Source organism: Anser anser (assembly GCF_964211835.1).
Source record: "Anser anser genome assembly, chromosome: 33".
Lineage (NCBI taxonomy): Eukaryota > Metazoa > Chordata > Aves > Anseriformes > Anatidae > Anser > Anser anser.
In genome coordinates, this window is record NC_139754.1 from 67833 (window position 1) to 135324 (window position 67492).

The 67492-nt window shown below is 61.4% G+C and overlaps 5 protein-coding genes across 5 annotated transcripts in view; 4 read left to right on the top strand and 1 right to left on the bottom strand.

Annotated features, from left to right (window-relative positions):
• The first annotated feature begins 3022 nt into the window (after positions 1-3022).
• LOC310888320 (mucin-3A-like) lies at positions 3023-7189 on the top strand. The gene is made up of 11 exons (XM_083814913.1): positions 3023-3224; positions 3310-3417; positions 4045-4160; positions 4307-4365; positions 4605-4750; positions 5202-5267; positions 5356-5518; positions 5636-5797; positions 6088-6179; positions 6291-6346; positions 6488-7189. Exons 1-11 carry the CDS (start codon positions 3059-3061, stop codon positions 6527-6529), a joined length of 1176 nt encoding a protein of 391 aa, XP_083671039.1. The 5' UTR covers positions 3023-3058; the 3' UTR covers positions 6530-7189.
• A 7092-nt stretch (positions 7190-14281) lies between these two features.
• On the top strand, positions 14282-17770 carry LOC310888295 (mucin-3A-like; the record flags this gene model as incomplete). Its single annotated transcript, XM_083814889.1, has 9 exons — positions 14282-14333; positions 14419-14606; positions 15025-15216; positions 15346-15404; positions 15644-15789; positions 16200-16265; positions 16354-16516; positions 16646-16807; positions 17076-17770. The coding sequence occupies 9 exons, from the start codon at positions 14282-14284 to the stop codon at positions 17194-17196; spliced, it is 1149 nt and encodes a 382-aa protein (XP_083671015.1). The 3' UTR covers positions 17197-17770.
• Positions 17771-20856: 3086 nt separating this feature from the next.
• Positions 20857-22416, top strand: LOC310888297 (mucin-3A-like; the record flags this gene model as incomplete). The annotated part of the gene is made up of 4 exons (XM_083814891.1): positions 20857-20937; positions 21350-21667; positions 21773-21934; positions 22326-22416. Exons 2-4 carry the CDS (start codon positions 21450-21452, stop codon positions 22414-22416), a joined length of 471 nt encoding a protein of 156 aa, XP_083671017.1. The 5' UTR covers positions 20857-20937; positions 21350-21449.
• A 3761-nt stretch (positions 22417-26177) lies between these two features.
• On the bottom strand, positions 26178-28270 carry LOC310888325 (mucin-17-like). Its single transcript, XM_083814918.1, has 3 exons — positions 27939-28270; positions 27143-27574; positions 26178-27016 (listed from the first exon to the last, which is right to left on the bottom strand). Exons 1-2 carry the CDS (start codon positions 28047-28049, stop codon positions 27164-27166), a joined length of 522 nt encoding a protein of 173 aa, XP_083671044.1. The 5' UTR covers positions 28050-28270; the 3' UTR covers positions 26178-27016; positions 27143-27163.
• Positions 28271-56855: 28585 nt separating this feature from the next.
• The window catches only part of LOC310888298 (uncharacterized protein), a gene marked incomplete at both ends in the record, with an annotated part of 15711 nt that continues 5074 nt past the window's right edge, over positions 56856-67492 (top strand). The window contains 7 exons of the mRNA XM_083814892.1: positions 56856-57014; positions 57714-57833; positions 59184-59300; positions 62634-62762; positions 63609-64085; positions 65079-65462; positions 66741-66869. Coding sequence (XP_083671018.1) covers positions 56856-57014; positions 57714-57833; positions 59184-59300; positions 62634-62762; positions 63609-64085; positions 65079-65462; positions 66741-66869 — 1515 coding nt within the window. The remainder of the gene's footprint in view (positions 57015-57713; positions 57834-59183; positions 59301-62633; positions 62763-63608; positions 64086-65078; positions 65463-66740; positions 66870-67492) is intronic.

Here is a 67492-nt window from a genome sequence, read left to right on the forward strand (position 1 = left end):
AACCACTGTCACCCCCTCGAGCCCGTCCTCCACTTACACTGCCTCGACCTCAACCTCCTGGGTCACGGCCTCCAGTCCTACATCCTCGAGCACGGCCCTCACCACCTCCACAACCACCACCACCGGCCCGACCTCCTCCTCAGCAGCCTCCAGTCCAGCAGCCTCTGTTACGTCCTCGAGCCCGTCCTCCACTCACATGGACTCGACCTCAACCTCCTGGGTCACCGCCTCAAGTCCTACACCCTCCAGCACGGCCTTCACCACCTCCACAACCACCACCACCACCACATCCTCCTCAGCAGCCTCGAGTCCAGCAGCCTCTGTTATTACCTCGAGCCCGTCCTCCACTCACACGGCCTCCACCTCAACCTCCTCGGTCACCGCCTCTAGTCCGACATCCTCGGACACGGCCTCAACTCCAACATCCTCAGGCGTAGCCTCCATCTCCTCCACAGCCACCACCAACCCGACCTCCTCCTCAGCAGCCTCCAGTCCAGCATCCTCTGGTACCTCCTCGAGCCCGTCCTCCACTGTCAGCACCTCCACTTCCCCAACCTCTACTGTCACCGCCTCCACCCCGACCTCCTTTGTCACTGCCTCAAGCTCCACAGCCTCAGGCACGGCCTCGACCTCAGTTTCCTCCTCAACCGCCTCCAGTCTGCAATCCTCTGTCACAGCCTCGACTCCGTCCTCCACTCCCACCACCTCAACCTCAGCCTCCTCGGTCATCGCATCTAGTCCAACCTCCTCAGTCCCGGCCTCAAGTTCAACATCCTTGAGCACGGCCTCCACCTCCTCCACCACAGACTTGAGTCTGCAATCCTCTCTTAGCGCCTCCACCCCGTCCTCCACTGTCAGCACCTCCACCCCAACCTCTACGGTCACCGCCTCCACCCCGACCTCCTTCGTCACGGCCTCGACTTCCACATCCTCAGGCACGGCCTCAACCTCAGTCTCTGCCACGAGCCTGTCCTCCGCTCACACGGCCTCAACCTCAACCTCCTCGGTCACCGCCTCAAGTCCAACATCCTCGAGCACGGCCTCGACCACGTCCACAACCACCGCAAGCCCGACCTCCTCCTCAGCAGCCTCCAGTCCAGCATCCTCTGGTACCTCCTCGAGCCCGTCCTCCACTGTCAGCACCTCCACTTCCCCAACCTCTATTGTCACCGCCTCCACCCCGACCTCCTTTGTCACTGCCTCAAGCTCCACAGCCTCAGGCACGGCCTCGACCTCAGTTTCCTCCTCAACCGCCTCCAGTCTGCAATCCTCTGTCACAGCCTCGACACCGTCCTCCACTCCCACCACCTCAACCTCAGCCTCCTCGGTCATCGCTTCTAGTCCAACCTCCTCAGTCCCGGCCTCAAGTTCAACATCCTTGGGCACGGCCTCCACCTCCTCCACCACAGACTTGAGTCTGCAATCCTCTCTTAGCGCCTCCACCCCGTCCTCCACTGTCAGCACCTCCACCCCAACCTCTACGGTCACCGCCTCCACCCCGACCTCCTTCGTCACGGCCTCGACTTCCACATCCTCAGGCACGGCCTCAACCTCAGTCTCTGCCACGAGCCTGTCCTCCGCTCACACGGCCTCAACCTCAACCTCCTCGGTCACCGCCTCAAGTCCAACATCCTCGAGCACGGCCTCGATCACGTCCACAACCACCGCAAGCCCGACCTCCTCCTCAGCAGCCTCCAGTCCAGCATCCTCTGGTACCTCCTCGAGCCCGTCCTCCACTGTCAGCACCTCCACTTCCCCAACCTCTATTGTCACCACCTCCACCCCGACCTCCTTTGTCACTGCCTCAAGGTCCACAGCCTCACTCACGGCCTCGACCTCAATCTCCTCAGCAACCGCCTCGACTATGCAATCTTCTGTCACGGCCTCCACACCGTCCTCCACTCCCACCACCTCAATCTCGGCCTCCTCGGTCGCCGACTGGACTTCCACACCCTCTGTCACCGCCTCAAGTCCAACAACCTCGGGCACGGCCTCCACATCCACATCCTCTGCAACCTCCTCAAGTCTGGAAACCACTGTCACCCCCTCGAGCCCGTCCTCCACTTACACTGCCTCGACCTCAACCTCCTGGGTCACGGCCTCCAGTCCTACATCCTCGAGCACGGCCCTCACCACCTCCACAACCACCACCACCAGCCTGACCTCCTCTGCCACCTCCTCGATGCTAAGCTCCATTGCAACCAATTTACTCGAAACCTCTTCTTTTACCGTCTCGAGCACAACATCCTTAAGCCCCCCCTCCTCCTTTGGTTTTGTCAACACCACCTCTTCTGCAACTGCTTTGATCCCATCTTCCTGGGCATCCACCTCAAGCCCTATCTCCACCGTCATGGCCTCAAGCCCAGTGTCTTCCTTCACTGACTCGAGCCCAACTTCCTCCACAACTGCCTCTACTCCAGCACCCTCCGTCACCACCTCAAGCCCTACCTCCTCGGTAACCGCTTCAGTCCTGACCTCCTCCATTAGTGCCCCAACTTCTGACTCCTTCGCCTCACCCTCAGCCCTGACCACCACACACCTAACAACCACCACCACGCTCCCCAGCACCATCACGCATCCGACCTCCACCACTCTTCCCACTGCCCCCAGCACTCTCCCCACCACCACCACCACCACCAGCACTCTCCCCACCACCACACTGACCACCACCACCACGCACCCAGCCAACACCAACACCCAGCCAACCACCACCACCACACTCCCCACCACCACACTCCCCACCACCACACTCCCCACTTCCACCACCATGCTCCCAACCTCCACGCACCCAGCCAACACCACCAACACCCAGCCAACCAGCACCACCACCATGCTTCCCACTACCAGCACCACCACACTCCCCACTACCACCAACATCATGCTCCCCACCACCACACTGACCACCACCATGCAAACAGCCACTACCAACAACAACCAGCCAACCAGTACCACCACCATGCCCCCCCCCACCAACAACCAGCTGACCACCACCACACTCCCCACCACCACCACACACCCCACCACCACCACACTCCCCAGAACCACCATACACCCAACGATGATCACCACGCACCCGACCACCACCACCACGCACCCGACCACCACCACCACGTGCCCGACCACCACCACCACACGTCCGACCACCACCACGACACGTCCGACCACCACCACCACACGCCCGATCACCACCACCACGCATCTGACCACCACCACCACTACTCCAGGTACCACCCCTCCCACCCTTGGCTGCCCCCAGGGCAGGTTCCTCACCCCACAACTCCCAGCCCCACCTCACACGGTCTTTTCCAGGGGTCTGCGAAAACGGAGGCACTTGGGTCAACGGCCACTGCGTGTGCCCCCCGGGATACACGGGAAACACCTGCAGTTATGGCGACAGCAGCATCGAGACCAAGGCCGGTATGGAGCCCTCTGCACCTACGTCCAGCCCACAGGGGGGCAAATCTTCTGGGGAGAACCAGGAGGGGGGCTTCCTCATGGGGAGGGGGAGTCAGGAGTGACTATGGACATGGACTTCAAGCAGGGCATAGGTCCACAGCACCCAAAGGTTCATTGAGTTCTCCAACCAGGGTGTTATCCTGGGGCACCCAACATTGTGGGCAAGGTGTTTCCCAACCAGCACAAGCTCCTACAGCACCCAAAGGTGTGGGTAAGGAGTGCTCCAACCAGTGCCTTGTCCTGGAGCACCAAAAGATGTGAGTAAGGAGCTCTCCAAACATCACAACCACTCCCACAGCATCCAAAGGTGCAGAGAGAAGCATAGGGCAGGGCAGGGGACCACAGCTGAGGTCCAAGCAGCAGACAGAAGCAGCCCAGGAGTGGATCCCCCTCAGCACAGCTCCAGAGGGCTGGGGGCCTGCCCTTAAATGCTGCCCCTGCAGCAATAAGCAGAGGCTGGAGGTCCCAGGTGAGCCGGGTTGGGGCCGTTAAGGCTCGTTAGTGCCCTGCAGGGCTCAGCAGCAATGCCCAGGGTGCTGGGGTTGTCTTCTCCTGCTCCTGAGTCTCATCTCCTGCCTTCCACCAAAGAGACCAACGTGTCCGTGAGCGTAGAGCTGCGGGTCACCAACCAGGAGTTCTCCGAGGACCTCCGAAACGAAAGCTCCACCGCCTACCAGAACTTCGTCCGCAGCTTCACCCAGCAGGTGGGACACTGCTTGTTCCCCCATGGGGTCTTCTCCATCCTCGTTAGGGGTGTGCTTGTTTTGGGGGGACCCCAAGGTGGGGAAGGAACGTGTGAGGAAAAGGAGTGGGGCAAAGATACCCAGCCTGCAGCCTCCTTCTCTTCCAGATGGACATCTTCTACCGCAACATTGAAGGCTACCAGGGCATCAAGATCCTGAGTCTGTCGTGAGTGTTGGGCTGCTGGCCTCTGGGAGAGGGTTTCAGGGTGCTCGGACTGCCATTGGGGTGTTCCAGTGGGCATTGGGGTGCTCCGATTGCCACTGAGGTGCTCCAGTGGGCATTGGGGTGCTCCAACTGGTATTGGGGTGCTCCAACTGGCCTCATGCTGGTCAATGATGAGGGGACATTGGGATGCTCCAACTGGCATTGAGACTACACCAACGGGCATTGGGGTGTCCCCTCAGGCCGGGCAGCATCGTGGTGGATCACGCCGTCATCGTCGCTCTGCTGGTGACCACCGATACCACCGAGAAGATCAATAACGTCACCAAGAATGTGAAGGAGGAGATTGTCCAAGCAGCAGGCCATCAGGAAAACTGCACTGACAACAGTGAGCCTCTGACCCCCAGGGACAGGGTTGGGGTCCCCAAGGATGGGGCTGGGTCCTCCCAGATGGAGTTGTGTCCTCTGTGACAGGGTTGGGGCCCTCCATGAAGGGATTGGGGCCATCCATGATGGGGTTGTGTCCTCCATGACAGGGTTGGGGCTCTTGGGACCCCTTCGGGCCTAGGCCTTGGGGGCATGGTTGAAGTGTTCCGAGGATAGGGTTGGGGCCCTGGGGAACCATTTGGGCCTGGCCTTGGGGACAAGGTTGTGGCCTCTGGGGACAGGCTTGGGGCCCTTTGGACAGGGTTGAGGACTCCTGGACATGGTTGAGGCCCTGGGGATCCATTCGGGCCTAGGCCTGGGGCAGAGTTGGGGCCTCCGGGGGCAGGGTTGGGGCCCTAAGGACCCCTGAGGCCCAGGGGCTCTTCCAAGCAGCCTGTCCCTCTCCTTCCCAGGCAGCTTCTGCTTCAACGCCTCCGAAGTGATGATCACCCAACCCTCGTTTGAGTTCAACGCAACAGGTGAGCCCGCGGGGTGGGTTGTTTGTGGTAAACCATGGGTTGGGGTCCAGGGGCATCTCCCCCTGTCCAACCCCTGTTCCCTTTGCAGCATATTGCCGCCAGGTCGCACCCAAGGGCTTTGAGGACTTCTACTACCCCAACACCACCAAAAGCGGCCTCAGCTGCGTGTCCAACTGCTCAGCCAACACCGCCGGCGCCATTGACTGCAACGAGGGGCAGTGCCAGCTCACCCTGAGCGGCCCCCAGTGCTTGTAAGGACCATGGGGACACCCTCAGGGACACCTCCAAGGCCCTGACAGGTGCTCTTGGGCCAGGGGCCGGGCCAGGGGTCTCAGCACCACGCTCAGCCCCACATCTCCTCCCCACAGCTGCCGTGAGACCAACCTCTACTGGTACCAGGGCGATCGGTGCAAGAGCCGGGTCAGCAAGATGGCCGTGGGCATGGGCCTGGCCGTGGCGGCCTTATGCTTGGTCATCTTCGTCCTCGCCGCCTTCCTCTTCAGGGCCAAGAGGCAGAAGTTGTTGGACAGGTGGGGAAACCCCAGGGGGTGGGGAGGAAGAGGCGGTGGGCACGGGAGGACCTCCACAAGTAGAGGTCCTCCTCAGTCTGTGGAGGTCCTCCATGGAGTCTCCAGTTGTAGAGTCTCCATCAATGGAAGTCCTCAAGTGCACCCATCCATGGTGCTTGGCCCCACCTCTGGTGGTCCTGATGGAGCAGGGCCTGGCCTCCCCAGTGCCTCCAAGACCCCCTGGTGTCTCCAAGTCCCCCCAGTTGCCTCCAGGCCCACTTCCTATGACACAGCCTCTATGCCCCCCCCAGGTCCAGTGACCTGACAGAGACCAAGCAGCACTGGTACGAGGAAGAGGATGAAAACTGGAGCCTCCCTGGGGGCTTCACCATCCAGAATGAAGGTATGGGGTTGGAGGGGGGGAACCCACTGACCCCCACGATGGGATGATGGGCTGGGGGTGTTGTTGGGGCCCCCACCCGGGGCACCCCCGTTGAGCTCCTTCACCCCACAGGTGCCCGTGAGGACACCATGCGGGTTGACCTGCAGTCCGTGGACACCTCGGCACAGGTAAATCCCCCACCCACTTGGGGGGGGGGGGGAGGGACATGGGGGGGGGAGGACACATAGGGGTAGCACCCCCACCCCTGTCATGACCTCACCATGTAACAACCCCCCCCCCCCCCCTTAACCCCCACCTCACTCCCCCAGGTCAAGATCCAGAGGCCGGAGAGCATCGCCACACAGCTCTGAGCAGGGAGGGGGGGGACACCAGGAGGCTGCCTCCCCCCCCCCCCCCAGGACCCACACAGCACTTTGGGATACCCCCCCTTGCTTTTGGGGGGGTCATGACCTCAAGTTGGGGATCGTGGCCCTCCCTTTTAGGGTCACGACCCCCACCCTTCCTGTAGCACTTCATTTGGCCCCCACCTCTGCTTGCACATACTGGTCCTGGCCCTGCTCTCCTGGTGATGACCTCACTTTGGGGGCCATGACGTCATTTCCAGGGTGTCGTCCCCATCCCCCCCCAGATCCCTTTAAGGGTCAGGACCCCCCCTTCCCCCTGCATAGGGCTGGACCCCCTCCAATTCAAATAAATAAGTATCAAGGCACTGGTGGCACTGGTTTGTACTGGGATGGCTCCAGCATGCCTGGGGCTGTTAATTCCTTGCCCTGGGACAGCTCCAGGCAGGGACGCATGGCTCCTCCCTGCAGGGGGGCAAAGTTCCCCACTGCCACTCCTGCCCCAGGCATGGCTCCGCACCGGGATGCTGCCGGCAGCGCCGCAGGGCTGGGGGTCACCAAGATGGGGTCTTGCACCCGGGCCTTCCTCCTCCTCTTCTTCCTCGTCCTCTGTGGGGATGCAGTGGGTGAGTGGAGACCGGGTGGGGGGCACCGAAATGCAGCCATGGGGAGTGGGAGGGGGTGGCCTCCCCTGAGACTTCTCCTTGGGATGTGTTGGAGAGGCTGAGGGGGGAATCGGCCTCCACAGCCCGAGGGTGGCACTGTCCTGGTGTGGACAGGGACAGGAACATTGGGGACGGGGACAGAGACACGGACAGGGACAAAGACACTAGTGTCAGGGATGGGTAAACCCCACAAACCCCTATCTCGGGGTGACAAGTGGGAGTGGAGGCCAAGAATTGGTCCTCCCAGCTGTCCCCATCTCCATGTGAGGCTCTGGAGGTGCACACACGTGTGTCCTCACCCCGCTGAGCTGTGCACACCCCACAGGCGTGCGAACGGGCACGGGGAGGGTGTGGGGAGAAAGTGAAAGGGAGGCAGGAGGTGGAGGAGCGAGGACATGGGGAAGGACAGAGGAGGCGAAGGGGAAAGACAGGTGCAGGACGGGATGGGGAGGGGATGGATCACACGAGGCTCTGACCTGGAGGTCACAGATGTGGGGTCCAGAAAAGGGAAGGGACAGGGGACATTATCGCCCAAGTCTGACAAACAGCGACTGGAAGGGAGGCTGCATGGCTGAGCCGCGCTCACTGTGTCCGCAGGAAGCGCTGAAGAATGTGGCAACACAACATGCCCAAGAACCTTGACCTCGAACTACTCCTCATCCGCCTTCACCTTGTCCCTGCCTGACTCCACCTTGTTCCCATCCCGCTCCTCCTCGTTCTCCTCTGCCTCGTCCCCGTTCCCTTCATCCTCCTCTGCTTTAACCCTGACCCCCTCCACCTCTATCTCCTCAAACTCCTCCGCCTCGTCCCCCTCAGATTGGACCCCGACCACCTCCACCTGGACCCCCTCTCTCTTGAGCCTGACCTCCTCCACCTCGTTCCCCTCCCCCTCCCCCTTGACCCCATCCCCCTGCCTCTCGACCCCGTCCCCCTCGACCCCGTCCCCCTCCGCTTCAACCCCGTCCTCCCCTGACTTGACCCCAACCTCCCCTGACTCAACCCCCTCTGCCTCCCCCTCGACCCCGTCCCCCTCCCCCTCGACCTTGACATCCCCTGACTCGACCCCCTCTGCGTCGACCACAAACTCCCCTGCCACCACAACCCCAACCTTCCCCACCTCGACCACGTCCCCCTCCCACTCGACCCCATCCTCCTCCACCTCAACCCCATCCTCCCCTGACTTGACCCCAGCCTCCCCTGACTTGACTCCCTCTGCCTCGACCCCGACCTCCCCGGCCACCACGACCCCGACCTTCCCCACCTCGAACCCATCCTCCTCTGCCTCGACCCCGTCCTCTTCTGACTCCACCCCAACCTCCCCTGCCACCATGACCTCCCCCACCTCGACCCCGGCCTCCCCTGACTCGACCCCGACCTCCCCTGACTCGACCCCGACCTCCCCTGACTCGACCCCGACCTCCCCTGCCACAATGACCTCACCCACCACCATGACCCCGACCTCCCCCCCCACCACAACCCCGACCTTCCCCACCTCGAACCCATCCTCCTCTGCCTCGACCCCGTCCTCTTCTGACTCCACCCCAACCTCCCCTGCCACCATGACCTCCCCCACCTCGACCCCGGCCTCCCCTGACTCGACCCCGACCTCCCCTGACTCGACCCCGACCTCCCCTGCCACAATGACCTCACCCACCACCATGACCCCGACCTCCCCTGCCACCACAACCCCAACCTTCCCCACCTCGACCCCATCCCCCTCCCCCTTGACCCCATCCTCCTCTGCCTCGACACCGTCCTCTTCTGACTCCACCCCAACCTCCCCTGCCACCATGACCTCCCCCACCACCACGACCCTGACCTCCCCCACCTCAACCCCAGCCTCCCCTGACTTGACCCCAACCCCCCCTGACTCGACCCCAACCCCCCCCGACTCGACCCCCTCTGCCTCGACCCCGACCTCCCCTGCCACCACGACCCCGTCCCCCTCCGCCTCGACCCCGTCCCCCTCCGCCTCGACCCCGAACTCCCCTGACTCGACGCCAACCTCCCCTGCCACCACGACCCAGACCTTCCCCACCTCAATCCCATCCCCCTCCCCCTCAACCCCATCCTCCTCTGCCTCGACACCGTCCTCTTCTGACTCCACCCCAACTTCCCCTGCCACCATGACCTCCCCCACCACCACGTCCCCGACCTTCCCCACCTCGACCCCGTCCCTCTCCGCCTCGACCCAGACATCCTCCACCTCGACCCCGACCTCCCCTGACTCGACCCCATCCTCCCCTAACTCGACCCCCTCTGCCTCAACCCCGGCCTCCCCTGCCACCACAACCCCGACCTTCCACACCTCGACCCCATCCTCCTCTGCCTCGACCCCGTCCTCTTCTGACTCCAGCCCAACTTCCCCTGCCACCATGACCTCCCCCACCACCACGACCCTGACCTCCCCCACCTCGACCCCAGCCTCCTCCGCCTCGACCCCGGCCTCCCCTGACTTGACCCCAAACTCCCCTGACTCGACCCCCTCCGCCTCGACCCCGTCCTCCTCCACCTCGACCCCGACCTCCCCTGACTTGACCTCGACCTCCCCCCCACCACGACCCCGACCTTCCCCACCTCAACCCCATCCCCCTCCCCCTTGACCCCATCCTCCTCTGCCTCGACACCGTCCTCTTCTGACTCCACCCCAACCTCCCCTGCCACCATGACCTCCACCACCACCACGACCCCGACCTTCCCCACCTCGACCCCGTCCCCCTCCGCCTCGACCCCGTCCCCCTCCGCCTCGACCCCGTCCCCCCCTGACTCAACCCCAACCTCCCCTGACACCATGACCTCCCCCACCACCACGACCCTGACCTCCTCCGCCTCGACCCCGGCCTCCCCTGACTTGACCCCAACCCCCCCTGACTCGACCCCCTCTGCCTCGACCCCGACCTCTCCTGCCACCACGACCCAGACCTTCCCCACCTCAATCCCATCCTCCTCCCCCTCAGCCCCATCCTCCTCTGCCTCAACACCGTCCTCTTCTGACTCCACCCCAACCTCCCCTGCCACCATGACCTCTCCCACCACCACGACCCTGACCTCCCCCACCTCGACCCCGGCCTCCCCTGACTTGACCCCAGCCCCCCCTGACTCGACCCCCTCTGCCTCGACCCCGACCTCCCCTGCCACCACGACCTTGTCCCCCTCCACCTCAACCCCGTCCTCCTCCGCCTCTACTCCGTCCTCCTCCACCTCTACCCCGTCCTCCCCTGCCACCATGACCTCCCCCACCACCACGACCCTGACCTCCTCCGCCTCAACCCCAGCCTCCCCTGACATGACCCCAACCCCCCCTGACTCGACCCCCTCTGCCTCGACCCCGACCTCCCCTGCCACCACGACCCCGTCCCCCTCCGCCTCGACCCCGTCCCCCTCCGCCTCGACCCCGAACTCCCCTGACTCGACGCCGACCTCCCCTGCCACCACGACCCAGACCTTCCCCACCTCAATCCCATCCCCCTCCCCCTCAACCCCATCCTCCTCTGCCTCGACACCGTCCTCCCCTGACTCAACCCCAACCTCCCCTGCCACCATGACCTCCCCCACCACCACGACCCTGACCTCCTCCGCCTCGACCCCGGCCTCCCCTGACTTGACCCCAACCCCCCCTGACTCGACCCCCTCTGCCTCGACCCCGACCTCCCCTGCCACCACGACCCCGTCCCCCTCTACCCCGACCTCCCCTGACTCGACCCCGACCTCCCCTGCCACCACGACCCCGACCTTCCCCACCTCAACCCTATCCCCCTCCCCCTCGACCCCATCATCTTCTTCCTCGACCCCGTCCTCCCCTGACTCGACCCCCTCTGCCTCAAGCCCGGCCTCCCCTGCCACCACGACCCCAACCTTCCCCACCTCAATCCCATCCCCCTCCCCCTCAGCCCCATCCTCTTCTGCCTCGACACCGTCCTCTTCTGACTCCACCCCAACTTCCCCTGCCACCATGACCTCCCCCACCACCACGGCCCCGACCTTCCCCACCTCAACCCCGTCCCCCTCCGCCTCGACCCCGTCCCCCTCCGCCTCGACCCAGACCTCCTCCGCCTCGACCCAGACCTCCCCTGACTTGACCCCAACCTCCCCTGCCACCACGACCCCGACCTTCCCCACCTCAACCCCATCCCCCTCCCCCTCGACCCCATCCACTTCTGCCTCAACCCCGACCTCCCCTGCCACCATGACCTCCCCCACCACCATGACCCTGACCTCCCCCACCTCGACCCCGGCCTCCCCTGACTTGACCTCCCCTGACTCGACCCCAACCTCCCCTGCCACCACGACCCCGACCTTCCATACCTCGACCCCATCCTCCTCTGCCTCAACCCCGTCCTCTTCTGACTCCACCCCAACCTCCCCTGCCACCATGACCTCTCCCACCACCATGACCCTGACCTCCCCCACCTCGACCCTGGCCTCCTCCGCCTCGACCCCGGCCTCCCCTGTCTTGACCCCAACCCCCCCTGACTCAACCCCCTCTGCCTCGACCCAGACCTCCCGTGCCACCACGACCTCGACCTTCCTCACCTCAACCCCATCCCCCTCCCCCTCTACCCCATCCTCTTCTGCCTCGACCCCGACCTCCCCTGACTCAACCCCAACCTCCCCTGCCACCATGACCTCCCCCACCACCACGACCCTGACCTCCTCCGCCTCGACCCCGGCCTCCCCTGACTTGACCCCAACCCCCCCTGACTCGACCCCCTCTGCCTCGACCCCGACCTCCCCTGCCACCACGACCCCGTCCCCCTCCGCCTCGACCCCGTCCCCCTCCGCCTCTACCCCGAACTCCCCTGACTCGACGCCGACCTCCCCTGCCACCACGACCCAGACCTTCCCCACCTCAATCCCATCCCCCTCCCCCTTGACCCCATCCTCCTCTGCCTCGACACCGTCCTCTTCTGACTCCAGCCCAACTTCCCCTGACATCATGACCTCCCCCGCCACCACGACCCTGACCTCCCCCACCTCGACCCCAGCCTCCTCCGCCTCGACCCCGTCCTCCCCTGACTTGACCCCGGCCTCCCCTGACTCGACCCCTTCTGCCTCGACCCCGACCTCCCCTGCCACCACGACCTTGTCCCCCTCTGCCTCGACCCCGACCTCCCCCCCCACCACGACCCCGACCTTCCCCACCTCGACCCCGTCCCCCTCTGCCTCGACCCCGTCCTCCCCTGACTCAACCCCAACCTCCCCTGCCACCATGACCTCCCCCACCACCACGACCCTGACCTCCTCCGCCTCGACCCCGGCCTCCCCTGACTTGACCCCAACCCCCCCTGACTCGACCCCCTCTGCCTCGACCCCGACCCCCCCTGCCACCAAGACCCCGTCCCCCTCCGCCTCGACCCCGTCCCCCTCCGCCTCGACCCCATCCCCCTCCGCCTCTACCCCGACCTCCCCTGACTTGACCCCGACCTCCCCCCCCCCCACGACCCCGACCTTCCCCACATCAACCCCATCCCCCTCCCCCTTGACCCCATCCTCCTCTGCCTCGACACCGTCCTCTTCTGACTCCACCACAACCTCCCCTGCCACCATGACCTCCACCACCACCACGACCCTGACCTTCCCCACCTCGACCCTGGCCTCCTCTGCCTCGACCCCGCCCTCCCCTGACTCGACCCCAACCCCCCCTGACTCAACCCCCTCTGCCTCGACCCCGAACTCCCCTGCCACCACGACCCCGACCTTCCCCACCTCGACCCCATCCCCCTCCCCCTCGACCCCATCCTCCTCTGCCTCGACACCGTCCTCTTCTGACTCCACCCCAACCTCCCCTGCCACCATGACCTCCCCCACCACCACGACCCTGACCTTCCCCACCTCAACCCTGTCCCCCTCCGCCTTGACCTCCTCCACCTCCTCCCCGATCCTGACCGACCCCTCCACACCGACCTTTCCTGCCTCAACCTCCTCTGCCTTGTCCCCAACCCCCTCTGCCTCTACCCTCACTTCAACCCTGACCTCCTCTGTCACCCCCTCGACCCCTGACTCCCCTAGCGCCCCCACCAGCAGCATCCCCACGACCACCGCCATCACTACCAGCACTGGCTCCAGCGCCCTTACAACCGCCACCAGCACTTCTCCAGACATTTCTTCCACACCCACACCTTCTCCTAGCACAGCAATCATGACCAGTTCAGTGCCCACAACCATGGCCCCCACCACAACCACCACCGCGACCAGCACCACCACTTGTGCATTTTACACCACAGTGACCACCTCCATCAGCCCTAGCCACCCAACCACGACCAACCCAATCCCGACCACCACCACAATTCTCCCTTACACTACCACCCTCATCACCACCCGTCCCTTGACCACCCCGGGTACCACCCCTACCACTGCCAGCCCCACAACCACCATCACAGGTGTCCCCACGACCACCACCAGTGCCTCGACCTCCACCAGCGCCTCGACCAATGCCACGACTACCCCCAGCACCACTGTCAGCCCCATGACAACCATCACAGGTGTCCCCACAACCACCACCACAACCAATGCCACAACCACCATCAGTGCCTCAACCAATGCCACTATCACCTTCAGCACCACCGACAGCCCCACAACCACCACCAGAACGACCACCATCCCCACGACCACCACCAGCACCACCACCCTATCCACGACCTTCCCTGCTACCACCACCAGCCCTGGGACCACTGCAACCACCACAGGTGCCACAACCACCACCAGCGCCACGGCCAATGCCACAACCACTCCAAGCACCACCACCAGCCCCACAGTTGTCACCATGACCATCAACAGCCCCACAACCACTTCTGGAGCCACCAACAACTCCACAACCACCACCAGTGCCACCACCAGCCCCATAACCTTTCCTGGTACCACCACCGTCCCAACAACTGCCACCACAGCCATCACAATGACCACCCCTGGCACCAGCACTACCACCAGTCCCACAGCTACCACTATGATGACCACTGGTGCCAGCAACACAACCATGAACACCACTGGCACCACCACCGCAACCACACTCTCCACCACCACCACGCTTCTGACCACCACCACCACTACGAACCCGACCACCACCACTACGAACCCGACCACTACCACCACCACGACCATGACCACCACCACCACGACCACCACCACGAGCCCAACCACCACTACCCCAGGTACTGTCCCTCCCACCCTTGGCTGCCCCCAGGGCAGGTTTCTCACCCTGCACCTCCCAGCCCCACCTCGCACGGTCTTTTCTAGGGGTCTGCGAAAATGGAGGCACTTGGGTCAACGGCAACTGCGTGTGCCCCCCGGGATACACAGGCAACACCTGCAGTTACGGCGAGAGTAGCATCGAGACCAAAGCTGGTATGAAGCCCTCTGCGCCCACCTCCACCCCAATCTGTGCAAAATCTGGGGAGAACCGGGAGTGGTCACAGGGAGGGCAAGTCAGGAGTGACCATGGCCACAGGCATGGACCTCAACCAAGGCATGGGTCCAGAGCACCCAAAAGTGTTGGCACTGAGTTCTCCAACCTGGGTGTTATCCTGGGGCAGCCAATGTTGTCGGCAAGGTCTTCCCCAACCAGCACAAAGTCCTACAGCACCAAAGGTGTGGGTAAGGAGTTCCCCAACCACCACAAGCTCTCACAGCACCCAAAGGTGCAGGGAGAAACATAGGGCAGGGCAGAGAACCACAGCTGAGGTCCAAGCAGCAGACAGAAGCAGCCCAGGAGCGGATCCCCCTCAGCACAGCTCCAGAGGGCTGGGGGCCTGCCCTTAAATGCCCCCCCTGCAGCAATAAGCAGAGGCTGGAGGTCCCAGGTGAGCCCAGTTGGGGCCATTAAGGCTCATTAGTGCCCTGCAGGGCTCAGCAGCAATGCCCAGGGTGCTGAGGTTGTCTTCTCCTGCTCCTGAGTCTCATCTCCTGCCTTCCACCAAAGAGACCAACGTGTCTGTGAGCGTGGAGCTGCGGGTCACCAACCAGGAGTTCTCCGAGGACCTCCGAAACGAAAGCTCTACCGCCTACCAAAACTTCGTCCAAAGCTTCACCCAGCAGGTGGGACGATGCTCGTTCCCCCATGGGGTCTTCTCCGTCCTTGTTAGGGGTGTGCTTGTTTTGGGGGAACCCCAAGGTGGGGAAGGAACGGGGCCCCGATACCCGGCCTGCAGCCTCCTTCTCTTCCAGATGGACATCTTCTACCGCAACATTGAAGGCTACCAGGGCATCAAGATCCTGAGTCTGTCGTGAGTGTTGGGCTGCTGGCCTCTGGGAGAGGGTTTCAGGGTGCTCGGACTGCCACTGGGGTGCTCCAGTGGGCATTGGGGTGCTCCGATTGCCACTGAGGTGCTCCAGTGGGCATTGGGGTGCTCCAACTGGTATTGGGGTGCTCCAACTGGCCTCATGTTGGTCAATGATGAGGGGACATTGGGATGCTCCAACTGGCATTGAGGCTACACCAACGGGCATTGGGGTGTCCCCTCAGGCCGGGCAGCATCGTGGTGGATCACACCATCATCGTCGCTCTGCTGGTGACCGCCGATACCACGGAGAAGATCAATAACGTCACCAAGAATGTGAAGGAGGAGATCATCCAAGCAGCGGCCCAGCAGCAAAACTGCACTGACAACAGTGAGCCTCTGCCCCCCAGGGACAGGGATGGGGTCCCCAGGGATGGGGTTGGGGCAGTCCGTGACGGGATTGGGGCCCTTCGTGATGGGGTTGTGTCCTCCATGACAGGGTTGCGCCCTTGGTACCCCTTTGGGCCTAGGCCTTGGGGGCATGGTTGAAGTGTTCCGAGGATAGGGTTGGGGTCCTGGGGAACCGTTCGAGCCTAGGCCTTGGGGACGATGTTTTGGCCTCTGAGGACAGGCTTGGGGCCCTTTGAACAGGGTTGGGGACTCCTGGACATGGTTGAGGCCCTGGGGATCCATTCGGGCCTAGGCCTGGGGCAGAGCTGGGGCCTCCAGGGACAGGGTTGTGGCCCTGAGGACCCCTGAGGCCCGGGGCTCTTCCAAGCAGCCTGTCCCTCTCCTTCCCAGGCAGCTTCTGCTTCAACGCCTCCGAAGTGACAATCACCCAACCCTCGTTTGAGTTCAACGCAACGGGTGAGCCCGTGGGGTGGGTTGTTTGTGTTAAACTATGGGTGGGGGTCCAGGGGCATCTCCCCCTGGCCAACCCCTATCCCCTCCGCAGCATATTGCCGCCAGGTCGCACCCAAGGGCTTCGAGGACTTCTACTACCCCAACACCACCAAAAGCGGCCTCAGCTGCGTGTCCAACTGCTCGGCCAACACCGCCGGCGCCATCGACTGCAACGAGGGGCAGTGCCAGCTCACCCTGAGCGGCCCCCAGTGCTTGTAAGGACCACAGGGACAACCTCAGGGATACCTCCAGGGCCCTGACTGGTGCTCTTGGCCCCACCAAAGGACCAGGGGCCGGGCTGGGGGTCTCAGCACCACGCTCAGCCCCACATCTCCTCCCCATAGCTGCCGTGAGACCAACCTCTACTGGTACCAGGGCGATCGGTGCAAGAGCCGGGTCAGCAAGATGGCCGTGGGCATGGGCCTGGCCGTGGCAGCCTTGTGCTTGGTCATCTTCATCCTCGCTGCCTTCCTCTTCAGGGCCAAGAGGCAGAAGTTGTCAGACAGGTGGGGAAACCCCAGGGGGTGGGGAGGGGAGGCATTAGGCATGGGAGGACCTCCACAAGTAGAGGCCCTCCTCTGTCCATGGAGGTCCTCTGTGGAGTCTCCAGTTGTTGAGTCTCCATCCATGGAAGTCCTCAAGTGCACCCATCTGTGGTGCTTGGCCCCACCTCTGGTGGTCCTGATGGAGTGGGGCTTGCCCCCCCCGGTGCCTCTAAGACCCCCCAGTTGCCTCCAGGCCCACTCCCAATGTCACAGTCTCTATACCCCCCAGGTCCAGAGACCTGACGGAGACCAAGCAGCACTGGTACGAGGAAGAGGATGAAAACTGGAGCCTCCCTGGGGGCTTCACCATTCAGAATGAAGGTATGGGGTTAGGGGGAGGAACCTACTGACTCCCATTATGGGATGATGGGATGGGGGGTTGGTGGGACCCCCACCCGGGGCACCCCCGTTGAGCTCCTTCACCCCACAGGTGCCCGTGAGGACACCATGCGGGTTGACCTGCAGTCCGTGGACACCTCGGCACAGGTAGGTCCCCCACCCACCCAAGGAGGGGGGAGCATATGGGGGGGCACCATCACCCCTCTCATGGACTCACCATTTGACTCCCCCCCTCAAAAAATCCCCCCCAGGTCCAGATCCAGAGGCCAGAGAGGATCACCACTCAGCTCTGAGCAGGGAGGGGAGGACACCAGGAGGCTGGTCCTCCCCCAGGGACCCACACAGCACTGTGGGATACCCCCCCTGCTTTTCGGGGGTGGTCATGACCTCAAGTTGGGGGTCGTGACCCTGCCTTTTAAGGTCATGACCCCCACCCTTCCTGTAACACTTCATTTGGCCCCCACCTCTGCTTGCACATACTGGTCCTGGCCCTGCTGTCCTGGTGATGACCTCACTTTGGGGGGCCATGACGTCATTTCCAGGGTGTTCCCCCCCCACAGGTCACTTTAAGGGTCAGGAACCCCCCCCCCCTTCCTGCTGCATAGGGCTGGACCCCCTCCAATTCCAAATAAATAACTATCAAGTCACTGGTGTCACTGGTTTGTACGGGGATGGCCAGACCTGCTCCAATTCCCCAGAAATAACTACTAAGGCACTGGTGGCACTGGTTTGTACTGGGATGGCTCCAGCATGCCTGGGGCTGTTAATTCCTTGCCCTGGGACAGCTCCAGGCAGGGACGCATGGCTCCTCCCTGCAGGGGGGCAAAGTTCCCCACTGCCACTCCTGCCCCAGGCATGGCTCCGCACCGGGATGCTGCCGGTGGCACTGGGGGGCTGGGGGTCACCAAGATGGGGTCTTGCACCTGGATCTTCCTCCTCCTCTTCCTCCTCCTCCTCCACAGGGTTGCAGTGGGTGAGTGGAGCCCGGCCAGGCGGCACTGAAACGCAGATGTGGGGGGTGGGAGGGGGCGGCCTCTCCTGAGGCATCTCCTCGGGGTGCATTGGGGAGGCTGAGAGGGGAGTCAGCCTCCACAGCCCGAGGTGGCACCATCCTGGTGGGGATGGGGACAGGGACGTTGGGGACAGGGCTAGAGACAACAACAGGGACAAGGACATTGGGGACGGGGATGGGGACACCACACAACTCCCTTCTCTGGGGTGCCGGCAGTGACAAAGGGGGAGTGGAGGCCAAGTATTTGTCATCCCAGCTGTCTCTGTCCTCACGTGAAGCTCCCGAGGTGCTCACGTGCGTCCTCACCCCACCGCGCCTTGTACACTGCACGGGCGTGTAAACAGGCCTGGGGAGGGCGTGGGGAGAAAGCAAAAGAGAGGCAGAAGGTGGAGGGGTGAGGACACAGGGAAGGAAGGACGGGGTGAAGGGAAAGCCAGAGGGCAAGGTGGGGCCGCTGCGGGAGGGAAAGTGCGGGCAGCTCATGTGAGAGAGTGACCCGGAGGGGAGGCGAGAACAGGGACTGTGGGGAACAGAGAGGAACGGGGAAGTCCTTGCCCACACCTGAGAGGTGATAACACCAGGGAGGAATTGGCTGAGCCGCGCTCACGCTGTACGCAGGCGCTGCCACAAGCCCTGAGGACACCGCGAGCGCTGGAGTAACTGCGGCCTCCGGGATGAACATGGCACCCAACGCAACCACGACCATCAGCACTACTTCAACTACTACCACCATCCAAATCACAGCAGCCATGTTTGCAGCCAATACCACCACCACGCTGCTGACCACCACCATCTCGAGCCCGACCACCTCCACCACCACCACCACTACAAGCCCGACCACCACCACTATGAGCCCCACCACCACCACCTCGAGCCCGACCACCACCACTGCTATGACAAGCCCAAAACCCACCACTACCACCTCAGACCCAACCACCACGACCACCTTGAGGCCCACCACCACAAGCCCGGCCACCACCACCACCACTACGAGCCCAACAACCACCACCATGAGCCCAACCACCACCACCGCTACGACAAGCCCCAAACCCACCACTACCACCTCAAACCCAACCACCACAACCACCACAACCACCTTGAGGCCCACCACCTCGAGCCCGACCACCACCACCACCTCGAGCACCACTATGAGCCCGACCACCACCACCACCTCGAGCCCCACCACCATGAGCCCGACCACCACCAACACCACAAGGCCAACCACCACCACCACCACCATGCGCCCAACCACCACCACCACACACCCAACCACCACCACTACCACCACCACCACACACCCAACCACCACCACCACCACCCCAGGTACCACACCCTCCCACCGTTGGCTGCCCCCAGAGCAGGTTCCTTGCCCTGCACCTCCAAGCCCCACCTCACCCGGTCTTTTCCAGGGGTCTGCGAAAATGGAGGCACCTGGGTCAACGGCCACTGTGTGTGCCCCCCGGGATACACAGGCAACACCTGCAGTTACGGCGAGAGCAGCATCGAGACCAAGGCCAGTATGGAGCCCTCTGCGTCCCCCTCCAGACCATGGGTGGCAAATCTTCTGGGGAGAAGCAGGAGGGGGCTTCTTCATGGGGAGGGCATGATCTCTGAGCAGGGCATGAACCCACAGCACCCAAAGGTGTAGGCATTGAGTTCACTAAACAGGGTGTTATCATGGAGCACCCAAAGGTGTGGGCAAGGTGTTGTCCAACCAGTGCCTTGTCCTGGAGCACCAAAAGATGCGAGCAAGGAGTTCCCCAACCACCACAAGCTCTCACAGCACCCAAAGGTGCAGGGAGAAACATAGGGCAGGGCAGGGGACCACAGCTGAGGTCCAAGCAGCAGACAGAAGCAGCCCAGGAGTGGGTCCCCCCTCAGCACAACTCCAGAGAGCTGGGGGCCTGCCCTTAAACGTTCCCCCTGCAGCAATAAGCAGAGGCTGGAGGTCCCAGGTGAGCCCAGTTGGGGCCATTAAGGCTCATTAGTGCCCTGCAGGGCTCAGCAGCAATGCCCAGGGTGCTGGGGTTGTCTTCTCCTGCTCCTGAGTCTCATCTCCTGCCTTCCCCCAAAGAGACCAACGTGTCCATGAGCGTGGAGCTGCGGGTCACCAACCAGGAGTTCTCCGAGGACCTCCGAAACGAAAGCTCTACTGCCTACCAGAACTTCGTCCAAAGCTTCACCCAGCAGGTGGGACGCTGCTCGTTCCCCCATGGGGTCTTCTCCATCCTCGTTAGGGGTGTGCTTGTTTTGGGGGGACCCCAAGGTGGGGAAGGAACGTGTGAGGAAAAGGAGCAGGGCAAAGATACCCGGCTTGCAGCCTCCTTCTCTTCCAGATGGACATCTTCTACCGCAACATTGAAGGCTACCAGGGCATCAAGATCCTGAGTCTGTCGTGAGTGTTGGGCTGCTGGTCTCTCGGAGAGGGTTTCAGGGTGCTCTAACTGCCACTGGGGTGCTCCAGTGGGCATTGGGCTGCTCCGATTGCCATTGAGGTGCCCCAACTGGCCTCATGCTGGTCAATGATGAGGGGATATTGGGGTGCTCCAACTGGCTTTGAGGCTACACCAATGGGCATTGGGGTGTCCCCTCAGGCCGGGCAGCATCGTGGTGGATCACGCCATCATCGTCGCTCTGCTGGTGACCACCGATACCACCGAGAAGATCAATAACGTCACCAAGAATGTGAAGGAGGAGATTGTCCAAGCAGCAGCCCATCAGGAAAACTGCACTGACAACAGTGAGCTTCTACCCCCCAGGGACAGGCCTGGGTCCTCCATGAAGTGGTTGGGTCCTCCATGATGGGGTTGAGACCCCCCAGAGACAGGGTTGGGGCCCTCCATGACGGGGTTGGGACCCTTGGCACCCCTTTGGGCCTAGGCCTTGGGGGCATGGTTGAAGTGTTCCGAGGATAGGGTTTGGGCCCTGGGGAACCGTTCGGGCCTAGGCCTTGGGGATGAGGTTTTGGCCTCTGGGGACAGGCTTAGGGCCCTTTTGACAGGGTTGGGGACTCCTGGACATGGTTGAGGCCCTGGGGATCCATTCGGGCCTAGGCCTGGGGCAGAGTTGGGGCCTCCAGGGACAGGGTTGTGGCCCTGAGGACCCCTGAGGCCCGGGGGCTCTTCCAAGCAGCCTGTCCCTCTCCTTCCCAGGCAGCTTCTGCTTCAACGCCTCCGAAGTGACAATCACCCAACCCTCGTTTGAGTTCAATGCAATGGGTGAGCCCGTGGGGTGGGTTGTTTGCGGTAAACCATGGGTGGGGGTCCAGGGGCATCTCCCCCTGGCCAACCCCCATCCCCCTCCGCAGCATTTTGCCGCCAGGTCGCACCCAAGGGCTTTGAGGACTTCTACTACCCCAACACCACCAAAAGCGGCCTCAGCTGCGTGTCCAACTGCTCGGCCAACACCGCCGGTTTCATTGACTGCAATGAGGGGCAGTGCCAGCTCACCCTGAGCGGCCCCCAGTGCTTGTAAGGGCTGCAGAGATGTCATGGTGGCCATGGAGGGGACTACCTGCGGCCCGCAGGCCCTGCCAGGGTGTCTTGGCCTCACCAACACCATGCTCTTCCCCCCAGCTGCCACGAGACCAACCTCTACTGGTACCAGGATGATCGGTGCAAGAGCCGGGTCAGCAAGATGACCGTGGGCCTGAGCGTGGCCGTGGCGGCCTTGTTCTTGGTCATCCTCATCCTCGCCATCTTCCTCTTCAGGGCTAAGAGGCCAAAGTCATCTGAGAGGTGGGGGGATCCTGCGGCCTGGGGGGGAGGAGGTGGTGGGCACGAGAAGGGACCTGGAGGAAGGGCTGATGGGTGGGTGGGTGGTGGGGTGGGGGAGAGGTGGATGGACGGGAGAGCCCAGGCGGTGGTTGAGATCCTCTGTCCGTAGTAGACCTTCCACCTATGGACGTCCTCCACCCATGGAGTCTCTAGTTGTAGAGTCTCCATCCGTGGAGGTCCTCAAGCACACCCATCCATGCTGCTTGGCCACTACCTCTGGTGGCCCCAATGGGTCGAGGCTTGGCCCCCCCAGTGCCTCCTGGATCCCCTGGTGCCTCCTGGCCCCCCCGGGGCCTCCTGCCATTCCCCCCCCCCCAGTGTCACAGCCCCACAGCATCCCATCCCGTTCCAGTTCCAGTGACCTGAGCGAGGACAAGGAGCACTGTTATGAGGAAGTGAACGAAAACTGGAGCCTGCCCAGGGCGCTTCGTCATCCAAAATGAAGGTACAATGGGGTGAAGGGGGGGAGGGGGGGGAGGGGGGGGAGGGACCCCCCCACCCAGAGCACCCCCATGGAGCTCCATTGCCCTACAGGTGCCCATTATACAATATGTGTTGACCTGAAGTCCGTGGACGCCTCGGTACAAGTGGGTCCCCCCACCCCCCCCGGGGGGGGTGGGAAAGGGGGGGGGGGGGGGGTCACAGGTGGAGGGACATGTGAGGGGAGGGAACGCGACACCCCCCCCCCCCCGTCCCCACTCACAGCTTCACCATGGGACCCCTCCCCCCCCCCCCCCAAAAAATACCCCCCTCCAGGTCCAAATGCAGAGGCCAGAGAGGATCGCCACGCAGCTCTGAGCAGGGAGGGGGGGACACCAGGAGGCTGCCCCCCCCAACCCAGGACCCGCACAGCACTGTGGGATACCCCCCCTGCTTTTGTGGGGGGGGGGTCATGACCTCAAGTTGGGGGTCGTGGCCCTCCCTTTTAAGGTCACGACCCCCACCTTTCCTGTAGCACTTCATTTGGCCCCCACCTCTGATTGCACAAACAGGTCCTGGCCCTGCTCTCCTGGTGATGACCTCACTTGGGGGGGGGGGCCATGATGTCATTTCCGGGGTGCCCTCTCCCCCCCCCCCCCAGTTCCCTTTAAGGGCCAGGACGCCCTCTCCCTCATGCGTAGGGCTGGACCCCCTCCAATTCAAATAAATAACTACCAAGTCACTGGTGGCACTGGTTTGTACTCATTTGTACTGGGATGCTCCCAACATGCATTCCTTGGGGAAAAGGGGGAGAGAGTATGGGGGGGTGGAGCGGGGGTAGGGGTCCCTGGAAAAGTGCCCCCAACCTCAGCATTTCAAGGTGGTACGTTCCCCATTAAAAAAAAAAATTTAAAAAAGTAAAAAATAAAAAAAAATGGGATTTGGGGTCATTTGGGACATTACAGTGCAGAAAACATGCCCTGTGAATTGTGGGGGGGCGGGGGGGAGATCTTGTGGGGACCCCTCCTCAAGACCCCCATGGGACGCCCCCCAGCCATGACACCCCTCCCCCCCATAGCCCCCTCCCCATCCTTGTTTCCCATGAGACCCTCACCCACAAGACAGCACCCACCTGGGACACCACCACCCCCCCCCCCATTGGGGAACACCCCCCCGGGGACCCCCTCCTCACGTCCCATCATGTCCCATTGTGTGTGTCCCCCCCACACACACACACAGGGAGACCGAGGCCGTTTCTCCCCTTCCCCCCCCCTGCCCCCCCCGCCCCTTATGGGGCAGTTGCAGAGCCTCCTGGACTTTGCCCCCACCCACGCCTCAGCCGCTGACGTCAATGCCACCTAAGGGTGTCACGGGTGACACCGAGGCGACACCGGTGCTAATTTTAGCACAGGGCGGCGGTGCGGAAAAAGGGGGGCCCCCCCCGTGCTGGCACGCAAGCCCTGCGTGTTCCCTCCACCCCTCCCCGTGGGAACCATGGGGACAAGGACACGGTGCCACCATCCCCTGCCAAAGGGCGCCCCCATGGGTGCCACCACCCAACCCCTGTCCACAGCACCCCATGGTGCTGGGGGGCGGGGGGGGGGGCAGGGAGGCATGGGAGGTAGTGGGGGGGGTTGACCCCTTCCCCAACCCTGCACCCCTCCACCCCCACCCCCTCCCCTTCCCAGCACAAGGGACAAAGGAGATACGGGACAGGGCATCACCATCAGGCTGGCACCTCTGGGTGATAGGCACAACTATGGACATTCTGGGGTGTTTTGGGGCCATCGTAGGGGACATTTTCAGCTGTTCGGGTACATCTGGGGGGTCTTTGGGGCTTCAGGTCCAGTTTTGGGGCCATTTGGGTGGATTTCAGGTCCAGTTTGGGGGTGTTTGAGGTATCTGAGGCTGTTCGGGGCATTTTGGGTTATTCCAGATCCATTCCAGGTCCAATTTGGGGCCATTTGGGGCATTTGAGTCCATATAGGGCCATTTGGAGCCATTTGTGGATATTTTGTGGGTTTTTTTTTTTTTCAGGTCAATTCCAGGTCCAACTTTCAGGCTGCTTTGGGGCCATTCTGGGGCACTTTGGGGCTTTTCTATTCCAGGGCTGTCTAGGGGTCCACTTTCGGGCCATTTCCGGTCCGGTTTGGGGCATTTGGGGGCTGTTTGGGGAGATTTGGGGACATTTAGGAGTGTTTTGTGGCCACTTTGGGGCAATTGGTGTCCATTTTTGAGGCATTTGGGGCAATTTGGGAGCACGTCCCTGGTGTCCCCCAACCCCATCAGTGATGTCCCCCCATTCCTGATGTCCCCCATCTCCATCCCCATCCCTGGTGCCCCCCATCTCCATCCACCATATCCCCTGTCCCCAACGTCTCCCATTTGCTGGTGCCAAAGCCCAGGGAGCTGCCAGGACCTGTAGGGCTGGGGGGATCTGGGGCAAATCTGACTCAAATTTGAGACCTGGGGCTGGGGATTTGTGGGTTCTGGTCGCCCCCACCACTGGTGGAGACCCCCCAGAAGGACCCAGATGGACCCCAGCAGCTGCAGCCCCAAGGGGGCCGCAGTTGGGCAGTTCCCACCATGGCCCCGACGTCCCCTGTGACCATGGCTGGCGTGGGGCCAGTGGCAGCAGCAGAATTTTTGTTGGGATGCACAGAATTTTTATTGGGATTGCCCATCCATAAGTGGGATGGGCAGGCGCTGGCCAGGAATCCTGTCCCTCACTGCCAGGATCTGCAAACACAGGTCTTTCCTCCTCCTCGCTGAACAAACAAACGCACCCAGGTCCTGCCAAGCCCATTTCCAGTCACTGCTGGGCTGTCCTGGGCCACTTCCAGCTCTGCCAGGGTCCTACAGATTGCTTCCAAACATGGTTGGGTCTTCCCAGAGCATTTCCAGCCGCGGTTGGGTCTTCCAGAAGCATTTGGAGCCATGGTTTGCTCTTCAAAGTGCATTTCAAGTCATGATTGTGTCTTCCAAGAGCATTTCCAGCCATGGTTGTGTCTCCCAGTTGGGTCTCCCCAGGTTGACTCCTGGCCGAGACTTCCCAAATTGTTCCCAGCCACATCTGCTTCTTCCCAGTTTACTTCCGTGGGCACCGTGGTGAGCTGGAGGCAACATTGTCCTTGGAATCAGCATCGTTGATCAGGTCCTGGAAGTGCTGGTGGGCACCGAGGTGAGGAGAAGGCAACATCGTCCTTGGAATCAACATCGTTGAGAAGGTTCTGGAAGTGCTGGTCAGCAATGAGGTGAGGAGGAGCAAGCGAAGACCTTGGAGGAGAATCATTGAGAAGATTCTTGGCTTCCACATCCCCCCGCCCCACAGCGCTCTGCCCCACACCCCCCTGCCCCCATCCCAGCCCCACACCCTGTGTTCCCACCCCACATTCCCCTGCCCCACATCTCTCAGTACCTGGGTCACAGCTGGGGCCTCAGTGAGGGTCTGGCGATCTGCATCTGGGGGGGTGGAGAGAAGGAGAAGGGGACAGAGGTGAGATGGGTCTGGAGGGGCTGAGGGGTGGAGAGTGGGTGCAGGGCGGGGGATGTGTCTTGGGGGCACCCACCGGGATGTCGGTGTTCACCCCTTCCAGCGAGGCCGTGAAGCTCCGTAGGCTGCCTCCTGCTGGGGACATGCGTGGGGGGTGATTGGGTGAGCAGTGGGGCTGGGGGAGCAGCTGTGGTCCCACCGCCCCCCCCCCAGTGCTGCCCCCCGGAGCCCTCCCAACCTGGGTAGGTGGCGTTGCTGTTGCTGAGGACGAAGCCATCGGATGCCGTCCAGGTGCCGCCATCGTTCTCGTACCAGCTCTCCTCAACGGTGGCCGAAGCGTTCCTGGGGGACAGCGCCAGGGGGCTCGGAGGGGGCAGGAGGACAGAGGAGGGGGCTGTGCCCCCCCCGGCCTGCCCAGATGTCCGCCAACAACCCCATTGTGAACCCCAACCAAGCCCAGGTGTCTGCCACCAGCCCACGTGTCCGTCATCAACCAACGAACCCAAAAGACCCCGGACCATCCTATCCCATCCCATCCCTTCCAACCCAACCACCCCAACCAACCCAGAAGACCCAAAACCATCCAACCCAGCTAAACCCAACCCTACTAAACCCAACCTAACCACCCCAACCCATCCAAACCAAACCACCCCAACCCAACTCACCTCAACCCAACCCAACCAACCCAACCAACCTAATCCAATCCACACCAACAATCCCTGCCCCTCTACCTCTTCCTGCCCTTCTTCCGTATCACCAGCAGCACAGCAAGGGTGATGCAGGCGACGAGCAGCACCGTGATCACCACCCCCAACCCGGTGGCCACCTTGCTGACACGCCCAGAGCACTGGGTGCCCGTGTACCAGTAGAGCGATTCATCCCGGCAGCTGCAGGGACAAAGAAGGGTCAGGCCCGATGCTCCCAGGGGGGCGGGGGTGTGCACAGAGGGACGCGTGGTGGCACTCACAAGCACTGTGGCCCGGTGCGGGTGACGCGGCACTCGCCATGGTGGCAGTCCATGGTGCCGGGCATGTTGGCCGTGCAGTTGGTGACGCAGCGGATGGTGCTGCTCGTGTTCTGTGCGTAGTAGTAGTCCTGGTAGCCGACGGGCGCCCGCTGCTGGCACAGTGCTGAGGAGGGGGCACAGGAGGGGGTCAAATGGGGTGGTGGGGTGTATAGGGGCTGGTGGGGTACATAGTGGGCTCAGGGGGTGAATGGGGAGGTCTGTGGGGGCACCCTGGCCACCCAGGCCTCACCGTCAAATGAAGTGGACTCCGTCATGTTCTTGATGATGGGACTGGGTGGCACCTTGAAGCAGACAATGGCTGCGGGGAGAGAGAGGCTGTCAGGGACCCTTCTCTGGGGCCTCCCCGAGGGGTCGGGGGGCGAGGGGGGAGGACACAACACCCACAGGAGTCGTTCTCGCAGTCGCCCTGGCTGTCGGCAGTCTCCTGAAGCTTCTGCACCAACTCCTTCGTCTTGCTCTGGAACTCCTCGGTCAGGTTGGGGCTGGCGGTGGTTCTGAAGATGACCTCGTGGTCCACGTTGAGGCCGGTGCCCACGGGGGAGGACGCGGAGGCTCCCCCAGCCCTGCGCACCCGGGCTCCCCACCTGCTGGAGGCTGCCGGCACAATGCGGAGGATCTTCACGCCCTCGTAGCCGGGCACGGAGCTGTAGATCTTGGCCATCTGCCAGGGCGACGGGTGCCGTGAGGATGGGTGTGGTGTGGCCTGGCCTTCCCTCATGGGGCCCAGCCTCCCCTCATGCAGCCCAGCCTCTCCTTTTGCTCCCAAAATCGTCTCACGCATCCCAGCCTCCCTTTGCACAACCTAGTCTCCCTTTGTGCTCCCGGCCTCCCTTTATGCTCCCAGCCTCCGTTCACAGGGCCCAGCCTTCCGTCTCACTACTTGCCTCCCCTTTCACTCCTGGTATCCTGTTGTGCTCCCTAATTCCCCTTGTGCACCCTGGTCTCCCCTCTCGCTCCCAGCCTCCCCTCAGGTTCCCAGCCTCCCCTCATGGGGCCCAGCCTCCCCTCATGCTCCCAGACCTCACCTCCTGCCGGAATTGCTTCTCAAAGTTCTCGTAGGCCTCCGAGCGGGGGTCCTGCAGCTCCTCCGTGTAGTCGAAGTTGGTGACGGTCACCACCAGCTCCACATTGGCCATGATCGTCCCCTCAATGGCTGCGGGAGGCAGGAGGGGGCTGAGCGTGGGGGGGCCAGGGCCAGGCGGAGGCCGTGGGCTGGGGGGAGGCCGCACTTACGGATCTCAGTGGTGATGGAGTCGCTGAAGAACTCGCACGAGGGGCCGTAGAAGTCGGGGAGGCAGAGGCACTTGATGGAGTCATAGGTGCCTCCGTTCTGGCAGACCACTGCGGGGAGAGCAGATGTCAGGGGGCAGCCAGGGGTGGGGGTCCCGTGAGGAGACCCCAGGCAGAATGGGGAAGAGGGGCAGTGATGGAGGCCTAGGAGGAGGAGTGGACAAGCGAGGAAGGGGGGGGAGGGAGGATGGAAAAGAGGTGGATGCTGACCTGCAGGAATGGTGCTGGTAGACGTCGTGCTGGTGGTGGTCGTTCGGGTGGTGGTCGGTGTAGACGTGGTGGTCAGTGCAGATATGGTGGTGGGTGTAGATGTGGAGGTCGGTGTAGAGGTGGGTGTCAGTGTAGAGGTGGGTGTCAGAGTAGAAATGGTGGGTATTGGTGTAGAAGTGGGGGTCAGTGTAGAAATGGTGGGTGTCAATGTAGCGGTGGGTGTCGGTGTAGAAAGGGTGGGTGTCGGTGTAGAAATGGTGGGTGTCGGTGTAGAAGTGGGTGTCAGCGTAGAGGTGGGTATCAGTGTAGAGATGGGTGTCGGTGTAGGTGTGGGTGTTGGTGTAGAGTTGGCTGTGAGTATAGAGCTGGGTGTCAAGGTAGAGGTGGGTGTCGGTGTAGAAAGTGTGGGTGTCGGTGTAGAAATGGTGGGTGTCAGCGTAGAGGTGGGTGTCGGTGTAGAGGTGGTGGGTGTCGGTGCAGAAATGGTGGGTGTCGGTGTAAAGGTGGGTGTCAGTGTAGACGTGCGTGTCGGTGTAGAAAGGGTGGGTGTTGGTGTAGAGGTGGGTGTCAGTGTAGAGGTGGGTGTTGGTGTAGAGGTGGTGGGTGTCGGTGTAGAAATGGAGGCTGTTAATGTAGAGGTGGGTGTCAGTGTAGAGGTGGGTGTCGTTGTAGAAATGGTGGGTGTTGGTGTAGAGGTGGGTGTCGGTGTAGAGGTGGTGGGTGTTGGTGTAGAAATGGTGGGTGTCGGTGTAGAGGTTGGTGTCAGTGTAGACGCGGGTGTCGGTGTAGAAAGGGTGGGTCTTGGTGTAGAGGTGGGTGTCAGTGTAGAGGTCGGTGTTGGTGTAGAGGTGGTGGGTGTCGGTGTAGAAATGGAGGCTGTTAATGTAGAGGTGGGTGTCAGTGTAGAGGTGGGTGTCGTTGTAGAAATGGTGGGTGTTGGTGTAGAGGTGGGTGTTAGTGTAGAAATGGTGGGTGTCGGTGTAGAGGTGGGTGTTGGTGTAGAAATGGTGGGTGTAAGTGTAGAGGTGGGTATCAGTGTAGAGGTGGGTGTCGGTGTAGAGGTGGGTATCGGTGTAGATGTGGGTGTTGGTGTAGAGGTGGGTGTCAGTGTAGAAATGGTGGGTGTCGGTGTAGAAGTGGGTGTTGCTGTAGAAATGGTGGGTGTCAGAGTAGAGGTGGGTGTCGGTGTAGAAATGGTGGGGGTCAGTGTAGAGCTGGGTGTCAATGTAGAGGTGGGTGTCGGTGCAGAAAGTGTGGGTGTCGGTGTAGAAATGGTGGGTGTCGATGTAGAAGTGGGTGTCAGCATAGAGGTGGGTGTCGGCGTAGAGGTGGGTGTCGGTGTAGAAAGGGTGGGTGTCGGTGTAGAGGTGGGTGTCGGTGTAGAGGTGGGTGTCGATGTAGAGGTGGGTGTCGGTGTAGAGGTAGGTGATGGTGTAGAGGTGGGTGTCAGCGTAGAGGTGGGTGTCGGTGTAGAAATGGTGGGGGTCAGTGTAGAGGTGGGTGTCAGTGTAGAGCTGGATGTCAAGGTAGAGGTGGGTGTCGGTGCAGAAAGTGTGGGTGTCGGTGTAGAAATGGTGGGTGTCGGTGTAGAGGTGGGTGTCAGTGTAGACGTGGGTGTCGGTGTAGAAAGGGTGGGTGTTGGTGTAGAGGTGGGTGTCAGTGTAGAGGTGGGTGTTGGTGTAGAGGTGGTGGGTGTCGGTGTAGAAATGGAGACTGTTAATGTAGAGGTGGGTGTCAGTGTAGAGGTGGGTGTTGGTGTAGAAATGGTGGGTGTCAGTGTAGAGGTGTGTGTCGGTGTAGAGGTGGTGGGTGTTGGTGTAGAAATGGTGGGTGTCGGTGTTGAGGTGGGTGTCAGTGTAGACGTGGGTGTCAGTGTAGAGGTGGGTGTTGGTGTAGAGGTGGTGGGTGTCGGTGTAGAAATGGTGGGTGTCGGTGTAGAGGTGGGTGTCGGTGTAGAGGTGGGTGTCGGTGTAGAAATGGTGGGTGTCGGTGTAGAAATGGTGGGTGTCGGTGTAGAGGTGGGTGTCAGTGTAGACGTGGGTGTCGGTGTAGAAAGGGTGGGTGTCGGTGTAGAAATGGTGGGTGTCAGCGTAGAGGTGGGTGTCGGTGTAGAGGTGGTGGGTGTCGGTGTAGAAATGGTGGGTGTCGGTGTAGAGGTGGGTGTCAGTGTAGACGTGGGTGTCGGTGTAGAAAGGGTGGGTGTTGGTGTAGAGGTGGGTGTCAGTGTAGAGGTGGGTGTTGGTGTAGAGGTGGTGGGTGTCGGTGTAGAAATGGAGGCTGTTAATGTAGAGGTGGGTGTCAGCGTAGAGGTGGGTGTCGGTGTAGAAAGGGTGGGTGTCGGTGTAGAGGTGGGTGTCGGTGTAGAGGTGGGTGTCGATGTAGAGGTGGGTGTCGGTGTAGAGGTAGGTGATGGTGTAGAGGTGGGTGTCAGCGTAGAGGTGGGTGTCGGTGTAGAAATGGTGGGGGTCAGTGTAGAGGTGGGTGTCAGTGTAGAGCTGGATGTCAAGGTAGAGGTGGGTGTCGGTGCAGAAAGTGTGGGTGTCGGTGTAGAAATGGTGGGTGTCGGTGTAGAGGTGGGTGTCAGTGTAGACGTGGGTGTCGGTGTAGATGTGGGTGTTGGTGTAGAGGTGGGTGTCAGTGTAGAGTTGGGTGTTGGTGTAGAGGTGCTGGGTGTCGGTGTAGAAATGGAGGCTGTTAGTGTAGAGGTGGGTGTCGGTGTAGAGGTGGGTGTCGGTGTAGAAATGGTGGATATCAGTGTAGAGGTGGGTGTTAGTGTAGATGTGGGTGTTGGTGTAGAAAGTGTGGGTGTGGGTGTAGAGGTGGGTGCCGGTCTAGAGGCGGTGGGTGTTGGTGTAGAAATGGTGGGTGTCGGTGTAGAGGTGGGTGTCAGTGTAGACGTGGGTGTCGGTGTAGAAAGGGTGGGTGTCGGTGTAGAAATGGTGGGTGTCAGTGTAGAGGTGGGTGTCGGTGTAGAGGTGGTGGGTGTCGGTGTAGAAATGGTGGGTGTCGGTGTAGAGGTTGGTGTCAGTGTAGACATGGGTGTCGGTGTAGAAAGGGTGGGTGTTGGTGTAGGGGTGGGTGTCAGTGTAGAGGTGGGTGTTGGTGTAGAGGTGGTGGGTGTCGGTGTAGAAATGGAGGCTGTTAATGTAGAGGTGGGTGTCAGTGTAGAGGTGGGTGTCGTTGTAGAAATGGTGGGTGTTGGTGTAGAGGTGGGTGTTAGTGTAGAAATGGTGGGTGTCGGTGTAGAGGTGGGTGTTGGTGTAGAAATGGTGGGTGTCAGTGTAGAGGTGGGTATCAGTGTAGAGGTGGGTGTCGGTGTAGAGGTCGGTATCGGTGTAGATGTGGGTGTCGGTGTAGAAAGGGTGGGTGTCGGTGTAGAGGTGGGTATCGGTGTAGAGGAGGGTGTCGGTGTAGAGGTGGGTGTTCGTGTAGAAATGGTGGGTGTCGGTGTAGAGGTGGGTGTCAGTGTAGACGTGGGTGTCGGTATAGAAAGGGTGGGTGTCGGTGTAGAAATGGTGGGTGTCGGTGTAGAGGTGGGTGTCAGTGTAGACGTGGGTGTCGGTGTAGAAATGATGGGTGTCGGTGTAGAGGTGGGTGTCAGTGTAGACGTGGGTGTCGGTGTAGAAAGGGTGGGTGTTGGTGTAGAGGTGGGTGTCAGTGTAGAGGTGGGTGTTGGTGTAGAGGTGGTGGGTGTCGGTTTAGAAATGGAGGCTGTTAATGTAGAGGTGGGTGTCAGTGTAGAGGTGGGTGTCGTTGTAGAAATGGTGGGTGTTGGTGTAGAAGTGGGTGTTGGTGTAGAAACGGTGGGTGTAAGTGTAGAGGTGGGTATCAGTGTAGAGGTGGGTGTCGGTGTAGAGGTGGGTATCGGTGTAGATGTGGGTGTTGGTGTAGAGGTGGGTGTTGGTGTAGAGGTGGGTGTGAGTATAGAGCTGGGTGTCAAGGTAGAGGTGGGTGTTGGTGTAGAGGTGGTGGGTGTCGGTGTAGAAATGGTGGGTGTCAGCGTAGAGGTGGGTGTCGGTGTAGAGGTGGTGGGTGTCGGTGTAGAAATGGTGGGTGTCGGTGTAGAGGTGGGTGTCAGTGTAGACGTGCGTGTCGGTGTAGAAAGGGTGGGTGTTGGTGCAGAGGTGGGTGTCAGTGTAGAGGTGGGTGTTGGTGTAGAGGTGGTGGGTGTCGGTGTAGAAATGGAGACTGTTAATGTAGAGGTGGGTGTCAGTGTAGAGGTGGGTGTCGTTGTAGAAATGGTGGGTGTTGGTGTAGAGGTGGGTGTCGGTGTAGAGGTGGTGGGTGTCGGTGTAGAAATGGTGGGTGTCAGCGTAGAGGTGGGTGTCGGTGTAGAGGTGGTGGGTGTCGGTGTAGAAATGGTGGGTGTCGGTGTAGAGGTGGGTGTCAGTGTAGACGTGGGTGTCGGTGTAGAAAGGGTGGGTGTCGGTGTAGAAATGGTGGGTGTCAGTGTAGAGGTGGGTGTCAGTGTAGAGGTGGTGGGTGTCGGTGTAGAAATGGTGGGTGTCGGTGTAGAGGTTGGTGTCAGTGTAGACATGGGTGTCGGTGTAGAAAGGGTGGGTGTTGGTGTAGAGGTGGGTGTTGGTGTAGAGGTGGTGGGTGTCGGTGTAGAAATGGAGGCTGTTAATGTAGAGGTGGGTGTCAGTGTAGAGGTGGGTGTCGTTGTAGAAATGGTGGGTGTTGGTGTAGAGGTGGGTGTTAGTGTAGAAATGGTGGGTGTCGGTGTAGAGGTGGGTGTTGGTGTAGAAATGGTGGGTGTCAGTGTAGAGGTGGGTATCAGTGTAGACGTGGGTGTCGGTGTAGAGGTCGGTATCGGTGTAGATGTGGGTGTCGATGTAGAAAGGGTGGGTGTCGGTGTAGAGGTGGGTATCGGTGTAGAGGAGGGTGTTGGCGTAGAGGTGGGTGTTGGTGTAGAAATGGTGGGTGTTGGTGTAGAGGTGGGTGTCAGTGTAGAAATGGTGGGTGTCGGTGTAGAAGTGGGTGTTGCTGTAGAAATGGTGGGTGTCAGAGTAGAGGTGGGTGTCGGTGTAGAAATGGTGGGGGTCAGTGTAGAGCTGGGTGTCAATGTAGAGGTGGGTGTCGGTGCAGAAAGTGTGGGTGTCGGTGTAGAAATGGTGGGTGTCGATGTAGAAGTGGGTGTCAGCGTAGAGGTGGGTGTCGGTGTAGAAAGGGTGGGTGTCGGTGTAGAGGTGGGTGCCAGTGTAGAAGTGGGTGTCGATGTAGAGGTGGGTGTCGGTGTAGAGGTAGGTGATGGTGTAGAGGTGGGTGTCAGCGTAGAGGTGGGTGTCGGTGTAGAAATGGTGGGGGTCAGTGTAGAGGTGGGTGTCAGTGTAGAGCTGGATGTCAAGGTAGAGGTGGGTGTCGGTGCAGAAAGTGTGGGTGTCAGTGTAGAAATGGTGGGTGTCGGTGTAGAGGTGGGTGTCAGTGTAGACGTGGCTGTTGGTGTAGAAAGGGTGGGTGTTGGTGTAGAGGTGGGTGTCAGTGTAGAGGTGGGTGTTGGTGTAGAGGTGGTGGGTGTCGGTGTGGAAATGGAGACTGTTAATGTAGAGGTGGGTGTCAGTGTAGAGGTGGGTGTCGTTGTAGAAATGGTAGGTGTTGGCGTAGAGGTGTGTGTCGGTGTAGAGGTGGTGGGTGTCGGTGTAGACGTGGGTGTCGGTGTAGAGGTGGGTGTCGGTGTAGAAATGGTGGGGGTCAGTGTAGATGTGGGTGTCGGTGTAGAGGTGGGTGTCGTTGTAGAAATGGTGGGTGTTGGTGTAGACGTGGGTGTCGGTGTAGATGTGGGTGTCGGTGTAGAAAGGGTGGGTGTCGGTGTAGACGTGGTTGTCGGTGTAGAGGTGGGTGTTGGTGTAGAAATGGTGGTTGTCAGTGTAGAGGTGGGTGTTGGTCTAGAGGTGGGTGTCGGTGTAGAAATGGTGGGTGTCAGTTTAGATGTGGGTGTCGGTGTAGAAAGGGTGGGTGTCGATGTAGAGGTGGGTGTCGGTGTAGAAAGTGTGGGTGTTGGTGCAGAGGTGGGTGTTGGTGTAGAGGCGGTAGGTCTCGGTGTAGAAATGGTGGGTGTCAGAGTAGAGGTGGGTGCCGATGTAGAGGTGAGTGTCAATGTAGAGTTGGGTGTCGGTGTAGAAATGGTGGGTGTCAGTGTAGAGGTGGCAGGTATTGGTGTAGAGGTGGGTGTCGGTTTAGAAATGGAGGGTGTAGGTGTAGAGGTGGGTTTCAGTGTAGCTGTGGGTGTCGGTTTAGAAAGGGTGGCTGTCGGTGTAGAGGTGGGTGTCGGTGTAGAGGTGGGTGTCGGTGTAGAGGTGGGTTTCAGTGTAGAGGTGGGTGTTGTTGTAGAAAGTGTGGGTGTCGGTGTAGAGGTGAGTGTCGGTGGAGAAATGGTGGGTATCAGGGTAGAAATGGTGGGTATCAGTGTTGATGTCGGTGTCACTGTAGAGGTGGCGGGTGTCGGTGTAGAGGTGGGTGTTGGTGTAGAAATGGTGGGTGTTGGTGTAGAGGTGGGTGTCGGTGTAGCGGTGGGTGATGGTGTAGAGCTGGGTGTCAGCGTAGAGGTGGGTGTCAGTGGAGAAATGGTGGGTATCGATGTAGATGTCGGTGTCAGTGTAGAGGTGGCGGGTGTCGGTGTAGAGGTGGGTGTTGGTGTAGAAATGGTGGGTGCCGGGGTAGAGGTGGGTATCGGTGTAGAGGTGGGTATCTGTATAGAGGTGGGTGTCAGTGTAGAGGTGGGTGTCGGTGTAGAAATGGTGGGTGTCGGTGTAGAGGTGGGTGTCAACGTAGACGTGGCAGGTATTGGTGTAGAGGTGGGTGTCAGTGTAGAAATGGTGGCGGTCAGTGTAGAGGTGGGTGTCAGTGTAGAGCTGGGTGTCAAGGTAGAGGTGGGTGTCGGTGCAGAACGTGTGGGTGTCGGTGTAGAAATGGTGGTTGTCGGGGTAGAAGTGGGTGTCAGCGTAGAGGTGGGTGTCAGTGTAGACGTGGGTGTCGGTGTAGAAAGGGTGGGTGTTGGTGTAGAGGTGGGTGTCAGTGTAGAGGTGGGTGTTGGTGTAGAGGTGGTGGGTGTCGGTGTAGAAATGGAGGCTGTTAATGTAGAGGTGGGTGTCAGTGTAGAGGTGGGGGTCGTTGTAGAAATGGTGGGTGTCAGTGTAGAAGTGGGTGTTGGTGTAGAAATGGTGGGTGTCAGTGTAGAGGTGGGTGTCGATGTAGAGGTTGGTGTCGGTGTAGAGGTGGGTGATGGTGTAGAGGTGGGTGTCAGCGTAGAGGTGGGTGTCAGTGTAGAGTTGGTTGGTGTCGGTGTAGAAATGGCAGGTGTAGGTGTAGAGCTGGGTGTCGGTGTAGAAAGGGTGGGTGTCGGGGTAGAAATGGTGGGTATCGGTGTAAATGTCAGTGTCAGTGTACAGGTGGCGGGTGTCGGTGTAGAGGTGGGTGTCGGTGTAGAGGAGGTGGGTGTCGGTGTAGAAATGGTGGGTGTCGGTGTAGACGTGGGTGTCGGTGTAGAGGTGGTGGGTGTCAGTGTAGAGTTGGTGGTCACTGTGGAGGTAGATATGGTCGTTACTGAGGAAGTAAACCAAGCGGAGTTTAGGTCAGTGAACTTTTGGTGGAGGACGCCATGGAGGTCTCAGCTGAGGTGATCCCCGGGATGCTCGTGGGAGTCCCATGGGAGCTTGTGGTAGTTCTGAGAAAGCTGGTGGGATTTTCATGGGTGCTGCTCTGGGTCCCAGGGGGCTCATCGGGGTTTTAGGGGTGCTGGCAGGGGTCTCTGTAGTGATTTCTCTGCTCCCTGTTATGCTGTTGCTCCCTGTGGAGGCTGCATCACTCTGCGCCGTGTTGAGGCCGCCCCGTCCCACACCTTTCCCCTTTGCCTCCCCTCCGGCCTCACCCGTGGCCGTGCCCCCTTCCCCCCTGGCCTCTTCCCCACTTTCGCTTTCATCTGACCCTTGTCCTGTTCCTGTTCACACGTCCGTGGGACGGGTGGGGCAGAGGCTGCATAGGAGGACATGGACTCCAGTGTCCCAATTTTTGGCCTCTTCTGCCCAAGCTCATGGCCTCCACTGTCCCAGTTCTGGCCTCCAGTGCCCCAATCCTGACTTCAACTGCCCCAATTCTGGCCTCCTGTGCCCAAATTTTTGCCTCCACTGCCCCAGTTCCGGCCTCCGATGCCACAGTTCTGGCCTCCACCGCCCCCAATTCATCATCTACACTGCCACGATTTGTGGCCTCCCCTGCCCCAATTTTGACCTCCACTGGCCCTCATCAGTGCCATCACCGCGGGGCAGGAGGCTGTGGAGTGTCTCCATCCCCATCCTTATCCTCGTTCTCCTCCCCAATGTCCCTGTCCCCCTCCCCAGTGTCCCCGTCCCGCTCCCCAATGTACCAGCCCCCGTCCCCACCAGGACGGTGCCACCTCAGGCCATGGAGGCCGATTCCTCCCTCAGCCTCCCCAGCGCACCCCAAGGAGATGCCCCAGGGGAGGACGCCTCCTCCCGCCCCCATGGCTGCATTTCGGTGACCCCTGGCCAGGCTGCACTCACCTGCCACTTCCCCGTAGAGGAGGAGGAGGAAGAGGAGGAGGAAGGCCTGGGTGCAAGACCCCATCTTGCTGCCCCCCAGCCCCGCGGCGCTGCCAGCAGCATCCCAGTGCGGAGCCATGCCTGGGGCAGGAGTGGCAGTGGGGAACTTTGCCCTTCTGCAGGGAGGAGCTGCGTGTTCCCAGGGCAGGCAGTGTTTTGGGGGGGGCACGGCCGTTCCCAGACCAATTGTGGGCACCATGACTGTGGGGACAAACATGACGGTCCCCTCCCCATTACTGGGGACAACCACGACGGCCCCCTCCCCAGTATCACCACCCTGGGGGTATCGCGGTGTCCTGGGGAGGGGGTGTTTGTTCCTTTTGGGGTGAATCTGACCCAATTTGGGGACTGGGGGCTGGGGTTGGGGGCTGGTAGATGGATTCCAGCCATCGTGGGGTCTTCCCAGGTCGTGTCCAACCATCGTTGGGTTCTCCAAGATTGATTCCAACCATCACTGGTTGGTCCAAGATCATTTCCAACCATCTTTGTGTCCCCCAACATCAATTCCAATCATTGTTGGGTCCCCAAGATCGATTCCAACCATCGCAGTGTGCTCAGGTGGCCAAGAAGGCCAACAGCATCCTGGCTTGCATAAGAAGCAGTGTGGCCAGCAGGGCTAGGGAGGTGGTTGTCCCCCTGTACTCGGCTCTGGTGAGGCCACACCTCGAGTACTGTGTTCAGTTTTGGGCCCCTCACTACAAGAAGGACACGGAGGTGCTCGAGCGAGTCCAGAGAAGGGCAACGAGGCTGGTGAGGGGTCTGGAGAACAAGTCTTACGAGGAGCGGCTGAGGGAGCTGGGGGTGTTCAGTCTGGAGAAGAGGAGGCTCGGGGCGACCTTATCGCTCTCTACAGGTACCTTAAAGGAGGCTGTAGCGAGGTGGGGGTTGGGCTATTCTCCCACGTGCCTGGTGACAGGACGAGGGGGAAGGGGCTGAAGTTGCACCAGGGGAGGTTTAGGTGGGATATTAGGAAGAACTTCTTTACTGAAAGGGTTGTGAGGCATTGGGATGGGCTGCCCAGGGAAGTGTCTGAGTCACCATCCCTGGAGGTCTTTAGAAGACGTTTAGATGTAGAGCTCAGTGATATGGTTTAGTGGAGGACTTGTTAGTGCTAGGTCAGGGGTTGGACTCGGTGATCTTGGAGGTCTCTTCCAACCTAGATGGTTCTGTGATTCTGTGATATGGGGGCATTTGGAGCCATTTGGGGATATTTTGGTGTTTTTTTTTTTTTTTTCAGGTCTATTCCAGGTCCAATGTTCAGGCTGCTTTGGGGCCGTTCTGGGGCACTTTGGGGCTTTTCTATTCCAGGGCTGTCTTGGGGTCCACTTTCGGGCCATTTCAGGTCTATTTTGGGACATTTGGGGACTGTTTGGGGACGTATGGAGACATTTAGGTGTGTTTTGTGTTCACTTTGGGGCAATTTGTGTTCATTTTTGAGGCATTTGGGGCAATTAGGGAGCACATCCACATCCTTTTTGTCTCCCAACCCCATCAGTGATGTCCCCCCATCCCTGGTGCCCCCCATCTCCATCCCTGGCGTCCCCCATCCCCATCTTTGGTGTCCCCCCATCTTTGGTGTCCCCCCCATCTTTGGTGTCCATCCCTATCCCTTGTGCCCCCCATCTCCATCCACCATGTCTCCCATCCCCAATGTCCCCTGTCCCTGTCACCTTCCCCTGAGGCTTTGCTGGTGCCCAGGGAGCTGCCAGCACCTGTAGGGCTGGGGGCATTTGGAGACCTTCTAGGACCTGTAGGGCTGGGGGGATTTGGGGTGAATCTGACCTCAATTTGGAACTGGGAGCTGGGAATTTGTGGGTTCTGGTGGCTTCCAGCTCTGGTGGAGACCCCCCAGAAGGACCTAGATGGACCCCAGCAGCTGCAGCCCCAAGGGGGCCGTGGTTGGCTGGTTCCCACCCTGGACCCAACATCCCCTGTGTCCATGGCTGGCGTGGGGCCGGAGGCAGCAGCAGAATTTTTGTTGGGATGCACAGAATTTTTATTGGGATTGCCCAACCCTAAGTGGGATGGGCAGGCGCTGGCCGGGAGTCTTGTCCCCCACTGCCAGGTTCTGCAAACACAGGTCTTTCCTCCTCGTCGCTGAGCAAAAAAGCATGCCCGGGTCCTGCCTAGCCCATTTCCAGTCACTGCTGGGCTGTCCTGGGCCGCTTCCAGCTCCACCAGGGTCCTACAGATTGCTTCCAGCCGTGGTTGGGCCTTCAAAGAGCATTTCCAGCCGTGGTTGGGTCTTCCAAGAGCATTTTCAGCCATGATTGTGTCTTCCAAGAGCATTTTGAGTCATGGCTGGGTTGTGATTCCAAGAGCATTTCCAGTCATAGTTAGGTCTCCCGGTTGGGTCTCCCCAGTTTGACCCCTGGCCGAGTCTTCCCAAATTGTTCCCAGCCCATATGGTTCTTCCCAGATTACTCCCATGGGCACCGTGGTGAGCAGGAGATAACAATGACCTTGGAAGCCGCGTCGCTGAGAAGGTACTGGAAGTTCTGGTGGGCACCAAGGTCAGCAGGAGGCAACGTTTTCCTTGGAATCAGCATTGTTGAGAAGGTCCTGGAAGTGCTGGTGGGCACTGAGGTAAGCAGGAGGCAACATAGTCCTTGGAATCAGCAACATTGAGAAGGTCCTGGAGGTCCTGGTGGGCAATGAGGTGAGGAGGGGCCAGCGAAGACCTTGGAGGAGAAGCATTGAGAAGATTCTTGGTTCCCACATCCCCCTGCCCCACACCACTCTGCCCCACATCCCTCTGCCCCCACCCCAGCCCCACACCCTGTGTTCCCACCCCACATTCCCCTGCCCCACATACCTGGGTCACAACTGCGGTCGCAGTGAGGGTCTGGCGATCTGCATCTGCGGGGGGGTGGAGAGAAAAGAGAAGGGGATGGAGGTGAGACGGGTCCAGGGGGGCTGTGGGATGGGGGGGGGAGTGCAGGAGGGGGGACGGGTCTGGGGGAGCACCCACCGGGATGTCAGTGTTCACCCCTTCCAGCGAGGCCGTGAAGCTCCGTAGGCTGCCTCCTGTTGGGGACATGCGTGGGGGATGATAGGGTGAGCGGTGGGGCTGGGGGAGCAGCTGTGGTCCCACCGCCCCCCCCCAGTGCTGCCCCCCCGAGCCCTCCCAACCTGGGTCGGTGGCGTTGCTGTTGCTGAGGACGAAGCCGTCGGATGCCGTCCAGGTGCCGCCATCGTTCTCATACCAGCTCTCCTCAACGGTGGCCGAAGTGTTCCTGGGGGACAGCGCCAGGGGGCTTGGAGGGAGCAGGAGGACAGGGGAGGGGGCTGTGCCCCCCCGTCCCCAGCCTGCCCAGATGTCCGCCAACAAACCCGGTCTGAACCCAAACTAAGGCCAGGTGTCTGCCACCAGCCCACATGTCCGTCACCAACCAACCAACCCAAAAGACCCCGGACCATCCAACCCATTAAACCCAACCCAACCAACCAGCCCAACCAACCTAACCCAACTCAACCGAACTCAACCCAAACCACCCCAAACAAACCAACCCAGAAGACCCCAAATCATTCAACCCTACTAAACCCAACCCTACTAAACCCAACCTAACCACCCCAACCCATCCAAACCAAACCACTCCAACCCAACTCACCTCAACCCAACCCAACCAACCCAACCAACCTAATCCAATCCACACCAACAATCCCTGCCCCTCTACCTCTTCCTGCCCTTCTTCCGTATCACCAGCAGCACAGCAAGGGTGATGCAGGCGACGAGCAGCACTGTGATCACCACCCCCAACCCGGTGGCTACCTTGCTGACACGCCCGGAGCACCGGGTGCCCGTGTACCAGTAGAGCGATTCATCCCGGCAGCTGCAGGGACAAAGAAGGGTCAGGCCCGATGCTCCCAGGGGGGCGGGGGTGTGCACAGAGGGACGCGTGGTGGCACTCACAAGCACTGTGGCCCGGCGCGGGTGACGCGGCACTCGCCATGGTGGCAGTCCATGGTGCCGGGCGTGTTGGCCGTGCAGTTGGTGACGCAGCGGATGATGTTGCTCATGTTCTGCGCGTAATAATAGTCCTGGTAGCCAACGGGCGCCCGCTGCTGGCACAGTGCTGAGGAGGGGGCACGGAAGGAGGGTCAGATGGGGTGGTGGGGTGTATAGGGGCTGGTGGGGTACATAGTGGGCTCAGGGGGTGAATGGCGGGGTCTGTGGGGGCACCCTGGCCATCCAGACCTCACCGTCAAATGAAGTGGACTCCGTCATGTTCTTGATGATGGGACTGGGTGGCACCTTGAAGCAGACGATGGCTGCGGGGAGAGAGAGGCTGTCAGGGACCCTTCTCTGGGGCCTCCCCGAGGGGTCGGGGGGCAAGAGGGGAGGACGGGACACCCACAGGAGTCATTCTCGCAGTCGCCCTGGCTGTCAGCAGTCTCCTGAAGCTTCTGCACCAGCTCCTTCGTCTTGTTCTGGAACTCCTCGGTCAGGTTGGGGCTGGCGGTGGTTCTGAAGATGACCTCGTGGTCCACGTTGAGGCCGGTGCCCACGGAGGAGGACGTGGAGGCTCCCCCGGCCCTGCGCACCCGGGCTCCCCGCCTGCTGGAGGCCCCTGGCACAATGCGGAGGATCTTCACACCCTCGTAGCCGGGCACGGAGCTGTAGATCTTGGCCATCTGCCAGGTCAAGGGGCGCCGTGAGGATGGGTGCGGTGTGGCCTGGCCTCCCCTCACAGGACCTGGCCTCCCCTCTCACTCCCAGCCTCCCCTCTTGCTCCTGGTCTCCCCTCTCGCTCCCGGCTTCCCCTCGTGCTCCTGGGCCTCACCTCCTGCCGGAATTGCTTCTCAAAGTTCTCGTAGGCCTCCGAGCGGGGGTCCTGCAGCTCCTCTGTGTAGTTGAAGTTGGTGACGGTCACCACCAGCTCCACGTTGGCCACGATCGTCCCCTCAATGGCTGCGGGAGGCAGGAGGGGGCTGAGCGCGGGGGGCCAGGGTCGGGCGGAGGCCGTGGGCTGGGGGGAGGCCGCACTTACGGATCTCGGTGGTGATGGAGTCGCTGAAGAACTCACACAAGGGGCCGTAGAAGTCAGAGGGGCAGACGCACTTGATACTGTCGTAGTAGCCTCCATTCTGGCAGACCACTGCGGGGAGACCGGAGGTCAGGGAGCGCCTCCGGGGGCACCCAGGCGTCGGGGTCCCACGAGGAGATCCCGAGGAGGACGGGGGCGAGGGGTAGCGATGGAGGCCTGGGAGGAGGGGTGGAGGAGGGAGGAGGGCAAGAGAAGAGAGGACAGGAAGGATATGGAGGCTGACCTGGAGGAACAGTGGTGGTCGCTCGGGTGGTGGTGGTTGTTGGGGTGGTGGGGGTCGTTGTTGGGGTGGTGGGGGTCGTTGTTGGGGTGGTAGTAGTGCTGGTGGTTGTGGTCGTTGGGGTGGTGGTAGTGGTGGTGGTTGTGGTCATTGGGGTGGTGGTGGTCATTGTGGTCGTCGTGATAGTGGTCATGGTGCTGGTTGTGGTTGTTGGGGAGGCGGTGGTGGTTACGGGGGTGGTGGTGACAGTCATTGGGGAGGTGGTGGGGGTCACTAGAGCTGTACTGGTGGTTCCTGGGATAGTGCTGGAGGTCACTGGGACGGTGCTGGAGATCCCTGGGGAGATGCTGGAGCTCACTGGGGAGGTGCTGGAGCTCACTGGGGAGGTGCTGGAAGTCACTGGGACAGTGCTGGAGGTCACTGGGACGGTGCTGGAGATCACTGGGGAGGTGTCGGAGGGCACTGGGATGCTGCTTGAGGTCACTGGGGAGGTGCTGGAGCTCACTGGGGAGGTGCTGGAGGTCACTGGGAAGGTGCTGGAGCTCACTGGGTTGGTGCTCGAGCTCACTGGGCCGGTGCTGGAGCTCACTAGGATGGTGCTGGAGCTCACTAGAACAGTATTGGAGGTCTCTGGGGAGGTGCTGGAGGTCACTGGGATGGTGCTGGAGGTCACTGGGGAGATGCTGGAGCTGTCCAAGGAGGTGTTGGAGGTCCCTGGGGAGGAGCTGGAGGTCCCTGGGGAGACGCTCGAGGTGTCTGGAGAGGTGCTGGAGGTGTCTGGGTAGGTGCTGGAGGTGGCTGGAGAGGTGCTGGAGGTGTCTGGGGAGGTGCTGAACGTGTCTGGGGAGATGCTGGAGGTGGATGGAGAGATGCTGGAGGTCACTGGGGAGATGCTGGAGGTGTCTGGGGAGGTGCTGGAGGTTTCTGGGGAGGTGTTGGAGGTCACTGGGGAGATGGTGGAGGTCACTGGGGAGATGCTGGAGGTCTCTGTGGAGGTGCTGGAGGTGGCTGGAGAGGTGCTGGAGGTCTCTAGGGAGGTGCTGGAGGTGTCTGGGGAGATGCTGGTTGTCCCTGGGGAGGTGCTGAAGGTGTCTGGGGTGGTGCTGGAGGTTTCTGGGGAGATGCTGGAGGTGTCTGGGGAGGTGCTGGAGGTGTCTGGGGAGGTACTGGAGGTTTCTGGGGAGATGCTGGTGGTCATTGGAGAGGTGCTGGAGGTGTCTGGGGAGAGGCTGGAGGTCACTGGAGACATGCTGGAGGTGTCTGGGGTGGTGCTGGATGTCACTGGGGAGATGCTGGAGGTGTCTGGGGAGATACTGGAGGTGTCTGGGTAGATGCTGGAGGTGTCTGAGGAGGTGCTGGAGGTCACTGGGGAGATGGTGGAGGTGACTCGGGAAGTGGTGGAGGTCTCTGGGGTGGTGCTGGAGGTGACTGGGGAAATGCTGGAGATCTCTGGGGAGATGCTGGAGGTGTCTGGGGAGGTGCTGGAGGTGTCTGGGGTGGTGCTGGAGGTGTCTGGGGAGGTACTGGAGGTGTCTGGGTAGATGCTGGAGGTGTCTGAGGAGGTGCTAGAGGTCACTGGGGATATGCTGGAGGTGTCTGGGTAGATGCTGGAGGTGTCTGGGGAGGTGCTGGAGGTCTCTGGGGAGATGCTGGAGGTCACTGGGGTGGTGCTGGAGGTCTCTGGGGAGGTGCTGGGGGTCTCTGGGGAGGTGCTGGGGGTCTCTGGGGAGGTGCTGGAGGTCACTGGGGAGACAGTGGAGGTGTCTGGGGTGGTGCTGGAGGTATCCGGGGAGATGCTGGTGGTCACTGGGGAGAAGCTGAAGGTGGCTAGGGAGATGCTGGAAGTGTCTGGGGAGGTGCTGGAGGTCTCTGGGGAGGTGCTGGAGGTCACTGGGGAGAAGCTGAAGGTGGCTGGGGAGGTGCTGGAGGTGGCTGCGGAGATGCTGGAGGTGGCTGCGGAGATGCTGGAGGTGGCTGGAGAGACACTGGAGGTGTCTGAGCAGGTGCTGGAGGTCACTGGGGAGGGGCTGGAGGTCTCTCGGGTGGTGCTGAGGGTGTCTGGGGAGAAGCTGGAGGTCACTGGAGACATGCTGGAGGTGTCTGGGGAGGTGCTGGAGGTTTCTGGGGAGGTGTTGGACGTCACTGGGGAGATGGTGGAGGTCACTGGGGAGATGTTGGAGGTCTCTGTGGAGATGCTGGAGGTATCTGTGGAGGTGCTGGCGGTCTCTGTGGAGATGCTGGAGGTCTCTGGGGAGGTGCTGGAGGTCACTGGGGAGGTGCTGGAGGTCACTGTGGAGGTGCTGGAGGTGTCTGGGTAGATGCTGGAGGTCACTGTGGAGGTGCTGGAGGTGTCTGGGGAGATGCTGGAGGTCACTATGGAGATGCTGGAGGTGCCACAGGTGGTGCTGGAGGTCTCTGGGGATTTGCTTGAGGTCACTGGGAAGGTGCTGGAGATCTCTGGGGAGGTGCTGGAGGTCACTGGGGAGGTCCTGGAGGTGTCTGGGGTGGTGCTGGTGGTTTCTGGGGAGATGCTGGTGGTCACTGGGGAGGTGCTGATGGTGTCTGGGGAGAAGCTGAAGGTGGCTGGAGAGATGCTGGAGGTGTCTGGGGAGGTGCTGGAGGTGGCTGGAGAGGTGCTGGAGGTGTCTGGGGAGGTGCTGGAGGTTTCTGGGGAGGTGCTGGAGGTCACTGTGGAGGTGCTGGAGGTGTCTGGGTAGATGCTGGAGGTCACTGTGGAGGTGCTGGAGGTGTCTGGGGAGATGCTGGAGGTCACTATGGAGATGCTGGAGGTGCCACAGGTGGTGCTGGAGGTCTCTGGGGATTTGCTGGAGGTCACTGGGAAGGTGCTGGAGATCTCTGGGGAGGTGCTGGAGGTCACTGGGGAGGTCCTGGAGGTGTCTGGGGTGGTGCTGGTGGTTTCTGGGGAGATGCTGGTGGTCACTGGGGAGGTGCTGATGGTGTCTGGGGAGAAGCTGAAGGTGGCTGGAGAGATGCTGGAGGTGTCTGGGGAGGTGCTGGAGGTGGCTGGAGAGGTGCTGGAGGTGGCTGGGGAGTTGCTGGAGGTGGCTGGGGAGATGCTGGAGGTGGCTGGAGAGATGTTGGTGGTCACTGGGGAGATGCTGGAGGTGTCTGGGGTGGTGCTGGAGGTTTCTGGAGAGATGCTTGTGGTCACTGGAGAGGTGCTGGAGATCTCTGGGGAGGTGCTGGAGGTCACTGGAGAGGTGCTGGAGGTCTCTGGGGAGGTACTGGAGGTGTCTGGGTAGATGCTGGAGGTGTCTGAGGAGGTGCTGGAGGTCACTGGGTAGATGCTGGAGGTGACTGGGGAAGTGCTGGAGGTCTCTGGGGTGGTGCTGAAGGTGTCTGGGGAGATGGTGGAGGTCACTAGAGACATGCTGGTGGTGTCTGGAGAGGTGCTGGAGGTTTCTCGGGAGGTGTTGGACGTCACTGGGGAGATGGTGGAGGTCACTGGAGAGATGCTGGAGGTGTCTGGGTAGATGCTGGAGTTCACTGTGGAGGTGCTGTAGGTCTCTGTGGAGGTGCTGGAGGTGTCTGGGGTGGTGCTGGAGGTTTCTGGAGAGATGCTGGTGGTCACTGGGGAGGTGCTGGAGGTGTCTGGGGTGGTGCTGGAGGTTTCTGGGGAGATGCTGATGGTGCCTGGGGTGGTGCTGGAGGTTTCTGGGGAGATGCTGGTGGTCACTGGAGAGGTGCTGGAGGTGTCTGGGGAGGTGCTGGAGGTGTCTGGGGAGATGCTAGAGGTCAGTTGGGAGGTGCTGGAGGTGTCTGGGGTGGTGCTGGAGGTTTCTGGAGAGATGCTGGAGGTGTCTGGGGAGGTGCTGGAGGTCACTGGGGAGGTGCTAGAGGTCAGTGGGGAGGTGCTGGAGGTGTCTGGGGAGGTGCTGGAGGTGGCTGGAGAGGTGCTGGAGGTGTCTGGGGAGGTGCTGGAGGTCACTGGGGAGGTGCTAGAGGTCAGTGGGGAGGTGCTGGAGGTGTCTGGGGAGGTGCTGGAGGTTTCTGGGGAGATGGTGGTGGTCACTGGGGAGGTGATGAAGGTGTCTGGGGAGAAGCTGAAGGTGTCTGGGGGGGTACTGGAAGTGGCTGGAGAGGTGCTGGAGGTGTCTGGGGAGGTGCCTGAGGTCACTGGGGAGGTGCTAGAGGTCACTGAGGAGGTGCTGGAGGTGTCTGGGGTGGTGCTGGAGGTTTCTGGAGAGATGCTGGTGGTCACTGGAGAGGTGCTGGAGGTATCTGGGGAGGTGCTGGAGGTGGCTGGAGAGGTGCTGGAGGTGTCTGGGGAGGTGCTGGAGGTCACTGGGGAGGTGCTAGAGATCAGTGGGGAGTTGCTGGAGGTCTCTGGGGTGGTGCTGGAGGTGTCTGGGGAGATGCTGGAGGTCGCTGGAGATATGCTTGAGGTGTCTGGGGAGGTGCTGGAGGTCACTGGAGAAATGCTGGAGATCTCTGGGGAGGTGCTGGAGGTTTCTGGGGAGGTGTTGGAGGTCACTAGAGAGGTGCTGGAGGTGTCTGGGGTGGTGCTGGAGGTGTCTGGGGAGGTACTGGAGGTGTCTGGGTAGATGCTGGAGGTGTCTGAGGAGGTGCTGGAGGTCACTCGGGAGATGCTGGAGGTGACTGGGGAAGTGCTGGAGGTCACTGTGGAGGTGCTGGACGTCGCTAGAGATATGCTGGAGGTGTCTGGGGAGGTGCTGGAGGTGTCTGAGGAGGTGCTGGAGGTCACTGGGGAGATGCTGGAGGTGTCTGGGGAGAAGCTGGAGGTCACTGGAGACGTGCTGGAGGTGTCTGGGGAGGTGCTAGAGGTGTCTGGGTAGATGCTGGATGTCACTGTGGAGGTGCTGGAGGTCTCTGGGGAGATGGTGGAGGTGCCTGGGGTGGTGCTGGAGGTATCTGGGGAGATGTTGGAGGTCACTGGAGAAATGCTGGAGGTGTCTGGGGAGGTGCTGGAGATATCTGGGGAGGTGCTGAAGGTGTCTGGGGAGGTGCTGGAGGTCACTGGGGAGATGCTGGAGGTGTCTGGGGAGAAGCTGGAGGTCACTGGAGACGTGCTGGAGGTGTCTGGGGAGAAGCTGGAGGTCACTGGAGACGTGCTGGAGGTGTCTGGGGAGGTGCTAGAGGTGTCTGGGTAGATGCTGGATGTCACTGTGGAGGTGCTGGAGGTCACTGGGGAGATGGTGGAGGTGCCTGGGGTGGTGCTGGAGGTATCTGGGGAGATGTTGGAGGTCACTGGAGAAATGCTGGAGGTGTCTGGGGAGGTGCTGGAGATATCTGGGGAGGTGCTGAAGGTGTCTGGGGAGGTGCTGGAGGTCACTGGGGAGATGCTGGAGGTGTCTGAGGAGGTGCTGGAGATATCTGGGGAGATGCTGGAGGTGTCTGGGGAGGTGCTGGAGGTGTCTGTGGAGATGCTGGGGGTCACTGAGGAGGTGCTGAAGGTGTCTGGGGTGGTGCTGGAGATCTCTGGCGAGATGCTGGAGGTGGCTGAGGTGGTGCTGGAGGTCGCTGCAGAAATTATATAGGTCCCTTATGTGGTGGTGCTGCTTCCTTTTGATGTAGAGGCCACATCACTGAGCGCCCTGTGGAGGCCGCCCCGTCCCGCACCTTTCCCCTTTGTACCCTCCGGCCTCGCCTGTGTCTGTTCCCATCCCGGCCTCTCCCCCACTTTCGCTTTCATCTGACCCTTGTCCTGTTCCCGTTCACATGTCCGTGGGACGGGTGGGGCGGAGGCCGCACAGGAGGACGTGGCCTCTGCTGTCCCAATTTTTGGTCTCTTATGCCCAAGTTCATGGCCTCCCCTGTCCCAATTCTGGCCTCTAGTGCCCCATTTGTGGCCTCAACTTCCCCAGTTCTGGCCTCAGCTGCCCCAATTTTTGCCTCCAGTGCCCCAATTCTGGCCTCCGATGCCCCAGTTCTGGCCTCCACCGCCCCAGTTCATCGTCTACACTGCCCCGATTTGTGGCCTCCCCTGCCCGATTTCTGGACTCCACTGGGCCTCATCAGTGCCATCACCGCAGAGTGGGGGGCTGTGGAGTGTCCCCATCCCTGTCCTTGTCCTCGTTCCCCTCCCCAATGTCCCTGTCCCCAGTGTCCCCGTCACCCTCCCCAAACTTGTCCCCCTCCCCAATGTCCTGTCCCTGTCCCCGAGAGGACGGTACCACCTCAGGGCGTGGAGGCCGATTCCCCTCTCAGCCTCCCCAACGCACCCCAAGGAGATGCCCCAGGGGAGGCTGCCTCCTCCCACCCCCATGGCTGCCTTTTTGTGCCCCCTGCCTGGGCTCCACTCACCCATTGCATCCCCGTAGAGGAGGAGGAGGAAGAGGAGGAAGAAGACCCAGGTGCAAGACCTCATCTTGGCGCCCCCCAGCCCTGCGGCGCTGCCGGCAGCATCCCAGTGCGGAGCCATACCTGGGGCAGGAGTGGCAGTGGGGAACTTTGCCCCTCTGCGGGGAGGAGCTGCTCATCCCCGGGGTGGGTGGTGGTTGGGGGACGGGCCGTGCCCGGACCAATCGTGGGCACCGTGACCGTGGGGACAAACATGACAGTCCCCTCCCCATTATTCAGGACAACCACGACGGCCCCCTCCCCGATATCGCTGCCCAAATTGGGGACTGGGAGCTGGGGCTGGGGGGCGGTAGGTTGATTCCAGCCATCGTGGGGTCTTCCCAGGTCGTGTCCAACCATCATTGGGTTCTCCAAGGTCGATTCCAATGACGTTGGGTTGTCCAAGATCATTTCCAACCATCTTTGTGTCCCCCAAGATCAATTCCAACCATCGTTGGGTCCTCTAATTTCGATTCCAACCATCGCAGTGTGCTCAGGTGGCCAAGAAGGCCAACAGCATCCTGGCTTGCATAAGAAGCAGTGTGGCCAGCAGGGCTAGGGAAGTGATTGTCCCCCTGTGCTCGGCTCTGGTGAGGCCGCACCTCGAGTACTGTGTTCAGTTTTGGGCCCCTCGCTAAAGGAAGGACATCGAGGTGCTCGAGCGAGTCCAGAGAAGGGCAACGAGGCTGGTGAGGGGTCTGGAGAACAAGTCTTACGAGGAGCGGCTGAGGGAGCTGGGGTTGTTCAGTCTGGAGAAGAGGAGGGAGGCTCAGGGGTGACCTTATCGCTCTCTACAGGTACCTTAAAGGAGGCTGTAGCGAGGCGGGGGTAGGTCTGTTCTCCCACGTCCCTGGTGACAGGACGAGGGGGAATTGTGCCAGGGGAGGTTTAGGTGGGATATTAGGAAGAACTTCTTTACTGAAAGGGTTGTGAGGCATTGGGATGGGCTGCCCAGGGAAGTGTCTGAGTCACCATCCCTGGAGGTCTTTAGAAGACGTTTAGATGTAGAGCTCAGTGATATGGTTTAGTGGAGGACTTGTTAGTGCTAGGTCAGGGGTTGGACTCGGTGATCTTGGAGGTCTCTTCCAACCTAGATGGTTCTGTGATTCTGTGATATGGGGGCATTTGGAGCCATTTGGAAATATTTTGATGTTTTTTTTTTTTTCAGGTCAATTCCAGGTCCAATGTTCAGGCTGCTTTGGGGCCGTTCCGGGGCACTTTGGGGCTTTTCTGTTCCGGGGCTGTCTTGGGGTCCACTTTTGGGCCATTTCAGGTCTGTTTTGGGGCTATTTGAAGAGGTTTGGGGACATTTAGGTGCATTTTGTGTTCAATTTGGGGCAAATGGTGTCCATTTTTGCGGCATTTGGGGCAATTAGGGAGCACATCCACATCCTTTTCGTCTCCCAACCCCATCAGTGATGTCCCCCCATCCCTGGTGCCCCCCATCTCCATCTGCCATATCCCCCGTCCCCAACGTCCCTCGTCCCTGTCATCATCCCATGAGGCTTTACTGGTGCCCAGGGAGCTGCCAGGACCTGTAGGGCTGGGGGCATTTGGGGACCTTCTAAGACCTGTAGGGCTGGGGGGATTTGGGGTGAATCTGACCCAAATTTCGGACCGGGAGCTGAGGATTTGTGGGTTCTGGTGGCTCCCGGCACTGGTGGAGACCCCCCAGAAGGACCCAGATGGACCCCAGCAGCTGCAGCCACAAGGGGGCCATGGTTGGCCGGTTCCCACCCCAGCCCCAACATCCCTTGTGACCACGGCTGGCGTGCGGCCAGAGGCAGCAGCAGAATTTTTGTTGGGATGCACAGAATTTTTATTGGGATTGCCCAACCCTAAGTGGAATGGGCAGACACTGCCCGGGAGTCTTGTCCCCCACTGCCAGGATCTGCAAACACAGGTGTTTCCTCCTCCTCGCTGAGCAAAAAAACATGCCTGGGTCCTGCCAAGCCCATTTCCAGTCACTGCTGGGCTGTCCTGGGCCACTTCCAGCTCTGCCAGGGTCCTACAGATTGCTTCCAAACATGGTTGGGTCTTCCCAGAACATTTTGAGCCATGTCTGGGTCTTCCAGGAGCATTTGGAGCCATGGTTCGCTCTTCAAAGTGCATTTCAAGTCATGGTTGGGTCTTCCAAGAGCATTTTGAGCCATGGTTGGGTTTTACAAGAGCATTTCCAGTCACAGTTGGGCCTCCCCAGTTGGGTCTCCCCAGGTTGACTCCTGGCTGAGTCTTCCCAAATTGTTCCCCATCCCATCTGCTTCTTCCCAGATTACTCCTGTGGGCATCGTGGTGAGCTGGAGCCAACGATGACCTTGGAATCAGCGTCGTTGAGAAGGTCCTGGAAGTGCTGGTGGGCACTGAGGTGACCAGGAGGCAACGTTGTCCTTGGAATCAGCATCATTGAGAAGGTCCTGGAGGTCCTGATGGGCACCGAGGTGAGGAGGAGGCAACATAGTCCTTGGAATCAGTGTCATTGAGAAGGTCCTGGAGGTCCTGGTGGGCATTGAGGTGAGGAGGGGCCAGCGAAGACCTTGGAGGAGAATCATTGAGAAGATTCTTGGTTCCCACATCCCCCTGCCCCACAGCGCTCTGCCCCACATCCCCCTGACCCCATCCCAGCCCCACACCGTGTGTTCCCACCCCACATTCCCCTGCCCCACATCTCACAGTACCTGGGTCACAACTGGGGTCGCAGTGAGGGTCTGGTGATCTGCATCTGCGGGGGGGTGGAGAGAAAAGAGAAGGGGATGGAGGTGAGATGGGTCCAGGGGGGCTGCGGGATGAAGGCTGAGTATGGGGGGGGGGAGGGCTGGGTGGGCACCCACCGTGATATCGGTGTTGACCCATTCCAGCGAGCCCGTGAAGCTCCGTAGGCTGCCTCCTGTTGGGGACATGGGTGGGGGGCGATAGGGTGAGTGGTGGGGCTGGGGGAGCAGCTGTGGTCCCACCGCCCCCCCCCAGTGCTGCCCCCCCGAGCCCTCCCAACCTGGGTCGGTGGCGTTGCTGTTGCTGAGGACGAAGCCATCGGATGCCGTCCAGGTGCCACCTTTGTTCTCGTACCAGTTCTCCTCAACGGTGGCCGAAGCGTTCCTGGGGGACAGCGCCAGGGGGCTTGGAGGGGGCAGAAGAACAGGGGAGGGGACTGTCCCCCGCCCCCCCAAGCCTGCCCAGATGTCCACCAACAACCCCATTCGGAACCCAAACCAAGACAAGGTGTCTGCCACCAGCCCACGTGTCCGTCACCAACCAACCAACCCAAAAGACCCCGGACCATCCAACGCAATTAAACCCAACCCAAACAACCCAACCCATCCAACCTAACCTAACTCGACCCAAACCACCCCAACCCAACGAACCCAGAAGACCCCAAACCATCCAAACCAACTAAACCCAACCCAACCACCCCGAACAAACACAAAAGACCCCAAATCATTCAACCCTACTAAACCCAGACCTACTAAACCCAACCTAACCAACCCAACCCATCCAAACCAAAACACCCCAACCCAACTCACCTCAACCCAACCCAACCAACCTAATCCAATCCACACCAACAATCCCTGCCCCTCTACCTCTTCCTGCCCTTCTTCCGTATCACCAGCAGCACAGCAAGGGTGATGCAGGCGACGAGCAGCACCGTGACCACCACCCCCAGCCCGGTGGCCACCTTGCTGATGCGCCCGGAGCACCGGGTGCCCGTGTACCAGTAGAGCGATTCATCCCGGCAGCTGCAGGGACAAGGAACAGGGACAAGGAACAGTTGGGCCCGGTGCTCCCAGGGGGCCGGGGGGTGTGCACAGCGGGACGCGTGGTGGCACTCACAAGCACTGAGGTCCGGTGCGGGTGACGCGGCACTCGCCATGGTGGCAGTCCATGGTGCCGGGCGTGTTGGCCGTGCAGTTGGTGACGCAGCGGATGGTGCTGCTCGTGTTCAGCGCGAAGTAGTAGTCCTGGTAGCCAACGGGCGCCCGCTGCTGGCACAGTGCTGAGGAGGGGGCACAGAAGGGGGTCAAATGGAGTGGTGAGGGGTGTAGGGGCTGGTGGGGTGCATAGGGGGCTCAGGGGGTGCATGGGGCTCCGTGGGGGTCACCCCAGCCACCCAGGCCTCACCGTCAAATGAAGTGGACTCCGTCATGTTCTTGATGATGGGACTGGGTGGCACCTTGAAGCAGACGATGGCTGCGGGGAGAGAGAGGCTGTCAGGGACCCTTCTCTGGGGCCTCCCCGAGGGGTCGGGGGGGGGAGGGGAGAGGACGGGACACCCACAGGAGTCGTTCTCGCAGTTGCTCTGGCTGTCAGCAGTCTCCTGAAGCTTCTGCACCAACTCCTTCGTCTTGTTCTGGAACTCCTCGGTCAGGCTGGGGCTGGCGGTGGTTCTGAAGATGACCTCATGGTCCACGTTGAGGCCGCTGCCCACGGGGGAGGACGTGGAGTCTCCCCCAGCCCTGCGCACCCGGGCTCCCCGCCTGCTGGAGGCTGCCGGCACAATGCGGAGGATCTTCACGCCCTCGTAGCCGGGCACGGAGCTGTAGATCTTGGCCATCTGCCAGGGCGACGGGTGCCGTGAGGATGGGTGCGGTGTGGCCCGGCCTCCCCTCACGGGGCCCGGCCTCCCCTCTCACTCCCAGCATCCCCTCTCACTCCCGGTCTCCTGTTGTGCTCCCTAATTCCCCTTGTGCACCCTGGTCTCCTCTTGAGCTCCCAGCCTCCCCTTGGGTTCCCAGCCTCCCCTCATGGGGCCCGGCCTCCCCTCGTGCTCCCGGGCCTCACCTCCTGCCGGAATTGCTTCTCAAAGTTCTCGTAGGCCTCCGAGCGGGGGTCCTGCAGCTCCTCCGTGTAGTCGAAGTTGGTGACGGTCACCACCAGCTCCACATTGGCCACGATCGTCCCCTCGATGGCTGCGGGAGGCAGGAGGGGGCTGAGCGCGGGGGGCCAGGGCCGGGCGGAGGTTGCAGGCCAGACGAAGGCCCCGGGCTGGGGGGAGGCCGCACTTACGGAGCTCGGTGGTGATGGAGTCACTGAAGAACTCGCACAAGGGGCCGTAGAAGTCAGGGAGGCAGAGGCACTTGATGGAGTCGTAGGTGCCTCCGTTCTGGCAGACCACTGCGGGGAGAGCGGAGGTCAGGGGGCAGCCAGGGTTGGGGGTCCCGTGAGGAGACCGCAGGGAAGACAGGGGTGAGGGTCAACAATGGAGGCCTGGGAGGTGGAGTGGAGGAGGGAGGGGGCTGAGAGGAGGGAGGACAGGAGGGATATGGAGGCTGACCTGGAGGAACCGTGGTGGTCGTTCGGGTGGTGGTGGTTGTTGGGGTGGTGGTGGTGCTGGTCGTGATCGTTGGGGTGGTGGTGATCGTTGTGGTCGTTGTGGTAGTGGTCGTGTTGGTGGTTGTGGTCATTGGGGAGCTGGTGGTGGTTACTGGGGTGGTGGTGGTCACTTGGGAGGTGATGGTGGTCACTGGGGCAGTGCTGGTGGTCACTGGGACAGTGCTGGTGGTCACTAGGACAGTGCTGGTAGATACTCGGGTGGTGCTGATAGGGGTGGTTTCAGTGCTGGTGGTCTCTGTTGTAGACGTTGCTGGGAAACTACTGCTAAGAGGGATACTTGGAGTTGTCTGGATGGTGCTGGGGGTGGTCCCATTGGTGATGGGATTTGTAGGAGTGGTGCTGGGGGTGGTCAAAATGGTGTTGTGGTTGGTTGAGATGGTGCTGGGACTGCTGGTAGTGGTGCTGGGGGTGGTCGAGATGGTGCTGGGACTACTGGAGATCGTGCTGGGACTGCTGGAGGTGGTGCTGGGGGTGGTCGAGATGGAGATGGGACTACTGGAGGTGGTGATGGAGATGGTCCAGATTGTGCTGGGACTGCTGGTGGTGGTGCTGGCACTGCTGGAGGTGGTCCTGGAGGTGGTCCACATGGTGGTGGAACTGCTGGAGGTGGTGCTGAGCATGGTCCAGATGGTGCTGGAGATGGTGCTGGGACTGCTGGAGGTGCTGCTGGGGACGGTCGAGAGGGTGGTGGAGGTTGTGGAGGGACTGCTGGAGATGGTGTTGGGACTGCTGGAGATGGTGCTGGCACTGCCGGAGGTGGTGCTGGGGGTGGTTGAGGTGGTGCTGGGACTACTGGAGATGGTGCTGGGACTGCTGGAGGTGGTGCTGGGTGTGGTCGAGATGGTGCTGGGACTGCTGGAGGTGGTGCTGGAGGTGGTCCAGATTGTGCTGGAGATGGTACTGGGACTGCTGGAGATGGTGCTGGGACTGCTGGAGGTGGTGCTGGGGGTGGTCCAGATGGTGCTGGAGATGGTGCTGGGACTACTGGAGGTGCTGCTGGGGGCGGTCGAGAGGGTACTGGACGTGGTGGTGGGACTGCTGGAGATGGTACTGGCACTGCTAGAGGTGGTGCTGTGTGTGGTAGAGGTGGTGGTGGAACTGCCAGAGGTTGTGCTGGGACTGCGGGAGGTGCTGCTGGGACTGCTGGAGATGGCGCTGGGGGTGGTCGAGATGGTGCTGGGACTGCTGGAGGTGGTGCTGGGGGTGGTCCAGATTGTGCTGGGACTGCTTGTGGTGGTGCTGGGACTGCTGGAGATGGTGCTGGAGGTGGTCCAGATGGTGCTGGGACTGCTGGTGGTGGTGCTGGGACTGCTGGAGATGGTGCTGGAGGTGGTCCAGATGGAGATGGGACTGCTGGAGGTGCTGCTGGGGGCGGTCGAGATGGTGCTGGAGGTGGTGCTGGAACTGCTGGAGATAGTGGTGGGACTGCTGGAGGTGGTGCTGGGACTGCTGTAGGTGGTGCTGGGATTGCTGGAGATGGTGCTGGAGGTGGTCCAGATGGTGCTGGGACTGCTCGAGGTGCTGCTGGGGACGGTCGAGAGGGTGGTGGAGGTGGTGGAGGGACTGCTGGAGATGGTACTGGGGGTAGTCGAGATGGTGCTGGGACTGCTGGAGGTGGTGCTGTGTGTGGTCGAGATGGTGCTGGGACTGCTGGAGGTTGTGCTGGGACTGCTGGAGATGGTGCTGGAGGTGGTCCAAATGGTGCTGGGACTGCTGGAGATGGTGCTGGAACTGCTGGAGATAGTTCTGGGTGTGCTGGAGATGGTGCTGGGACTACTGGAGGTGCCGCTGGCACTGCTGCAGGTGGTGCTGGGGGTGGTCGAGATGGTGCTGGAGATGGTGCTAGGACTACTGGAGGTGGTGCTGGGACTGCTGGAGATGGTGCTGGGGGTGGTCGAGTAGGTGCTGGGACTTCTGGAGGTGGTGGTGGGACTGCTGGAGGTGGTGCTGGCACTGCTGGAGGTTGTCCTGGAGGTGGTCCACATGGTGGTGGAACTGCTGGAGGTGGTGCTGAGCATGGTCCAGATGGTGCTGGAGATGGTGCTGGGACTGCTGGAGGTGCTGCTGGGGACGGTCGAGAGGGTGGTGGAGGTTGTGGAGGGACTGCTGGAGATGGTGTTGGGACTGCTGGAGATGGTGCTGGCACTGCCGGAGGTGGTGCTGGGGGTGGTTGAGGTGGTGCTGGGACTACTGGAGATGGTGCTGGGACTGCTGGAGGTGGTGCTGGGTGTGGTCGAGATGGTGCTGGGACTGCTGGAGGTGGTGCTGGGAACGCTGGAGATTGTGCTGGGGGTGGTCGAGATGGTACTGGGACTGCTGGTGGTGGTGGTGGGGGTGGTCCAGATGGTGCTGGGACGGCTGGAGGTCGTGCTGGGGGTGGTCCATATGGTGCTGGAGGTGGTGCTGGGACTGCTGGAGGTGGTGCTGGGTGTGGTCGAGATGGTGCTGGGACTGCTGGAGGTGGTGCTGGAGGTGGTCCAGATTGTGCTGGAGATGGTACTGGGACTGCTGGAGATGGTGCTGGGAACGCTGGAGATTGTGCTGGGGGTGGTCGAGATGGTGCTGGGACTACTGGAGATGGTGCTGGGACTGCTGGAGATGGTGCTGGGGGTGGTCCAGACGGTGCTGGAGATGGTGCTGGGACTACTGGAGGTGCTGCTGGGGGCGGTCGAGAGGGTACTGGACGTGGTGGTGGGACTGCTGGAGATGGTACTGGCACTGCTAGACGTGGTGCTGTGTGTGGTAGAGGTGGTGGTGGAACTGCCAGAGGTTGTGCTGGGACTGCGGGAGGTGCTGCTGGGACTGCTGGAGATGGTGCTGGGGGTGGTCGAGATGGTGCTGGGACTGCTGGTGGTGGTGGGGGGGGTGGTCCAGATGGTGCTGGGACGGCTGGAGGTCGTGCTGGGGGTGGTCCATATGGTGCTGGAGGTGGTGCTGGGACTGCTGGAGGTGGTGCTGGGTGTGGTCGAGATGGTGCTGGAGATGGTGCTAGGACTACTGGAGGTGGTCGTGGGACTGCTGGAGGTGGTGCTGGCACTGCTGGAAGTGCTACTGGGTGTGGTTGAGGTGCCGCTGGCACTGCTGGAGGTGGTCCTGGAGGTGGTCCACATGGTGGTGGAACTGCTGGAGGTGGTGCTGAGCATGGTCCAGATGGTGCTGGAGATGGTGCTGGGACTGCTGGAGGTGCTGCTGGGGACGGTCGAGAGGGTGGTGGAGGTTGTGGAGGGACTGCTGGAGATGGTGTTGGGACTGCTGGAGATGGTGCTGGCACTGCCGGAGGTGGTGCTGGGGGTGGTTGAGGTAGTGCTGGGACTACTGGAGATGGTGCTGGGACTGCTGGAGATGGTGCTCGGTGTGGTCGAGATGGTGCTGGGACTGCTGGAGGTGGTGCTGGAGGTGGTCCAGATTGTGTTGGAGATGGTACTGGGACTGCTGGAGATGGTGCTGGGAACGCTGGAGATTGTGCTGGGGGTGGTCGAGATGGTGCTGGGACTACTGGAGGTGGTGCTGGGGGAGGTCCAGATGGTGCTGGGACTGCTGGAGGTGGTGCTGGGGGTGGTCCAGATTGTGCTGGGACTGCTTGTGGTGGTGCTGGGACTGCTGGAGGTGGTGCTGGAGGTGGTCCAGATGGTGCTGGGGGTGGTCCAGATGGTGCTGGGATTGCTGGTGGTGGTGCTGGGACTGCTGGAGATGGTGCTGGAGGTGGTCCAGATGGAGATGGGACTGCTGGAGGTGCTGCTGGGGGCGGTCGAGATGGTGCTGGAGGTGGTGCTGGAACTGCTGGAGATGGTGGTGGGACTGCTGGAGGTGGTGCTGGGACTGCTGTAGGTGGTGCTGGGATTGCTGGAGATGGTGCTGGAGGTGGTCCAGATGGCACTGGGACTGCTCGACGTGCTGCTGGGGACGGTCGAGAGGGTGGTGGAGGTGGTGGAGGGACTGCTGGAGATGGTACTGGGGGTAGTCGAGATGGTGCTGGGACTGCTGGAGGTGGTGCTGGGGGTGGTCGAGATGGTGCTGGGACTGCTGGAGGTTGTGCTGGGACTGCTGGAGATGGTGCTGGAGGTGGTCCAGATGGTGCTGGGACTGCTGGAGATGGTGCTGGGACTGCTGGAGATGGTGCTGGAGGTGGTCCAAATGGTGCTGGGACTGCTGGAGATGGTGCTGGAACTGATGGAGATGGTTCTGGGTGTGCTGGAGATGGTGCTGGGACTACTGGAGGTGGTGCTGGGACTGCTGGAGGTGGTGCTGGGGGTGGTCGAGATGGTGCTGGAGATGGTGCTAGGACTACTGGAGGTGGTGCTGGGACTGCTGGAGATGGTGCTGGGGGTGGTCGAGTAGGTGCTGGGACTGCTGGAGGTGGTGGTGGGACTGCTGGAGGTGGTGCTGGCACTGCTGGAAGTGCTACTGGGTGTGGTTGAGGTGCCGCTGGCACTGCTGGAGGTGGTCCTGGAGGTGGTCCACATGGTGGTGGAACTGCTGGAGGTGGTGCTGAGCATGGTCCAGATGGTGCTGGAGATGGTGCTGGGACTGCTGGAGGTGCTGCTGGGGACGGTCGAGATGGTGCTGGAGGTGGTGGTGGAACTGCTGGAGATGGTGGTCGGACTGTTGGAGGTGGTGCTGGGACTGCTGGAGGTGGTGCTGGGATTGCTGGAGATGGTGCTGGGGGTGGTCCAGATGGTGCTGGGACTGCTCGAGGTGCTGCTGGGGACGGTCGAGAGGGTGGTGGACGTGGTGGAGGGACTGCTGGACATTGTGCTGGGGGTAGCCGAGACGGTGCTGGGACTGCTGGAGGTGGTGCTGTGTGTGGTCGAGATGGTGCTGGGACTGCTGGAGGTTGTGCTGGGACTGCTGGAGATGGTGCTGGAGGTGGTCCAGATGGTGCTGGGACTGCTGGAGGTGGTGCTGGGGGTGGTCCAGATGGTGCTGGGATTGCTGGTGGTGGTGCTGGGACTGCTCGAGATGGTGCTGGAGGTGGTCCAGATGGAGATGGGACTGCTGTAGGTGCTGCTGGGGACGGTCGAGAGGGTGGTGGAGGTGGTGGAGGGACTGCTGGAGATGGTGCTGGGGGCGGTCGAGATGGTGCTGGAGGTGGTGGTGGAACTGCTGGAGATGGTGGTCGGACTGTTGGAGGTGGTGCTGGGACTGCTGGAGGTTGTGCTGGGACTGCTGGAGATGGTGCTGGAGGTGGTCCAGATGGTGCTGGGACTGCTGGAGATGGTGCTGGAACTGCTGGAGATGGTTCTGGGTGTGCTGGAGATGGTACTGGGACTACTGGAGGTGCCGCTGGCACTGCTGCAGGTGGTGCTGGGGGTCGTCGAGATGGTGCTGGAGATGGTGCTAGGACTACTGGAGGTGGTGCTGGGATTGCTGGAGATGGTGCTGGGGGTGGTCGAGTATGTGCTGGGACTTCTGGAGGTGGTGCTGGGACTGCTGGAGGTGGTGCTGGCACTGCTGGAAGTGCTACTGGGTGTGGTTGAGGTGCCGCTGGCACTGCTGGAGGTGGTCCTGGAGGTGGTCCACATGGTGGTGGAACTGCTGGAGGTGGTGCTGAGCATGGTCCAGATGGTGCTGGAGATGGTGCTGGGACTGCTGGAGGTGCTGCTGGGGACGGTCGAGAGGGTGGTGGAGGTTGTGGAGGGACTGCTGGAGATGGTGTTGGGACTGCTGGAGATGATGCTGGCACTGCCGGAGGTGGTGCTGGGGGTGGTTGAGGTGGTGCTGGGACTACTGGAGATGGTGCTGGGACTGCTGGAGGTGGTGCTGGGTGTGGTCGAGATGGTGCTGGGACTGCTGGAGGTGGTGCTGGAGGTGGTCCAGATTGTGCTGGAGATGGTACTGGCACTGCTGGAGATGGTGCTGGGAACGCTGGAGATTGTGCTGGGGGTAGTCGAGATGGTGCTGGGACTACTGGAGACGGTGCTGGGACTGCTGAAGGTGGTGCTGGGGGTGGTCCAGATGGTGCTGGGACTGCTGGTGGTGGTGCTGGGACTGCTGGAGATGGTGCTGGAGGTGGTCCAGATGGTGCTGGGACTGCTGGAGGTGGTGCTGGGGGTGGTCCAGATGGTGCTGGGACTGCTGGTGGTGGTGCTGGGACTGCTGGAGATGGTGCTGGAGGTGGTCCAGACGGAGATGGGACTGCTGGAGGTGCTGCTGGGGGCGGTCGAGATGGTGCTGGAGGTGGTGGTGGAACTGCTGGAGATAGTGGTGGGACTGCTGGAGGTGGTGCTGGGACTGCTGGAGGTGGTGCTGGGATTGCTTGAGATGGTGCTGGGGGTGGTCCAGCTGGTGCTGGGACTGCTCGAGGTGCTGCTGGGGACGGTCGAGAGGGTGGTGGAGGTGGTGGAGGGACTGCTGGAGATGGTACTGGGGGTAGTCGAGATGGTGCTGGGACTGCTGGAGGTGGTGCTGGAGGTGGTCCAGATTGTGCTGGAGATGGTACTGGGACTGCTGGAGATGCTGCTGGGAACGCTGGAGATTGTGCTGGGGGTGGTCGAGATGGTGCTGGGACTACTGGAGATGGTGCTGGGACTGCTGGAGGTGGTGCTGGGAGAGGTCCAGATGGTGCTGGGACTGCTGGAGGTGGTGCTGGGGGTGGTCCAGATTGTGCTGGGACTGCTTGTGGTGGTGCTGGGACTGCTGGAGATGGTGCTGGAGGTGGTCCAGATGGTGCTGGGACTGCTGGTGGTGGTGCTGGGACTGCTGGAGATGGTGCTGGAGGTGGTCCAGATGGAGATGGGACTGCTGGAGGTGCTGCTGGGGGCGGTCGAGATGGTGCTGGAGGTGGTGCTGGGACTGCTGGAGATGGTGCTGGGGGTGGTCGAGTAGGCGCTGGGACTGCTGGAGGTGGTGGTGGGACTGCTGGAGGTGGTGCTGGCACTGCTGGAAGTGCTACTGGGTGTGGTTGAGGTGCCGCTGGCACTGCTGGAGGTGGTCCTGGAGGTGGTCCACATGGTGGTGGAACTGCTGGAGGTGGTGCTGAGCATGGTCCAGATGGTGCTGGAGATGGTGCTGGGACTGCTGGAGGTGCTGCTGGGGACGGTCGAGAGGGTGGTGGAGGTTGTGGAGGGTCTGCTGGAGATGGTGTTGGGACTGCTGGAGATGGTGCTGGCACTGCCGGAGGTGGTGCTGGGGGTGGTTGAGGTGGTGCTGGGACTACTGGAGATGGTGCTGGGACTGCTGGAGGTGGTGCTGGGTGTGGTCAAGATGGTGCTGGGACTGCTGGAGGTGGTGATGGAGGTGGTCCAGATTGTGCTGGAGATGGTACTGGGACTGCTGGAGATGGTGCTGGGAACGCTGGAGATTGTGCTGGGGGTGGTCGAGATGGTGCTGGGACTACTGGAGATGGTGCTGGGACTGCTGGAGGTGGTGCTGGAGGTGGTCGAGATGGTGCTGGGACTGCTGGAGGTGGTGCTGGGGGTGGTCCAGATTGTGCTGGGACTGCTGGCGGTGGTGCTGGGACTGCTGGAGATGGTGCTGGAGGTGGTCCAGATGGTGCTGGGACTGCTGGAGGTGGTGCTGGCGGTGGTCCAGATGGTGCTGGGACTGCTGGTGGTGGTGCTGGGACTGCCTGAGATGGTGCTGGAGGTGGTCCAGATGGTGCTGGGACTGCTGGAGGTGGTGCTGTGTGTGGTCGAGATGGTGCTGGGACTGCTGGAGGTTGTGCTGGGACTGCTGGAGATGGTGCTGGAGGTGGTCCAGATGGCACTGGGACTGCTCGACGTGCTGCTGGGGACGGTCGAGAGGGTGGTGGAGGTGGTGGAGGGACTGCTGGAGATGGTGCTGGGGGTAGTCGAGATGGTGCTGGGACTGCTGGAGGTGGTGCTGGGGGTGGTCGAGATGGTGCTGGGACTGCTGGTGGTGGTGCTGGGACTGCTGGAGATGGTGCTGGAGGTGGTCCAGATGGTGCTGGGACTGCTGGAGATGGTGCTGGAACTGCTGGAGATAGTTCTGGGTGTGCTGGAGATGGTACTGGGACTACTGGAGGTGGTGCTGGGACTGCTGGAGGTGGTGCTGGGGGTGGTCGAGATGGTGCTGGAGATGGTGCTAGGACTACTGGAGGTGGTGCTGGGACTGCTGGAGGTGGTGCTGGCACTGCTGGAAGTGCTACTGGGTGTGGTTGAGGTGCCGCTGGCACTGCTGGAGGTGGTCCTGGAGGTGGTCCACATGGTGGTGGAACTGCTGGAGGTGGTGCTGAGCATGGTCCAGATGGTGCTGGAGATGGTGCTGGGACTGCTGGAGGTGCTGCTGGGGACGGTCGAGAGGGTGGTGGAGGTTGTGGAGGGACTGCTGGAGATGGTGTTGGGACTGCTGGAGGTGGTGCTGGGTGTGGTCGAGATGGTGCTGGGACTGCTGGAGGTGGTGCTGGAGGTGGTCCAGATTGTGCTGGAGATGGTACTGGGACTGCTGGAGATGGTGCTGGGAATGCTGGAGATTGTGCTGGGCGTGGTCGAGATGGTGCTGGGACTACTGGAGATGGTGCTGGGGGTGGTCCAGATGGTGCTGGAGATGGTGCTGGGACTACTGGAGGTGCTGCTGGGGGCGGTCGAGAGGGTACTGGACGTGGTGGTGGGACTGCTGGAGATGGTACTGGCACTGCTAGAGGTGGTGCTGTGTGTGGTAGAGGTGGTGGTGGAACTGCCAGAGGTTGTGCTGGGACTGCGGGAGGTGCTGCTGGGACTGCTGGAGATGGCGCTGGGGGTGGTCGAGATGGTGCTGGGACTGCTGGTGGTGGTGGTGGGGGTGGTCCAGATGGTGCTGGGACGGTTGGAGGTCATGCTGGGTGTGGTCCATATGGTGCTGGAGGTGGTGCTGGGACTGCTGGAGGTGGTGCTGAGGGCGGTCAAGATGGTGCTGGAGGTAGTGATGTGTGTGGTCGAGGTAGGGCTGGGACTGCTGGAGATGGTGCTGGGACTGCTGGAGATGGTGCTGGAGGTGGTCCAGATGGTGCTGGGACTGCTGGAGGTGCTGCTGGGGGCGGTCGAGATGGTGCTGGAGGTGGTGGTGGAACTGCTGGAGATGGTGCTGGGACTGTTGGAGGTGGTGCTGGGACTGCTAGAGGTGGTGCTGGGACTGCTGGAGATGGTACTGGGGGTGGTCGAGATGGTGCTGGGACTGCTGGTGTTGGTGCTGGGACTGCTGGATGTGCTGCTGGGGGCGGTCGAGAGGGTGCTGGACGTGGCGGTGGGACTGCTGGAGATGGTACTGGCACTGCTGGAGGTGGTGCTGTGTGTGGTAGAGGTGGTGGTAGAACTGCTGGAGGTTGTGCTGGGACTGCAGGAGGTGCTGCTGGGACTGCTGGAGATGGTGCTGGGGGTGGTCGAGATGGTGCTGGAGGTGGTGCTGGGACTGCTGGAGGTGGTGCTGGGGGCGGTCAAGATGGTGCTGGAGGTTGTGATGTGTGTGGTCGAGGTAGGGCTGGGACTGCTGGAGATGGTGCTGGGACTGCTGGAGATGGTGCTGGGGGTGGTCGAGATGGTGCTGGGACTGCTGGAGGTGGTGCTGGGGGTGGTCGAGATGGTGCTGGGACTGCTGGTGGTGGTGCTGGGACTGCTGGAGATGGTGCTGGGGGTGGTCCAGATTGTGCTGGGACTGCTGGTGGTGGTGCTGGGACTGCTGGAGATGGTGCTGGGGGTGGTCGAGCTGGTGCTGGGACTGCTGGAGGTGGTGCTGGGGGTGGTCGAGCTGGTGCTGGGACTGCTGGTGGTGGTGCTGGGACTGCTGGAGATGGTGCTGGAGGTGGTCCAGATGGAGATGGGACTGCTGGAGGTGCTGCTGGGGGCGGTCGAGATGGTGCTGGAGGTGGTGGTGGAACTGCTGGAGATGGTGGTCGGACTGTTGGAGGTGGTGCTGGGACTGCTGGAGGTGGTGCTGGGATTGCTGGAGATGGTGCTGGGGGTGGTCCAGATGGTGCTGGGACTGCTCGAGGTGCTGCTGGGGACGGTCGAGAGGGTGGTGGAGGTGGTGGAGGGACTGCTGGAGATGGTGCTGGGGGTAGCCGAGACGGTGCTGGGACTGCTGGAGGTGGTGCTGTGTGTGGTCGAGATGGTGCTGGGACTGCTGGAGGTTGTGCTGGGACTGCTGGAGATGGTGCTGGAGGTGGTCCAGATGGTGCTGGGACTGCTGGAGGTTCTGCTGGGGACGGTCGAGAGGGTGGTGGAGGTGGTGGTGGAACTGCTGGAGATGGTGGTCGGACTGTTGGAGGTGGTGCTGGGACTGCTGGAGGTTGTGCTGGGACTGCTGGAGATGGTGCTGGAGGTGGTCCAGATGGTGCTGGGACTGCTGGAGATGGTGCTGGAACTGCTGGAGATGGTTCTGGGTGTGCTGGAGATGGTACTGGGACTACTGGAGGTGCCGCTGGCACTGCTGCAGGTGGTGCTGGGGGTCGTCGAGATGGTGCTGGAGATGGTGCTAGGACTACTGGAGGTGGTGCTGGGATTGCTGGAGATGGTGCTGGGGGTGGTCGAGTAGGTGCTGGGACTTCTGGAGGTGGTGTTGGGACTGCTGGAGGTGGTGCTAGCACTGCTGGAAGTGCTACTGGGTGTGGTTGAGGTGCCGCTGGCACTGCTGGAGGTGGTCCTGGAGGTGGTCCACATGGTGGTGGAACTGCTGGAGGTGGTGCTGAGCATGGTCCAGATGGTGCTGGAGATGGTGCTGGGACTGCTGGAGGTGCTGCTGGGGATGGTCGAGATGGTGCTGGGACTACTGGAGATGGTGTTGGGACTGCTGGAGGTGGTGCTGGGTGTGGTCGAGATGGTGCTGGGACTGCTGGAGGTGGTGCTGGAGGTAGTCCACATTGTGCTGGAGATGGTACTGGGACTGCTGGAGATGGTGCTGGGAACGCTGGAGATTGTGCTGGGGGTGGTCGAGATGGTGCTGGGACTACTGGAGACGGTGCTGGGACTGCTGAAGGTGGTGCTGGGGGTGGTCCAGATTGTGCTGGGACTGCTGGTGGTGGTGCTGGGACTGCTGGAGATGGTGCTGGAGGTGGTCCAGATGGTGCTGGGACTGCTGGAGGTGGTGCTGGGGGTGGTCCAGATGGTGCTGGGACTGCTGGTGGTGGTGCTGGGACTGCTGGAGATGGTGCTGGAGGTGGTCCAGACGGAGATGGGACTGCTGGAGGTGCTGCTGGGGGCGGTCGAGATGGTGCTGGAGGTGGTGGTGGAACTGCTGGAGATAGTGGTGGGACTGCTGGAGGTGGTGCTGGGACTGCTGGAGGTGGTGCTGGGATTGCTTGAGATGGTGCTGGGGGTGGTCCAGCTGGTGCTGGGACTGCTCGAGGTGCTGCTGGGGACGGTCGAGAGGGTGGTGGAGGTGGTGGAGGGACTGCTGGAGATGGTACTGGGGGTAGTCGAGATGGTGCTGGGACTGCTGGAGGTGGTGCTGGAGGTGGTCCAGATTGTGCTGGAGATGGTACTGGGACTGCTGGAGATGCTGCTGGGAACGCTGGAGATTGTGCTGGGGGTGGTCGAGATGGTGCTGGGACTACTGGAGATGGTGCTGGGACTGCTGGAGATGGTGCTGGGAGAGGTCCAGATGGTGCTGGGACTGCTGGAGGTGGTGCTGGGGGTGGTCCAGATTGTGCTGGGACTGCTTGTGGTGGTGCTGGGACTGCTGGAGATGGTGCTGGAGGTGGTCCAGATGGTGCTGGGACTGCTGGTGGTGGTGCTGGGACTGCTGGAGATGGTGCTGGAGGTGGTCCAGATGGAGATGGGACTGCTGGAGGTGCTGCTGGGGGCGGTCAAGATGGTGCTGGGACTGCTGGAGGTTGTGCTGGGACTGCTGGAGATGGTGCTGGAGGTGGTCCAGATGGCACTGGGACTGCTCGAGGTGCTGCTGGGGACGGTCGAGAGGGTGGTGGAGGTGGTGGAGGGACTGCTGGAGATGGTGCTGGGGGTAGTCGAGATGGTGCTGGGACTGCTGGAGGTGGTGCTGGGGGTGGTCGAGATGGTGCTGGGACTGCTGGTGGTGGTGCTGGGACTGCTGGAGATGGTGCTGGAGGTGGTCCAGATGGTGCTGGGACTGCTGGAGATGGTGCTGGAACTGCTGGAGATAGTTCTGGGTGTGCTGGAGATGGTACTGGGACTACTGGAGGTGGTGCTGGGACTGCTGGAGGTGGTGCTGGGGGTGGTCGAGATGGTGCTGGAGATGGTGCTAGGACTACTGGAGGTGGTGCTGGGACTGCTGGAGGTGGTGCTGGCACTGCTGGAAGTGCTACTGGGTGTGGTTGAGGTGCCGCTGGCACTGCTGGAGGTGGTCCTGGAGGTGGTCCACATGGTGGTGGAACTGCTGGAGGTGGTGCTGAGCATGGTCCAGATGGTGCTGGAGATGGTGCTGGGACTGCTGGAGGTGCTGCTGGGGACGGTCGAGAGGGTGGTGGAGGTTGTGGAGGGACTGCTGGAGATGGTGTTGGGACTGCTGGAGGTGGTGCTGGGTGTGGTCGAGATGGTGCTGGGACTGCTGGAGGTGGTGCTGGAGGTGGTCCAGATTGTGCTGGAGATGGTACTGGGACTGCTGGAGATGGTGCTGGGAATGCTGGAGATTGTGCTGGGGGTGGTCGAGATGGTGCTGGGACTACTGGAGATGGTGCTGGGGGTGGTCCAGATGGTGCTGGAGATGGTGCTGGGACTACTGGAGGTGCTGCTGGGGGCGGTCGAGAGGGTACTGGACGTGGTGGTGGGACTGCTGGAGATGGTACTGGCACTGCTAGAGGTGGTGCTGTGTGTGGTAGAGGTGGTGGTGGAACTGCCAGAGATTGTGCTGGGACTGCGGGAGGTGCTGCTGGGACTGCTGGAGATGGCGCTGGGGGTGGTCGAGATGGTGCTGGGACTGCTGGTGGTGGTGGTGGGGGTGGTCCAGATGGTGCTGGGACGGTTGGAGGTCATGCTGGGTGTGGTCCATATGGTGCTGGAGGTGGTGCTGGGACTGCTGGAGGTGGTGCTGAGGGCGGTCAAGATGGTGCTGGAGGTAGTGATGTGTGTGGTCGAGGTAGGGCTGGGACTGCTGGAGATGGTGCTGGGACTGCTGGAGATGGTGCTGGAGGTGGTCCAGATGGTGCTGGGACTGCTGGAGGTGCTGCTGGGGGCGGTCGAGATGGTGCTGGAGGTGGTGGTGGAACTGCTGGAGATGGTGCTGGGACTGTTGGAGGTGGTGCTGGGACTGCTAGAGGTGGTGCTGGGACTGCTGGAGATGGTACTGGGGGTGGTCGAGATGGTGCTGGGACTGCTGGTGTTGGTGCTGGGACTGCTGGATGTGCTGCTGGGGGCGGTCGAGAGGGTGCTGGACGTGGCGGTGGGACTGCTGGAGATGGTACTGGCACTGCTGGAGGTGGTGCTGTGTGTGGTAGAGGTGGTGGTAGAACTGCTGGAGGTTGTGCTGGGACTGCAGGAGGTGCTGCTGGGACTGCTGGAGATGGTGCTGGGGGTGGTCGAGATGGTGCTGGAGGTGGTGCTGGGACTGCTGGAGGTGGTGCTGGGGGCGGTCAAGATGGTGCTGGAGGTTGTGATGTGTGTGGTCGAGGTAGGGCTGGGACTGCTGGAGATGGTGCTGGGACTGCTGGAGATGGTGCTGGGGGTGGTCGAGATGGTGCTGGGACTGCTGGAGGTGGTGCT

What these genes read in the sequence shown, in the direction of transcription:
- LOC310888320 (XM_083814913.1), top strand. Translation starts at nt 3,059, where the DNA reads ATGATCACCACGCACCCGACCACCACCACCACGCACCCGACCACCACC. An exon ending in CACCACCACCACTACTCCAG is followed by an intron (nt 3,225 to 3,309) that starts GTACCACCCCTC and finishes GGTCTTTTCCAG; the next exon opens with GGGTCTGCGAAAACGGAGGC. An exon ending in CCGTGGACACCTCGGCACAG is followed by an intron (nt 6,347 to 6,487) that starts GTAAATCCCCCA and finishes TCACTCCCCCAG; the next exon opens with GTCAAGATCCAGAGGCCGGA.
- LOC310888325 (XM_083814918.1), bottom strand. Translation starts at nt 28,049, where the DNA reads ATGGCCAATGTGGAGCTGGTGGTGACCGTCACCAACTTCGACTACACG. An exon ending in AGAAGCAATTCCGGCAGGAG is followed by an intron (nt 27,575 to 27,938) that starts GTGAGGTCTGGG and finishes TCGCCCTGGCAG; the next exon opens with ATGGCCAAGATCTACAGCTC.